We start from the raw sequence: 51,482 nt of genomic DNA, 5'->3' as shown, positions 1-51,482 counted from the left end.
TGCTGGAGAAGGTGGAGAATCTCCAGATCCCAACACGGAGTCTTTCTGCATGGAGTCTGAATGTTCTCTCTGAGCATGAGTGGGTTCTCTCCGGGTACTCCAGCTTCCTCCCACAGTCCAAAAACATGACTGTTTGTGGATAGACCCATGGTGGACCCGCCTCCCTGTCCAGGATAGACCCATGGTGGACCCGCCTCCCTGTCCAGGGTGGACCCGCCTCCCTGTCCAGGATAGACCCATGGTGGACCCGCCTCTCTGTCCAGGATAGACCCAGGGTGGACCTGTCTCTCTGTCCAGGGTGGACCCCGCCTCTCTGTCCAGGATGGACCCCTCCTCTCTGTCCAGGGTGGACCCCTCCTCTCTGTCCAGGGTGGACCCCTCCTCTCTGTCCAGGATGGACCCCTCCTCTCTGTCCAGGGTGGACCCCTCCTCTCTGTCCAGGGTGGACCCCTCCTCTCTGTCCAGGGTGGACCCCGCCTCTCTGTCCAGGATGGACCCCTCCTCTCTGTCCAGGGTGGACCCTCCTCTCTGTCCAGGATGGACCCCTCCTCTCTGTCCAGGATGGACCCCTCCTCTCTGTCCAGGATGGACCCCTCCTCTCTGTCCAGGATGGACCCCTCCTCTCTGTCCAGGATTGACCCCGTCTCTCTGTCCAGGATGGACCCCTCCTCTCTGTCCAGGATGGACCCCTCCTCTCTGTCCAGGATTGACCCCGCCTCTCTGTCCAGGATGGACCCCGCCTCTCTGTCCAGGGTGGACCCCGCCTCTCTGTCCAGGATGGACCCCTCCTCTCTGTCCAGGGTGGACCCCTCCTCTCTGTCCAGGGTGGACCCCTCCTCTCTGTCCAGGATGGACCCCTCCTCTCTGTCCAGGGTGGACCCCTCCTCTCTGTCCAGGGTGGACCCCTCCTCTCTGTCCAGGGTGGACCCCGCCTCTCTGTCCAGGATGGACCCCTCCTCTCTGTCCAGGGTGGACCCTCCTCTCTGTCCAGGATGGACCCCTCCTCTCTGTCCAGGATGGACCCCTCCTCTCTGTCCAGGATGGACCCCTCCTCTCTGTCCAGGATGGACCCCTCCTCTCTGTCCAGGATTGACCCCGTCTCTCTGTCCAGGATGGACCCCTCCTCTCTGTCCAGGATGGACCCCTCCTCTCTGTCCAGGATTGACCCCGCCTCTCTGTCCAGGATGGACCCCGCCTCTCTGTCCAGGATGGACCCCGTCTCTCTGTCCAGGATGGACCCCTCCTCTCTGTCCAGGGTGGACCCTCCTCTCTGTCCAGGGTGGACCCCTCCTCTCTGTCCAGGGTGGACCCAGCCTCTCTGTCCAGGATGGACCTCGCCTCTCTGTCCAGGATGGACCCCTCCTCTCTGTCCAGGGTGGACCCCTCCTCTCTGTCCAGGGTGGACCCCTCCTCTCTGTCCAGGGTGGACCCCGCCTCTCTGTCCAGGATGGACCCCTCCTCTCTGTCCAGGGTGGACCCCGCCTCTCTGTCCAGGATGGACCCCTCCTCTCTGTCCAGGATGGACCCCTCCTCTCTGTCCAGGGTGGACCCCTCCTCTCTGTCCAGGGTGGACCCCGCCTCTCTGTCCAGGATGGACCCCTCCTCTCTGTCCAGGGTGGACCCCTCCTCTCTGTCCAGGGTGGACCCCTCCTCTCTGTCCAGGGTGGACCCCGCCTCTCTGTCCAGGATGGACCCCTCCTCTCTGTCCAGGGTGGACCCCTCCTCTCTGTCCAGGGTGGACCCCTCCTCTCTGTCCAGGGTGGACCCCGCCTCTCTGTCCAGGGTGGACCCCGCCTCTCTGTCCAGGATGGACCCCTCCTCTCTGTCCAGGATGGACCCCTCCTCTCTGTCCAGGGTGGACCCCTCCTCTCTGTCCAGGGTGGACCCCGCCTCTCTGTCCAGGATGGACCCCTCCTCTCTGTCCAGGGTGGACCCCTCCTCTCTGTCCAGGATTGACCCCGCCTCTCTGTCCAGGATGGACCCCTCCTCTCTGTCCAGGATTGACCCCGCCTCTCTGTCCAGGATGGACCCCTCCTCTCTGTCCAGGATTGACCCCGTCTCTCTGTCCAGGATTGACCCCGCCTCTCTGTCCAGGTTGGACCCCGTCTCTCTGTCCAGGATGGACCCCGCCTCTCTGTCCAGGATGGACCCCTCCTCTCTGTCCAGGATTGACCCCGTCTCTCTGTCCAGGATTGACCCCGCCTCTCTGTCCAGGATTGACCCCGCCTCTCTGTCCAGGTTGGACCCCGTCTCTCTGTCCAGGATGGACCCCGCCTCTCTGTCCAGGATGGACCCCGCCTCTCTGTCCAGGATGGACCCCTCCTCTCTGTCCAGGGTGGACCCCTCCTGTCTGTCCAGAATGGACCCTGTCTCTCACCTGTAGACAGACACCAGCCCCCCCCCACCACCCCAGCAGGGATCAGGCGTGAGGGAAAATGGATGTTTGCTCATATTGCTGTCTGTGGTTTAGCCACTGACTGACACACCTGATATTTCTGACTGTGGGACATTAAAGGGCGTCTCTATTGATCCAATCAGTGGGAAACCAAAGATTGTTTTCTATATAGTTTTACTATTTGTCTAAATGCTCCATCTTGTTTTAATTGTATCTCATAAAGGGATCAGTCAGCTGGTCCCAGTTAAACTGGGAGTTTGTTTCCCAGCAGAGTTTCAGCTAATAACATTTTTTTATTTCAGAGTGATGTTTGAACATTTCATGCTGCTTAATGCAGGGAAAACATCTGAGGGAGGCGTAGATTTCTCTGGTCGCCCCAGTAAATCTAAAATGGCTTAGTTACGGCTGACTTGCTCTTTTGAAATGAAACCTGAAGGAGTCTTTGTGGAATTTATCAAAGCCCCTCAGTCCAACCTCACTCCTCCCAAAAGATGGCTCCTGCCTCCTTTATAAAAACTCTACAACCTGTAAATATGTTTCAGCTGCTAGGATGAGAAATATTCACCAGGTTACTTTAACCCATGGTGCCAAAACTTCAGTGTATCTTTAATAAAAGAACAAAAAAAAGACCTTAAAATAAATAACTTTCAGCGGCTGCTAAAAACTAACAGGACTTTAATGCACCACGACACAACTCAGCTTCAGTTTTAATTTACTACCAATAGAGGGAGCCACTAGCTGCAGGAAACAACTCCAGCAGCAACAGCATCAACATCCAGACAGAAATATTGTAGATGTCACAGCAGGGATTAGTCAGGAGGAGCTGCAGATGTGTGCGGCTCAGGTGGGAGAGATTGGTAGCCATGGACATCATAAACCTAACATTTCTGCCATAAAACAGCAGACAAGAAAAGAACAGAAGGGTTTACTAGGCAGAGTGGATGGAGGTAAAGGCCGGAGAATCCTGAAGGAATAAAAATCAGAGGTAGATGTTGAAGTTTAAACCTCCCTGAACATTTGCTCTCACATATAAAGCCTTAAAAAGCTCCATCTGATATCAGTGATCTGATTGTTCCTCAGGTTATCCTGATCTATCTCTATAGTTCTGCTGCTATAGGCTTAGACTGTTGGAGGACATAGGGACCCCTTTTTCATCATTCTGCTTCATTCTATCTCTATTCTCCCACTCTGCAGAATCTGTTAGTTCAATCTCTAACGTTCTGCTCTCTCTGCTTTTTCTCATAGTAGCTTCATCTGGTCTGTTCCTGTTTGGCTGTGACTCCATCCTGGAGAGAAATATCAGCTGTGCTGCTGCCATCAACACCTTTGTTTCTAGATGTTGGAGCTTGGCCTGTTTTCCAGTGTAGTCCTGTTTCTCTGACTGTGACTAACTGGATGTGCTCTCTTCATCCTCTGACATGGGAGCTGGCTCGGAGCTCGTCTGCCTGGCTGTGTGTTTCCTGGACGGGGCCGCCTGTGGAGCTGGTTGACAGTTGCCTTTTGTATCTATGCTTCTTTTTCTATGTCTGCTTCTGTCTCCTTGAACCCCAGTCGGCCTCAGCAGATGGCCGCTCACACTGAGCCTGGTTCTGCTGGAGGTTTCTTCCTGTTCAAAGGGAGTTTTTCCTCTCCACTGTCGCTACAAGCATGCTTAGTGTGAGGGATTGCTGAAGAGTCAATGAGTCACTCTCTGTCTGTCTGTCTGTCTGTCTGTCTGTCCTGCATCATCTTATCTGTTTATCAATTGATCTAAATGACTGTGGAATGTGGTTCCTGAGGTCTGCCTGCCACACATCAAACCCAGAGTAAGAAGACTCTCCGAGACGAGTCACAGCATGAGTCAACCCCCCCCCCACATTCAGCTGGTGTCTCACACTTGATGTGAATGTAAATGAACCAAAGAGCCACCTCAGATCAGGCAGCAGAGCAGAGAGGCAGAAGATACCAGCCTGCAGGGTTCTAGCGAGTAGATGGACCCGGCTGCTGGAACATCTCCTGTCCTCCATGTCCTCCATGCTTTCCACGCTCTGTGCTGGGGGGTGGGGGGGTGGTCTCATTAGTCCTAGAGCTCCAACCCAGGATTAATGTCACAGCAGTTTTCCTTCATGTGTTCTGGGGCCACTGTGTGTCTGTGTGTGTGTGTGTGTGTGTGTGTGTGTGTGTGTGTGTGTGTGTGTGGGGGGGTCCAATTTAAACCTTTTCTCATTTGTCCACATGTCCATGAAAACTTTATAACTTTGATGGAGATTAAACCTGATATTCAGCTGTGGACTTTAGAACTTGTGTTAAAATATATTTTATATTTAATAAACTAGATTAACTGTTCTTCTTTCCTTCTTCTGTTTCTGATCTTTTATCCTGACCCCACCCCCCGCGCTAAGGGTTTTTTCCAGGTGTTGCAGGAAGCCCCGCCCCCCTCCAGCAGGGGGAGGGGTCCTCAGCCAGTCAGAGGCTCCTGCAGTCCCACAGAGCAGCGGGACCTGAACTGGAAGGAAGGAATCTGCTCCCAGTTTCTATCGGTTCAGACCAGTTAGAGCTGCAGAAAGGTTCTCCTCTCCTCTAACTGGGAATTCTGGGCAGGATGTCGGACCTTCCAGTCAATGACCACCTCGCAGGAATCTTATCTGATTTTGAAGGTATGTGAGCAAAACTCCTTTACTGGAACTAAAACCAGCAGACTGGGAACCAGTTTGTCTAACTGGGATCTCTGGGATGATCAGGCACATTAAAATCCAGTAATTATTAATGAATTAAGATGATTGGGAGTTTAAAGAAGTTAAACTGAATGCTGCTGCAGTAGAGTAATGGGGGGTATGGGGGGCCTGGGCCCCAGGCTGTTTCCTGCTGTTTGTTTCTGACCCGCTTCAGAGGAAAACACTGGATCCATTTACAGCCTGATGGTTCCTGGAGGAACCAACTGATCCAAACTGGTTCAAACTGGTTCAGCTTTCAGCCACTGGGGGCGCTAGACCCCCATAGGCCTCTGGCAGCAGCCTCCCTCAGCGCTCTGGTTCTGACCCCAGGGCCCCTTTCCAACCTCAGCAACCAGAACCAGAACCGCTCCGAGCCAGCAGGTGGCGATAACGTTCCTGCAGCCATCTGGGTTTGACCTTCAGAAGCCCCTAAAAACAACCTTGTTACAGAGTTCCTGTGATTTAGTTCCACATGATGATGATGGTGATGATGGTGGTGATGATGATGATGACGATGATGATGATGATGATGACGATGATGATGATGATGATGATGGTGATGATGATGATGGTGATGATGATGATGGTGATGATGATGATGGTGATGATGGTGGTGATGATGATGATGACGATGATGATGATGATGATGACGATGATGATGATGATGATGGTGATGATGATGATGGTGATGATGATGATGGTGATGATGATGATGGTGATGATGATGATGGTGGTGATGATGATGATGACGATGATGATGATGATGATGACGATGATGATGATGGTGATGATGATGATGGTGATGATGGTGATAGTGGTGATGATGATGATGATGATGATGGTGATGATGATGATGGTGACGATGATGATGATGATGATGATGATGATGGAGATGATGAAGCTTTCATAGTCCGGTCTATGTGCTAGCTCAGTGTTTACCTGCGTTGTGATGATGGTGATGATGACGATGATGATGATGGTGATGATGATGGTGATGGTGATGATGATTGAACATCATGGGATCAGACAGAACCTCTGGCTCAGTCTTTACGACCTGAGGTTGCAAGTTCAATTCAATTTCAATTCAGTTTATTTATATAGCGCCAAATTCACAACACATGTCATCTCAAGGCACTTTCCAGTTCAACCAGATCATACAGTGAAATTGATACAACGTTTTCTATCTAAGGAAAACCAGTTGATTGCATCGACTCATTGACTCAAGTTGAAAACCAGGCAGGCAGGTTTAGCAGGGCAGAGCAGTGGATGTTCCAGTCTGCATGTTCTCCTTGTGCATCCGTGGCTCCTCTCCTGGTACTCCTGTGTGCTGTGGTGGATTGGTGACCCGTCCAGGGTGGAGCTTGCCTTTTGCCCATAGACGGTTGGAGGCAGCAGCCTGATGGAGAAGCAGTGGAAGATGGGTGGATGATTCTTTCCTCCAGGTGCTCCTGCTTCCTTCCACAGTCCTAAAACATGATTGATAGGTTAATGGGTCTCCCTGAAGTACCCCGAGGTATCAGTCTGTCTGCAGGACTGTGTGTGGGACTGGGACAGTGTCCAAGGTGGACTCGTCCTCCCGTCTAGTCACGGCCTGCAGAGGATCCAAGGCTGGATGTTAAACATCATCGTCTGATCTTCTGATCATCAGTCTGGTCTTCGTTCAACACTCAGCTCCTCGGTTTGTGGGGTACAGTGAAAACATCTTGTTGTTGAACCGTCTTCCTGGTGTGAAGATGAAACCACGCCTGCCAGCATTCAGAGAAATAAACCCGCCCTGGAGGCATTCTGCCTCAACATGGCAGCAGACTGAATCCAGGAGAAATCACAGACCATCTACTTCAGAAGAAACCTGGAAAAGTCTGGAAAATCAGACTAGGTTTCAGCAACAATGATGTTAAAGAAGCTTCATTTAGGAAACACACCTGCAGCCTCCAAACACTCGCTCTTAGACTGACTCCAGTAAGCTAATGCTAGCTGCTAGTAGCTGATGGAGACTGAGACTGAACCTTGATGCAGATAAGAAGCCAACTAGCCTGGAAATGGCTGCTGCAGCTGCTGCATGATCAGATGGTCTGTTTCACTGTTCGCTTTGAGCCGGATCCATCTCTTCCATCCAGGAAACGTTTTCAATCCAAAATGTCAGAAATAGCGTTTAGTTCCAGGTTTTATCCAGCAGCCCAACAAAGCCTGGTTTTAGTTTAGAAAACATGCAGATAGAAACGGATGAACGGGTCCCCCCCTTTGGAATGGGGGTCGTTTGGCTTCTTTGTTAGCCTGCAATGCCCCATACCTGTCTATGTCTCTGAAAGGTGTAGATGTAGAGCAGAGTCTTGTCCAGAGGAGGGCGCTCTTCTGTGTTGAGCCATGCGTCTGCAACACATTGCAGGCCAAAGGGGGGGACCCGTTCATCCGTTTCTATTTGCATGTTTTCTAAACTTAAACCAGGCTTTGTTGGGCTGCTGGATAAAACCTGGAACTAAACGCTATTTCTGACATTTTGAACTGAAAATCTTCCTGGATGGAAGAGAAACGTCTTCAAACTTGGAAGTGTAACGTCTGCAGAAAAAACAATCACCTCCTTTTTCTGATGGTTTTCTGTTTATTTAATACCATTAATGCGTAGAGAAAACAGTTGTTAAAGTTCTGCCATTACTTGTCTTTGCTGATGGCTGGCGATGAGATAAAGGCAGGATGGTGTGTTGCTCCGCCAGCAGCAGGGCGAAGCAGCAGCTGCCTTTAGGTGGGGTGTTAACAGGGATTAAGTGCTCTGACTGTCATGTGATGGAGTGCTCACATCTCTGGATGGATTTGTGCTGGCAGCGCTGTTGAAGAGCATGCTTCCTCTTGCCTCTGCCTCTCTTCCATCACCTTTGAAATGTTCTCCACCATCCATCAAACGTTTAAGCTGCTGTCAGCGTTATTAAAAAGTGTCACCAGCCTTGTTGAAAGGTACAGATCAGTTCTGAGCGGCTAAATAACAGCCCAACCTTAATAAAGTATTCAATTATTATTAAGAGGCAGCAGGAAAACAGCAGACAACCAGAGCGGCACAGTTTAGGAACATTTCTGTTTTATTTCTGCTGTTGCACTGGAGCAGGAGTGACGCCTCCTACTTTAGCTGTGATCCTATCTACATGCTTCCTCCATGTTATTTCTCATCTATAATAACACCTTAGAGTTCTAATTCATCTACTTGATTAATTAAAACATCATTTCATCCTCAATGTTGGATTTTCACAGATGGAACAGTTGGAACCCAGCTGCACCAGGCTGCTCCTTTCTGTAATATTTAATACCAGCAGGTTTAGTTTGATCTATTGGGTCACAGGTTGTAATCTTCCTTTATTTGCCCTCCTAAGTTCATCCACACTAAATACAGATTGATACAAAGATCTGCATACATCATCATTTCTGCAGTATTTAGCATTATTGGCAAATCATTAATAATGCTGTATAGAAGGGGACCGAGACAACTTCCCTGAGGGACTCCACATGTTGCATATCTGGCATGGAAATAATGCTCACTAAAAAAAACACCATTTCTGATCTATTAGTCAGAAAATGTTTAAACCGAGAAACAGCAAAAGGTTCATTTTAAAATGTTAGTTTTTTCAGTAATAAACTATGATGATATTAAATAGAACCGAATAGTGTAGCATAATTTCTGGCTCCTAGGTGGAGCCTGGTGGTCGGTGGCTGTAGGTGGAGCCTGGTGGTTGGTGGCTGTAGGTGGAGCCTGGTGGTCGGTGGCTGTAGGTGGAGCGCGGTGGTCGGTGGCTGTAGGTGGAGCCTGGTGGTCGGTGGCTGTAGGTGGAGCCTGGTGGTCGGTGGCTGTAGGTGGAGCCTGGTGGTTGGTGGTAGTAGGTGGAGCCTGGTGGTCGGTGGCTGTAGGTGGAGCCTGGTGGTTGGTGGCTGTAGGTGGAGCCTGGTGGTCGGTGGCTGTAGGTGGAGCGCGGTGGTCGGTGGCTGTAGGTGGAGCCTGGTGGTCGGTGGCTGTAGGTGGAGCCTGGTGGTCGGTGGCTGTAGGTGGAGCCTGGTGGTTGGTGGCTGTAGGTGGAGCGCGGTGGTCGGTGGCTGTAGGTGGAGCCTGGTGGTCGGTGGCTGTAGGTGGAGCGCGGTGGTCGGTGGCTGTAGGTGGAGCCTGGTGCTCGGTGGCTGTAGGTGGAGCCTGGTGGTTGGTGGCTGTAGGTGGAGCGCGGTGGTCGGTGGCTGTAGGTGGAGCCTGGTGGTCGGTGGCTGTAGGTGGAGCCTGGTGGTTGGTGGCTGTAGGTAGAGCCTGGTGGTTGGTGGCTGTAGGTAGAGCCTGGTGGTCGGTGGTAGTAGGTGGAGCCTGGTGGTCGGTGGCTGTAGGTGGAGCGCTGGTGGTTGGTGGCTGTAGGTGGAGCCTGGTGGTCGGTGGCTGTAGGTGGAGCGCGGTGGTCGGTGGCTGTAGGTGGAGCCTGGTGGTCGGTGGCTGTAGGTGGAGCGCGGTGGTCGGTGGCTGTAGGTGGAGCCTGGTGCTCGGTGGCTGTAGGTGGAGCCTGGTGGTTGGTGGCTGTAGGTGGAGCGCGGTGGTCGGTGGCTGTAGGTGGAGCCTGGTGGTCGGTGGCTGTAGGTGGAGCGCGGTGGTCGGTGGCTGTAGGTGGAGCCCGGTGGTCGATGGCTGTAGGTGGAGCCCGATGGTCGGTGGCTGTAGGTGGAGCCCGATGGTCGGTGGCTGTAGGTGGAGCCTGGTGGTCGGTGGCTGTAGGTGGAGCGCGGTGGTAGTAGGTGGAGCCTGGTGGTCGGTGGCTGTAGGTGGAGCCTGGTGGTCGGTGGCTGTAGGTGGAGCCCGGTGGTCGGTGGCTGTAGGTGGAGCGCGGTGGTTGGTGGCTGTAGGTGGAGCCTGGTGGTCGGTGGCTGTAGGTGGAGCCTGGTGGTTGGTGGCTGTAGGTGGAGCCTGGTGGTCGGTGGCTGTAGGTGGAGCCTGGTGGTCGGTGGCTGTAGGTGGAGCGCGGTGGTCGGTGGTAGTAGGTGGAGCCTGGTGGTCGGTGGCTGTAGGTGGAGCCTGGTGGTCGGTGGCTGTAGGTGGAGCCCGGTGGTCGGTGGCTGTAGGTGGAGCGCGGTGGTTGGTGGCTGTAGGTGGAGCCTGGTGGTCGGTGGCTGTAGGTGGAGCCTGGTGGTTGGTGGCTGTAGGTGGAGCGCGGTGGTCGGTGGTAGTAGGTGGAGCCTGGTGGTCGGTGGCTGTAGGTGGAGCGCGTTGGTCGGTGGTAGTAGGTGGAGCCTGGTGGTCGGTGGCTGTAGGTGGAGCGCGGTGGTCGGTGGTAGTAGGTGGAGCCTGGTGGTTGGTGGCTGTAGGTGGAGCCTGGTGGTCGGTGGTAGTAGGTGGAGCCTGGTGGTCGGTGGCTGTAGGTGGAGCGCGGTGGTCGGTGGTAGTAGGTGGAGCCTGGTGGTTGGTGGCTGTAGGTGGAGCCTGGTGGTCGGTGGCAGTAGGTGGAGCCTGGTGGTCGGTGGCTGTAGGTGGAGCGCGGTGGTCGGTGGTAGTAGGTGGAGCCTGGTGGTCGGTGGCTGTAGGTGGAGCGCGGTGGTCGGTGGTAGTAGGTGGAGCCTGGTGGTTGGTGGCTGTAGGTAGAGCCTGGTGGTCGGTGGTAGTAGGTGGAGCCTGGTGGTCGGTGGCTGTAGGTGGACCGCGGTGGTCGGTGGTAGTAGGTGGAGCCTGGTGGTCGGTGGCTGTAGGTGGAGCGCGGTGGTCGGTGGTAGTAGGTGGAGCCTGGTGGTTGGTGGCTGTAGGTGGAGCCTGGTGGTCGGTGGTAGTAGGTGGAGCCTGGTGGTCGGTGGCTGTAGGTGGAGCCTGGTGGTCGGTGGTAGTAGGTGGAGCCTGGTGGTCGGTGGCTGTAGGTGGAGCACGGTGGTCGGTGGTAGTAGGTGGAGCCTGGTGGTCGGTGGCTGTAGGTGGAGCGCGGTGGTCGGTGGTAGTAGGTGGAGCCTGGTGGTTGGTGGCTGTAGGTGGAGCCTGGTGGTCGGTGGCTGTAGGTGGAGCCTGGTGGTCGGTGGTAGTAGGTGGAGCCTGGTGGTCGGTGGCTGTAGGTGGAGCGCGGTGGTCGGTGGTAGTAGGTGGAGCCTGGTGGTTGGTGGCTGTAGGTGGAGCCTGGTGGTCGGTGGCTGTAGGTGGAGCCTGGTGGTCGGTGGCTGTAGGTGGAGCCTGGTGGTCGGTGGCTGTAGGTGGAGCCTGGTGGTCGGTGGCTGTAGGTGGAGCCTGGTGGTCGGTGGCTGTAGGTGGAGCGCGGTGGTCGGTGGTAGTAGGTGGAGCCTGGTGGTCGGTGGCTGTAGGTGGAGCGCGGTGGTCGGTGGTAGTAGGTGGAGCCTGGTGGTTGGTGGTAGTAGGTGGAGCCTGGTGGTTGGTGGCTGTAGGTGGAGCCTGGTGGTCGGTGGCTGTAGGTGGAGCCTGGTGGTCGGTGGCTGTAGGTGGAGCCTGGTGGTTGGTGGCTGTAGGTGGAGCCTGGTGGTCGGTGGTAGTAGGTGGAGCCTGGTGGTTGGTGGCTGTAGGTGGAGCCTGGTGGTCGGTGGCTGTAGGTGGAGCCTGGTGGTCGGTGGTAGTAGGTGGAGCCTGGTGGTCGGTGGCTGTAGGTGGAGCGCGGTGGTCGGTGGTAGTAGGTTGAGCCTGGTGGTTGGTGGCTGTAGGTGGAGCCTGGTGGTCGGTGGCTGTAGGTGGAGCCTGGTGGTCGGTGGCTGTAGGTGGAGCCTGGTGGTCGGTGGCTGTAGGTGGAGCCTGGTGGTTGGTGGCTGTAGGTGGAGCCTGGTGGTCGGTGGTAGTAGGTGGAGCCTGGTGGTTGGTGGCTGTAGGTGGAGCCTGGTGGTCGGTGGCTGTAGGTGGAGCCTGGTGGTCGGTGGTAGTAGGTGGAGCCTGGTGGTCGGTGGCTGTAGGTGGAGCGCGGTGGTCGGTGGCTGTAGGTGGAGCCTGGTGGTCGGTGGCTGTAGGTGGAGCCTGGTGGTCGGTGGCTGTAGGTGGAGCGCGGTGGTCGGTGGTAGTAGGTGGAGCCTGGTGGTCGGTGGTAGTAGGTGGAGCCTGGTGGTCGGTGGTAGTAGGTGGAGCCTGGTGGTCGGTGGCTGTAGGTGGAGCGCGGTGGTCGGTTGTAGTAGGTGGAGCCTGGTGGTTGGTGGTAGTAGGTGGAGCCTGGTGGTTGGTGGCTGTAGGTGGAGCCTGGTGGTCGGTGGCTGTAGGTGGAGCCTGGTGGTCGGTGGCAGTAGGTGGAGCCTGGTGGTCGGTGGCTGTAGGTGGAGCCTGGTGGTCGGTGGCTGTAGGTGGAGCCTGGTGGTTGGTGGCTGTAGGTGGAGCCTGGTGGTTGGTGGCTGTAGGTGGAGCCTGGTGGTCGGTGGCTGTAGGTGGAGCGCGGTGGTCGGTGGCTGTAGGTGGAGCCTGGTGGTCGGTGGCTGTAGGTGGAGCGCGGTGGTCGGTGGCTGTAGGTGGAGCCTGGTGGTCGGTGGCTGTAGGTGGAGCCTGGTGGTCGGTGGCTGTAGGTGGAGCCCGGTGGTCGGTGGCTGTAGGTGGAGCGCGGTGGTTGGTGGCTGTAGGTGGAGCCTGGTGGTCGGTGGCTGTAGGTGGAGCCTGGTGGTTGGTGGCTGTAGGTGGAGCCTGGTGGTCGGTGGCTGTAGGTGGAGCGCGGTGGTCGGTGGTAGTAGGTGGAGCCTGGTGGTCGGTGGCTGTAGGTGGAGCCTGGTGGTCGGTGGCTGTAGGTGGAGCCCGGTGGTCGGTGGCTGTAGGTGGAGCGCGGTGGTCGGTGGCTGTAGGTGGAGCGCGGTGGTTGGTGGCTGTAGGTGGAGCCTGGTGGTCGGTGGCTGTAGGTGGAGCCTGGTGGTTGGTGGCTGTAGGTGGAGCGCGGTGGTCGGTGGTAGTAGGTGGAGCCTGGTGGTCGGTGGCTGTAGGTGGAGCGCGGTGGTCGGTGGTAGTAGGTGGAGCCTGGTGGTCGGTGGCTGTAGGTGGAGCGCGGTGGTCGGTGGTAGTAGGTGGAGCCTGGTGGTCGGTGGCTGTAGGTGGAGCGCGGTGGTCGGTGGTAGTAGGTGGAGCCTGGTGGTTGGTGGCTGTAGGTGGAGCCTGGTGGTCGGTGGTAGTAGGTGGAGCCTGGTGGTCGGTGGCTGTAGGTGGAGCGCGGTGGTCGGTGGTAGTAGGTGGAGCCTGGTGGTTGGTGGCTGTAGGTGGAGCCTGGTGGTCGGTGGCTGTAGGTGGAGCCTGGTGGTCGGTGGCAGTAGGTGGAGCCTGGTGGTCGGTGGCTGTAGGTGGAGCGCGGTGGTCGGTGGTAGTAGGTGGAGCCTGGTGGTCGGTGGCTGTAGGTGGAGCGCGGTGGTCGGTGGTAGTAGGTGGAGCCTGGTGGTTGGTGGCTGTAGGTGGAGCCTGGTGGTCGGTGGTAGTAGGTGGAGCCTGGTGGTCGGTGGCTGTAGGTGGAGCGCGGTGGTCGGTGGTAGTAGGTGGAGCCTGGTGGTTGGTGGCTGTAGGTGGAGCCTGGTGGTCGGTGGTAGTAGGTGGAGCCTGGTGGTCGGTGGCTGTAGGTGGAGCGCGGTGGTCGGTGGTAGTAGGTGGAGCGCGGTGGTCGGTGGTAGTAGGTGGAGCCTGGTGGTTGGTGGCTGTAGGTGGAGCCTGGTGGTCGGTGGCTGTAGGTGGAGCCTGGTGGTCGGTGGTAGTAGGTGGAGCCTGGTGGTCGGTGGCTGTAGGTGGAGCGCGGTGGTCGGTGGTAGTAGGTGGAGCCTGGTGGTCGGTGGCTGTAGGTGGAGCGCGGTGGTCGGTGGTAGTAGGTGGAGCCTGGTGGTTGGTGGCTGTAGGTGGAGCCTGGTGGTCGGTGGCTGTAGGTGGAGCCTGGTGGTCGGTGGTAGTAGGTGGAGCCTGGTGGTCGGTGGCTGTAGGTGGAGCGCGGTGGTCGGTGGTAGTAGGTGGAGCCTGGTGGTTGGTGGCTGTAGGTGGAGCCTGGTGGTCGGTGGCTGTAGGTGGAGCCTGGTGGTCGGTGGCTGTAGGTGGAGCCTGGTGGTCGGTGGCTGTAGGTGGAGCCTGGTGGTCGGTGGCTGTAGGTGGAGCGCGGTGGTCGGTGGTAGTAGGTGGAGCCTGGTGGTCGGTGACTGTAGGTGGAGCGCGGTGGTCGGTGGTAGTAGGTGGAGCCTGGTGGTTGGTGGTAGTAGGTGGAGCCTGGTGGTCGGTGGCTGTAGGTGGAGCCTGGTGGTCGGTGGCTGTAGGTGGAGCCTGGTGGTCGGTGGCTGTAGGTGGAGCCTGGTGGTTGGTGGCTGTAGGTGGAGCCCGGTGGTCGGTGGCTGTAGGTGGAGCCTGGTGGTTGGTGGCTGTAGGTGGAGCCTGGTGGTCGGTGGCTGTAGGTGGAGCCTGGTGGTCGGTGGTAGTAGGTGGAGCCTGGTGGTCGGTGGCTGTAGGTGGAGCGCGGTGGTCGGTGGTAGTAGGTTGAGCCTGGTGGTTGGTGGCTGTAGGTGGAGCCTGGTGGTCGGTGGCTGTAGGTGGAGCCTGGTGGTCGGTGGCTGTAGGTGGAGCCTGGTGGTCGGTGGCTGTAGGTGGAGCCTGGTGGTTGGTGGCTGTAGGTGGAGCCTGGTGGTCGGTGGTAGTAGGTGGAGCCTGGTGGTTGGTGGCTGTAGGTGGAGCCTGGTGGTCGGTGGCTGTAGGTGGAGCCTGGTGGTCGGTGGTAGTAGGTGGAGCCTGGTGGTCGGTGGCTGTAGGTGGAGCGCGGTGGTCGGTGGCTGTAGGTGGAGCCTGGTGGTCGGTGGCTGTAGGTGGAGCCTGGTGGTCGGTGGCTGTAGGTGGAGCCTGGTGGTCGGTGGCTGTAGGTGGAGCGCGGTGGTCGGTGGTAGTAGGTGGAGCCTGGTGGTCGGTGGTAGTAGGTGGAGCCTGGTGGTCGGTGGTAGTAGGTGGAGCCTGGTGGTCGGTGGCTGTAGGTGGAGCGCGGTGGTCGGTTGTAGTAGGTGGAGCCTGGTGGTTGGTGGTAGTAGGTGGAGCCTGGTGGTTGGTGGCTGTAGGTGGAGCCTGGTGGTCGGTGGCTGTAGGTGGAGCCTGGTGGTCGGTGGCAGTAGGTGGAGCCTGGTGGTCGGTGGCTGTAGGTGGAGCCTGGTGGTCGGTGGCTGTAGGTGGAGCCTGGTGGTTGGTGGCTGTAGGTGGAGCCTGGTGGTTGGTGGCTGTAGGTGGAGCCTGGTGGTCGGTGGCTGTAGGTGGAGCCCGGTGGCTGTAGGTGGAGCCTGGGCCCAATGATAGATGACAGACGCGGTAAAGCTCTGGAAGGGACAGAAACACCTGGGATATTTCTATTCTACTCTATTCTAATTCTATTCTATTTCAATTCGATTTGGTGAACTGTAAAGTGCCTTGATAAACTGAATTAAAAATTGAATTCCATTCCATGCTATGCTGCTCTACTCTACTCTACTCTACTCTACTTCCATTCCATGCTATGATAGGCTGCTCTACTCTACTCTACTCTACTCTACTCTACTCTACTCTACTCTACACTACTCTACTCTACTCTACTCTACTCTACACTACTCTACTCTACTCTACTCTAATTCCATTCCATATCATGCTGTTCTTTTCTTTTTTACTGTCAGTATGTTTCCACCCTGAACTGCTAAAACCTTCTGATGTTCTTCTTATTAAGTGAAAATGTATTTTGTTGGTCCCTCCCCCACTTGTTGCTAATTAGAGCTGAAGGATTTTTGCCATAAAATTGCGAGGTTTTTGTTGTTGTTTTTCTTTTCAACCAATATTGCTGTCAGGATTCAGAACGTTGGACCCAGAATTCAGGCAGACAGACTGAAATGATTTGAAGTCCGCGGGTCAGCAGCTAGAACTACATGGCCAGAATCTCTGTAGAGGGAAAAACTCCACTTGGTGACCATGAAACTCTGATGGAGGACGATAACGAGCGTCTGAGTCACTAACCTGGTTTAAAGATTATTCCGAGCCCAGAGGAAGGAGTGGAATCCAGCCAAAACCGGTATTGATGAGGAAGCAGGAGTCCAGGCCGGAGGATCAGAAACCTGAAGACGCACCGCAGGGAAATCCAAGCTGGGGTCGGGAGACAGATCCATGGTTTATAGCAGGCAGAATCCAGAAAGAGTCCAGAGAAAGGTCTGGCAAACAGCTCAGAACTGGGGCAGGCTTAGAGGTCCAAAGGCAGAAACTAGTCAGGATCAGGTTAGGGTCAAACAAACTGGGTACGCTAGAGACCTACGAATAATCTGGCTCTGATGGCTGGGATCAAACCGTTTAAATCCGCGGTTCTCAAAGTGTGTGGCGCGACCCACTGGTGGGGAATTGAGACGTGACAGGTGGGGCGCGCCAATGATTGACGATTCGTCGGCATATTATTTGTAACGGAATAAACTTTCGCGCCCCAGTGTTGCCAACTCAGCGACTTTGTCGCTATATTTCAGACCCCTCCAGCGACTCTTTTTCAAAAAAGCGACTAGCGACAAATCTAGCGACTTTTGGAGACTCTTACGTGAAAGCACGTATCGTTCCTTTTCTTGTCCTCCAGCGGCAGCTGCTGCCGTGGGGCGCCTCCTCCCTCCCAACCCCGTTCTCCCCCGCTATCTCAGGAGTCCCTCTCAGCGCTGCAGTCAGAGACACAGCATGTTTACCCTCAGCGTCCAGACTGCAAATGAAGCGCACATGCGCCGGGATTGACGGCGCAGGTTGATCATAAATAACTGAATTTGAAATATTTTATCTTAAATGAATAACGGCGTTTGATTCACACAGCCACATGTTCATGTTTCTGGTTTGGAGTGGAGAGGGAGTATCCACTCATCGGGCAGAGAGCTGTGTGCATTCTTCTTCCCTTTGCCACATCATATCTCTGTGAGATGTATGGAAGTAAATACACTATATTGCCAAAAGTATTTGCTCACCTGCCTTGACTCACATATGAGCTTAAGTGACATCCCGTTCCTAATCCATAGGGTTCAATATGACGTCGGTCCACCCTTTGCAGCTAGAACAGCTTCAACTCTTCTGGGAAGGCTGTCCACAAGGTTTAGGAGTGTGTTTATGGGAATTTTTGACCATTCTTCCAGAAGCGCATTTGTGAGGTCGCACACTGATGTTGGACGAGAAGGCCTGGCTCTCAGTCTCCGCTCTAATTCATCCCAAAGGTGTTCTATCGGGTTGAGGTCAGGACTCTGTGCAGGCCAGTCAAGTTCATCCACACCAGACTCTGTCATCCATGTCTTTATGGACCTTGCTTTGTGCACTGGTGCACAGTCATGTTGGAAGAGGAAGGGGCCAGCTCCAAACTGTTCCCACAAAGTTGGGAGCATGGAATTGTCCAAAATGTCTTGGTATGCTGAAGCATTCAGAGTTCCTTTCACTGGAACTAAGGGGCCAAGCCCAGCTCCTGAAAAACAACCCCACACCATAATCCCCCCTCCACCAAACTTTACACTTGGCACAATGCAGTCAGACAAGTACCGTTCTCCTGGCAACCGCCAAACCCAGACCCGTCCATCAGATTGCCAGATGGAGAAGCGCGATTCGTCACTCCAGAGAACGCGTCTCCACTGCTCTAGAGTCCAGTGGCGGCGTGCTTTACACCACCGCATCCGACGCTTTGCATTGCACTTGGTGATGTATGGCTTGGATGCAGCTGCTCGACCAAGGAAACCCATTCCATGAAGCTCTCTGCGCACTGTTCTTGAGCTAATCTGAAGGCCACATGAAGTTTGGAGGTCTGTAGTGATTGACTCTGCAGAAAGTTGGCGACCTCTTCGCACTATGCGCGTCAGCATCCGCTGACCCCGCTCCGTCAGTTTACGTGGCCTACCACTTCGTGGCTGAGTTGCTGTCGTTCCCAAACACTTCCATTTTCTTATAATACAGCTGACAGTTGACTGTGGAATATTTAGGAGCGAGGAAATTTCACGACTGGATTTGTTGCACAGGTGGCATCCTATCACAGTTCCACGCTGGAATTCACTGAGCTCCTGAGAGCGACCCATTCTTTCACAAATGTTTGTAAAAACAGTCTGCATACCTAGGTGCTTGAATTTATACACCTGTGGCCATGGAAGTGATTGGAACACCTGATTCCAATAATTTGGATGGGTGAGCAAATACTTTTGGCAATATAGTGTATGTGCCATCAGAATTTGAATAAAAAATACCTCTGAAATTTGAATGTTGTATATTAGTGCTTACTTTTTCAGTATTAAAATAAATTTAGAATATATTTTTAACCTAAAAAAAATTCAATGTCATTATTTGTACATTAAAAAAAAATTCAGTGTAATTTTTTTTACATGGTTGCAATTTTCAGTTATTAAAAAAATTCACATTCCTATTTCAAAGTGATAAAATTTTCAATATACATATTTTTCACAGTTTAAATTTTCAGTGTTAAAAAATTCAACTTTTCAAAATTCAAATGCAATATTTTCGTTGTTCTCCATTTCAACTTGCTCAAATTCACTGTCTCAAATTCAGCGTCTAAAAATTCGCTGTAAAAATGGCCAAGGTTACTTCAGGTCACAGACATTAGCAATGGATGTCCGATTCCAACATCCACCTAATCACGTGACACAACCGTCATATTGAAGAAGTACCAGTATCACCCAGGCTGGTGACCATGGAGGCGAACTCAAACCCAGCGGTGAGTTTAATGCTTTCATATTTCTGTAGTATATTTTATTTTGCGCATGAAGTTTGATACATTATCTTAAAGCCTGATTTAAAACACTGGTTTGGGCCGTTGTTAATCTTACACCGTGTAGTGCCGGCATATTACTTCTCGCTACCTCCGAGGACCCCCCCCCACCCAATTTCCCCCGTTTTATTTCAAAAAGAAATACCACTTGCGCCAAGTCTAGAATCTTTAAAGAGAACTGATGGGTGGTGACTTTCTGGGTTGTTTGTATGTTGTCTTAGGTGAGACAGACAGGCAGTCGATGCCTACTGTGCTCTTCTCCCATTAAAATTGTAGAAACTATATCAAGCACAAATAAATCTACAATTTGGTAGGTAACTGGTATTTTGAATGATGTTGTAATGACAATAAATGTCTTAATTAATTCATAAATGAAGTCACCTAACAATACAGTAGCTGATCAGAGTGGAGCCGGAACTGTTCACAGCCCCTCTTTGAAGCACACAAGGCAGCCATATTAGCTTACTACATTAGCGGTAGCATCTCCTGAAAAATTATGACTTTACTAAGACTGCCTGGAAAGGTGGTATTTCTTTTTGAAATAAAGCGGGGGAAATTGGGGGGGTGGGGGGGAGGTGATGCTCGGAGGTAGCGAGAAGTAATATGCCGGCACTACACGGTGTAAGATTAACAACGGCCCAAACCAGTGTTTTAAATCAGGCTTTAAGATAATGTATCAAACTTCATGCGCAAAATAAAATATACTACAGAAATATGAAAGCATTAAACTCACCGCTGGGTTTGAGTTCGCCTCCATGGTCGCCAGCCTGGGTGATACTGGTACTTCTTCAATATGACGGTTGTGTCACGTGATTAGGTGGATGTTGGAATCGGACATCCATTGCTAATGTCTGTGACCTGAAGTAACCTTGGCCATTTTTACAGCGAATTTTTAGACGCTGAATTTGAGACAGTGAATTTGAGCAAGTTGAAATGGAGGACAACGAAAATATTGCATTTGAATTTTGAAAAGTTGAATTTTTTATATGCTGAATTTTTTAACACAGAAAATTTAAACTGTGAAAAATATGTATATTGAAAATTTTATCACTTTGAAATAGGAATGTGAATTTTTTTAATAACTGAAAATTGCAACCGTGTAAAAAAAAATACACTGAACTTTTTTTTTAATGTACAAATAATGACATTGAATTTTTTTTAGGTTAAAAATATATTCTGAATTTATTTTAATACTGAAAAAGTAAGCACTAATATACAATATTCAAATTTCAGAGGTATTTTTTATTTAAATTTTGATGGCACATATTTACTTCCATAGAGATGGGCTTTTCAGCTGCTGCTTCACTGAAAACAAAGCATGACTTGAGAGTGGCAGTATCAAGCCTGCAACACCGTTTTGAGAAACTGTGCAATGCAAAACAGGCTCATTGCAGCCACTAATGCAGGGATAAATAGACCTGTCTTGCCAGATGGATTTCACTTCTTTTCTTTTATTAACAGATTGCAAAGTGGCACTTTAATTTTTTCTATCTTTGAGCTTGATACAAATTTTGACACAGCTGCATTTTTATTTTCTTTATTTTTTAGCTTGCTGTTATTTGATGTAGATAGTTTGTATTTAGATACTACTTGTTACTTCAATAAAATTGGAACATTTTAAGATTGTTTCATATTTCATTAGCATTGTGTTGGGGCGATGGGGACAGGCGGGGCTTGAAAATTCCCCCTTGTCCAAAGTGGGGAATGACAGAAAAGGTTTGAGAACCACTGGTTTAAATAGAAGCTGGAACAGGTGGATCAGATGAAAACTGGACGGAGCTAGGCAGGTGGAAGGAATGAATCAGTAATCCGTCATCAGTGCCAAGATCGTGACAATTACGACCTTATTGCGATTTTTCCTTTGCACTAAAGCACGCACACGCTTCACTCCAGGACCTTTAAAGCATCTTTTTTCAAAGTCTATAGTTGCAGGACTTTACTTTGGGTAAAATGTTCTTCTACTATCATGGATCTGTGCGCTCGCTGCTTCCTGTGGTGCTGCCACCTAAAGGGCTGGAGGGAAATTTAACTGACTGAAGGTTTCCTGCTTCTAGAAATATTTCAGTAGATTTAGAGTGAAGCATGATTCTCTGTGAGCAGGACGGCCTGAGGTCACTGATCCGAGAAAGAAACATGTTTTAACAGGAAGTGAGTTTCTATGGGGGGGGGGGTTGTTGTTCACCCCCACTCCTGTTTCCTGATCCGCCTTCATGCGGGGGGGCCGCTCCTCATTAATGAAACCCGCTGTTTCTCTGTCAGGGCTTACAGCTGTGGGCGGAGCCTCAGGAGGAGACCGGTGGGGGGGGCGTTCTGAGGTCCAGGAGGGACCCTGTAGAGATCAGAGGGTCCCAGGACTCTGTGACCCAGTGACCCCCCCATCACCACCCAAACACACACGGTTGTTTTTCCACTTGATGGATGGAATTCTATCAATGACAGATCTACGCCTTCTGGCATTCCAGCTGCAGCAAAGTGCTGGGAAATAGCTGGAACCGTGTCCTCCATGTCTCCCATGTCCCTTACCTCCTCCATGTCCCTTACCTCCTACATGTCCCCCATGTCCTCCATGTCCCTTACCTCTTCCATGTCCTCAATGTCCTTCATGTCCCTTACCTCCTCCATGTCCCCCATGTCCTCCGGGTCCCTCATGTCCTGCATGTCCTTCATGTCTTTCGTGTCCTCTATTTACTCCCATCTCTTTAGTGTCCCTCATGTCCTCCATGTTTGCTTCTCTATTCCGCGTGTTCACTCTTTAAAGTCATTGATTCATCCTCTAGTCAGAATTTAACTCCGGTTAATTTGGAGCTGGATAACCTGCCAGAATGTCCGTCCATCCGTCCATCTGTCTGTCTGTCTACAGGAAAAGATATAGCATGAACAGAGGAAGGATTCATTTAGATTTGCTGATGATGCGGATCAGGTGTGAGTTTTAGTTTTAGCTTAAAATGTGGCAGATTGTTCTTCTTGGACGCGGTCGGCTCTCTGAGTGCTTTTCTGGTTGAATAATAGTTTTTACTGGAACAACAAGCTTTAAAAAGTCTTTTTAACATAATAACCCTATGTCTAATACTCAAGTTGAGGGGGGAGGGGGGGATACCCTTTCTTAAATGCCCCCCCCCCCCCCACCTCCCCCCACCCCCCTTCCATCCCCTCCAGCAGAACCAGGCTCAGTGTGAGCGGCCATCTGCTGAGGCCCACTGGGGTTCAAGGAGACAGAAGCAGACATAGAAAAAGAAGCATAGATACAAAAGGCAACTGTCAACCAGCTCCACAGGCGGCCCCGTCCAGGAAACACACAGCCAGGCAGACGAGCTCCGAGCCAGCTCCCATGTCAGAGGATGAAGAGAGCACATCCAGTTAGTCACAGTCAGAGAAACAGGACTACACTGGAAAACAGGCCAAGCTCCAACATCTAGAAACAAAGGTGTTGATGGCAGCAGCACAGCTGATATTTCTCTCCAGGATGGAGTCACAGCCAAACAGGAACAGACCAGATGAAGCTACTATGAGAAAAAGCAGAGAGAGCAGAACGTTAGAGATTGAACTAACAGATTCTGCAGAGTGGGAGAATAGAGATAGAATGAAGCAGAATGATGAAAAAGGGGTCCCTATGTCCTCCAGCAGTCTAAGCCTATAGCAGCAGAACTATAGAGATAGCTCAGGATAACCTGAGCCACTCTAACTAGAAGCTTTATCAAAAAGGAAAGTTTTAAGCCTAGCCTTAAAAGTAGACAGGGTGTCTGCCTCACGGACTAAAACTGGTAGTTGGTTCCACAGGAGAGGAGCCTGAGAACTAAAAGATCTGCCTCCCATTCTACTTTTAGAAATTCTAGGAACCACTAGTAAACCTGCAGATTGAGAGCGAAGTGCTCTGTTAGGAACATCAGGAACAATCAGATCTCTGATATAAGATGGAGCTTGGCCATTTAAGGCTTTATATGTGCGGACAATGAGGAACATTAGACCGTATGAAGGCCAGGAGGCAGAACCTGGGTCTGTTTCAGCGTTTTAGGCTCCCTCAGCGATTCAGAATGGGTCTCAGTCTGGATCCAGGATCTGGTTCTGGTTCCTGGATCGGTTCCATAAAGCTGTCTTCTCCATCTTATGGCCGCTCTTATTGCTTCTGGAAAAGCCCAGACTGCTTCAGGGCTCCTCCCCCCCAGGCAGTGAACAGCCAGAAGGTGACGTTCTTTACGACAGAACTGGTTTTATTCTAGTTTGAGGAAATCTTGTTCAGAGTCCTCCTGAGGGAAGCCATAAAAGACATGGCCGTCCTACCTGACTTCAGGCCTGCATATCCAGGATGATCCCCTCAACCTTAACAACGATCTGACCACACTGGTAACGTTTATGTTGTTCTTCAGCTTCGGGTTCCCGGCAGCAGAAGAAGCTGCCTGATCGTGGCTGATCTCCAGAGGAAGCTCTTGCTTTGTCTACATGCTGGTAAACAGCAGGTTGGAAAGCTTCTAGTTGATGGAATCTAGGACTTGGTTGAAGGTCTCCTTGGTTCTGGTCTCAGTCCTTTATTTCCTAATGCTGGTTTGAAGCCTGATCCAGAGAGACCTTCACTGCGTCTCAGACAGAACAATTTCAAAGCAGTTCCAGTAAAAGATTTACTGCCCGACTGTAGAAACACCTTCAAGTTTCAGTTCAGGTCCTTAGAAAGAAAACGGTGGCTTAGATCTGCTGTCTGCTTTAGAGGACCTCCATGTTGGCCTGTGGATGTTTTCACTCTCACTGACATGTCGAGACGAACCAGATGACAGAAAGGAACATCTTTGCATCCAAGATAAAACATTGATGCGGTTTAGTTCTGGTTCTGGGTTTAGTTCTGTTTAAAGTCTTGTGGTTCTAATTGATATAGATCTGTTGGAATAAAGGAGTCCAGACTCCTCTCCTTCAGCCCCCCTCTGGACAGATTGGACCTCTGGTCCTCCAGGTGTTAACCAGTTCACTGGGCAGGAGGAGCAGAGGATATTGCTTCATTAGATGAAGCAACTTCTCTCAACACAGGCAGGTCTAACTGGGAGCGAACTCCAGAGACCCGCCCATCTGGTCCTGAGATATGACACCAAACACAGATGGATGCCATCAGCGGACTGAAACCTTCTGCATCCTAAAGGGAACAAATCTGGTGCACATCTATCTGTCACTGGGCGTGGAGGCGGAGCTTCTAGACCCGGCACCGCCGGTCATGAAACATGCAGAGACTCAGTGGAAGTAATGAGCTGTGTCAGCAGACGCTGTGGGTCTCCAGACTGATCCTGGATGGAATCAGGAAGGTTTGCATGTAGCCGCGAGCCTCCATCACGCAGACGCCTTAGGGTCGTCCATCAGTGGACCCAAAACCACGGTAACACTTTGGCCCACCTGAAACAGACCGCCCTACATGAAAGGCCCCATAGAGGCAGCCAGGTGGTTTCTCTCACAGCTAGTTTACACCAGGATGAAGACTCTGACCCACCGGCGCTTTCAGACAATCCTCCACTCTGGTTCCCTCTGTTTGTCTTGAGGGTGTTAAAGAGTCCAGCCCGTCTCCCTTAGAGGCGTCATTGTTCATGTGTTGGTTAATATTGATGCTTTGCAGCAGGAACATTGTGGGTTCAGCAGAAGATCAACCGTTTTCTCTTTCCCCGTAGCAATAAAACCCCAAATGCCTGAAGTCTGTGATGAAGGTGGATAAAATGATCTGGTTCTGGCTGTTACCCAGCAGAGCGACGCTGGAGCTCCTCCAGCTAGCAGACGTCTGGCAGAAGGGGGGGGGGAGTTCTGTTGTTAGTCCATCCTTCCTAAAGTATCAACATTTATAAAATACTCCAATTAAAATGCCTGATTTTCCTCAACCAATAAAAAAAGGCTTGTTTGTGATGAAACACCTCATTAATAAACCTGACAGATTTAATGACAGACATATTTAATTCCAAACATTATTACCTGGAGCCTCTGGGCTGCTGTAAATCCAGCATGATGACCTTTCAGCTCATAATATCCTGCAGAAGGTGCAATCAGGCCGGAAGGACTTTACGCTAGCATTAGTTAGCATTAGCATCACACACGTTATCAGGCTTATATCCAAGTCATTAAAATACACACATTTGAAAACTGGTTGTTAGTCGTTTCTTTAGTAAATTAGGGAAAATTAAAATTTTTGCACAATAATGTTTATAAACATGGTGAGATGTTGGACTTGTAAACAAATATTAAAAAGATGGGGTTGGGGGTTTTTAAGCTACCTGAGGACCATTTGACTGATGGGTCCCTTTGGGTGGTGTGGAGGATGGGGTTTGGTGGGAATGGATGGTTTGGGGGGGTTTGGTTGGTTGGTGGGGGGGATGGGATTTGGGTGGTTTTGGGGGGGGGTGGATGGTGGTTATGGTGGGGGTGGTTATGGTTGGAATTGGGGGGGAGGGGGGTTTTATGATTTGATGATGGTTGAGGTGGAGGGTGGGGGATGGTGGTGGGTGGATGTGGAGGATTGGAGGAGTGAGGAGTGGAGGTGATGGGATTGTTGGTTTGGATTGGTTGAAAGGGGTTTTTAGGGGGATGGATTGAGATGGGGGAGGAGATGGGTGAGGGTTGGATGGATGATGGTGGATGGGGTGGATGGATGTGGTGGGTGGAGGGTGGTGGGGATGGAAGGGATGGATGTTGGATGGGGATGGTTATTGAGGGGTGGATGATGGTGGATGTTTATGGGAGTGGAGGATGGGGTGGGATGGATGATGGATGGTTGGAGGGGTGAGTGATGGAGGTGGATGGAGGATGGATGTAGGGTGGGATGGGTGTGGTGAGGTGGTGGAATGGTGGGTGATGGTGGTGGAGGAGGTGGAAAGGTGGGGTTGGGAAAAAGGATTAGAGGAGTTGTGGGATGGTTGGATGTGGGTGGATGGTTTAGATGGGGTTTGGGGTTTGATTGGTTTTGGGGAGGATGGGATGTGTGGATGTGGTGTGATTTGGATTGGTGATTGATGGATGATTGGGGGATATGTGGTTGAATGGGGTTTTTGGGTGGATGGGGAGTGGATTATGGATGATGGATGTTTGGGGGGTTGGAAAGGTGGGAGGGTATTTTTTTTTTGGTATGATTATTAAATTTAAATTATGGATATTTATTAGTAATTTATGATTATTTTTAAAATTTAAAGAGTTATTGATTTTTATTGATTAAAATTTTTTATGGATTAAAATGAAAATTTTATTTTTTTTTTGATTTTTGAATGATGTATATTTAAAATGTTTTATGATAATATAAAGAATTATATTGTATTTTGGGGGAAATTATTAGTTTATGATTTTTTAAAAATTATTTTAAAGATGTATTAATTTATAGTTATATTCTTATTTTAGAGGATTAAAATATTTTATTAAATATTTTTATTGGTTGGGTTTTATTATGGTTTGGGTTAAGGTTTATTGTTTTATGGGGAAAATTTTTATTATTTTATGATTTTATTATGGGTTTTTTATTAAAATTTTTTTAAATGATTTTTAAATATTATTTTAAAAATTTTTTTTTTATTTTTTAATTAAATTTTTATTATTATGGGTATTATTATATTATTATTTTTTATGATTTAGGTTTAAATTATTAATATTTAAATTTAAAATTTTTAATAAAAATTTTTTTATAAAGGGTTTTTTTGATTTTATTTTTAAATTATATTATTATTTAGAGTTTGGAATTTAATTGGATATTTATATATATATTGGAATTTTTTTTTGGAAACCCCATTTATTGACAATTTGTGGAAAGCATTATATTAATATGCATATTCCCTCCATTTAAAAATATTGATATTTATTTGATAGAAATTATTATTTTTATTTAAATTTTTTTTATATTTGATTTAATTATTAAAATTAATTCTTGATTATTATTATTTATTCCATTTAAATTATTCCCTTTTTATATGATTATTATTAATTATTTATATGGAAAATTTAAAAATTATGAATTATAAGGGTTGTATTCATTAATGATTAAAATTTTATTTATTATTATTAAATTATATGATTTAAAATATAATATTATTTTAAATTTTTAATTATTAAAATGGAATAATAGATTTGGGGTATTAATTATATTATCCCAAAGATTATTATTATAGGGGTTAGATATGTAATTAAAAGATTATTTTTTTAATATGAAGGGTTTTAAAATTATTCATTATTTATTCAGAATTATAAATATTAATAATATATTTAATTCAATCATTCTAATAATTTCATCGTGATTATTATCTTATTTAAAAAAATAAAATTTAAAAAATTTTTTATTCTTTTTTATAATTAAATTATGAAAAATTTTTTAAGGTAGGGGATTTCAAAATTTATTAATTTCATGATTTATTGATTTTAATATTATATGAAAAATTATTGAATTTTTGTTATTAGGGTTCATATTCATTATATTGATATTAAAATTTTTAAATCATGCATTGGATTTGATTATTGGATTTATCATTAATATTATATATTATTAAAAATGCATCATTTATTATTTTTCATTTCATATTATTTTTTTTTTCATTATCATCATTGTTCATCATCAATTCTTATATTATTATTAAATTTATGTCATTATTCATCACATCGTAATTTTATATGATTTATAATTAAAAGGGATATTATTCATTTATTTAATTTTTAATCCATTAATATATTACATTATCATTAATTATTTCCTCATTTCCCCATCTATTCAATTTTCATCTCATTCCTTAAAATCCTCCCCCCATTTGAATTAAAGCATTCTTAAGTTATTAAGAATTTTTAATTTCTTATTAATCCATGTACATTCAAACAGTTTTAAACCCCCCCAGGGATCCAACCAGGGAAAAATTGGAAAATTTTTAAACTGAAATCCTGTAACGGAATTAACCATCCAAATTCCCTTTCCCCATTCCCCGATCGTGGAACCCCCTTTTTTTAACCGAAAAATTGGTTTTCATTTTATATTTGACTTTAGATCCATAAAATTGGCTATTTTTCTTTTAATTCTAACGGATAAACTCCTTTGGGGAAATCCTTCTCCCCGGTAATTCTGCGTCATTTTGATTTCTTTCTTTAAATTTTTAAAGATTCAAAGGGGGCCCCATTTTTGTGGGGGAAGAGCAAAAATGCCCTGCAAACCTTGGGGCGAATTTTTCCGCCATACGCTCTCACAGGGCCCCCCAAAGGTTGTTAAAAAAGGAAAGCCCTTACTCCATTGAAATTGAACCGGGCCAGCACCCCAATAAATAAAAAAGGGGAACTTGGGGTTTAAAACCCCGGGGCGCGGGCAGGAACCCCTTTAAACCGCATTTGGGAAATTTCCCAATTGGAGGTCGCAACCGAACCAGGAACCTGCCAAAGGGGGGCCGGGGTGGATTACCCCCAGACCCTTTTTTGCCTGGCTTCAGAAAACCGCCAAACCCCAGGGGTTTTATTAGCCGCGTCTCTTGAAACTCTTAACCCCAAAAATAAGGGCCCAAAACCCCTTTTTAGATTTTTTCCCTAAATTTTTTAAAAAATTTTCCCAAAAAAAACCCCCCAAAACCCCGGGTTTAAAAAAACCCCCCAAGGTAAAAGGGGGGAATTTTTTCCCTTTTAAAAAAAGGGGGGGGCCCGGATCAATTCCTTCATATCTTTGAATCCTCACCCCTTTGATTAACCAGAAAATCTGCTTCAGTTCAGTTCCTTGATATTTGACTTTGACTAGACCGTCCCAGAATAAAGATTGTTCTGTTTCTTTAAATCTTTATATTATTATTATTATTAACGGGGTCAATAAATAGCCCTGGCTGCCTGGTGGTGGAGCAGATCATCCTGCTGCCTGCTCCAAGTTACTGGCTGGTGCTGATCTTTGCAGGTCAGCCTCCTTCATCACGCTTTGCTCAGAGATCAGCCATGAGGGGCCGCTCAGCTGTTTCTATGTGAGGAGAAGAAGAAGAACCAGAGAAAAGTGCACCAGCAGAACATGAACATTTAGCTGCGAAGCCACAGTGATGCGAACAGAACCGAGATAGAAGTGAGAGAAGTGAAAGCTTTCCCTTAACGTCCACTGACCTGCTGGAGGACGCTGGGCCCAGCAGCTCTGCTCAGCATTAACTGAAAGATGGAATCACAGTAGGAGGTTTTTGCACCGGGGCCGCGCTCGCAGGCAGTGGAACCCAGCTTAAATGAGCCGCATTGTTGGGTAATTATTTCTCTAGTTGGAAATGGTGCCAGCAATTACCTGATACCAGGACTCTTCAGCCTCTGCAGGGAGGGCAGGTCTGTGCTTGTAGTCTCACGCAGACCTCCTCAGACTGCCTGGAGCCTTCAGAAGCCGGGGGCCAATAGCTGCTCAGCTTGGTGTGTGATTTAAGGCTCAGCTGCTTTTCTCTTAGCATATCTCTTTAAACTACCACATAAACTAAGAGCCCCAAAACTTTCCCAGTTTGTAGAGAAAACAGCCTCCCTGCTCAGGCTGAAACATGCATTTTATTATCCTGCTTATGGCTGAAAAGGAGGCCTGATGATGAGCCCTGAGGAGCGCCGCTGGGATCTGATGGACGGACAGGGAGCTCCATGTAGTTAACAGTGGGTTCATGCTTAACTACCTTTTCTAGAAGGATGAGGAGCTGAAAATTAAAGCTAAAAAAGCTCAAATCAATAGAAACCATTCTAAGAGGTTTGCCTGTTGGACTCTACAGCTGTTTGAAAAGCAGTATAGCATCAGCTGTAATGCCAACACTATTGATCCAGATGTGGCTCCACATCTGCTGGCAGCTCCCTTAGTCAGAGGTGAGAGCTTTAAAGGGGTGATAGAATGATTCTATAGGGTGTCTGGTCCTTCAGGTCTCTAATAGGGTGATAGAATGATTCTATAGGGTACCTGGTCCTTCAGGTCTCTAATAGGGTGATAGAATGATTCTATAGGGTATCTGGTCCTTCAGGTCTCTAATAGGGTGATAGAATGATTCTATAGGGTATCTGGTCCTTCAGGTCTCTAATAGGGTGATAGAATGATTCTATAGGGTATCTGGTCCTTCAGGTCTCTAATAGGGTGATAGAATGATTCTATAGGGTGTCTGGTCCTTCAGGTCTCTAATAGGGTGATAGAATGATTCTATAGGGTACCTGGTCCTTCAGGTCTCTAATAGGGTGATAGAATGATTCTATAGGGTATCTGGTCCTTCAGGTCTCTAATAGGGTGATAGAATGATTCTATAGGGTACCTGGTCCTTCAGGTCTCTAATAGGGTGATAGAATGATTCTATAGGGTATCTGGTCCTTCAGGTCTCTAATAGGGTGATAGAATGATTCTATAGGGTGTCTGGTCCTTCAGGTCTCTAATAGGGTGATAGAATGATTCTATAGGGTATCTGGTCCTTCAGGTCTCTAATAGGGTGATAGAATGATTCTATAGGGTATCTGGTCCTTCAGGTCTCTAATAGGGTGATAGAATGATTCTATAGGGTATCTGGTCCTTCGGGTCTCTAATAGGGTGATAGAATGATTCTATTGGGTACCTGGTCCTTCAGGTCTCTAATAGGGTGATAGAATGATTCTATAGGGTATCTGGTCCTTCAGGTCTCTAATAGGGTGATAGAATGATTCTATAGGGTATCTGGTCCTTCAGGTGTCTAATAGGGTGATAGAATGATTCTATAGGGTATCTGGTCCTTCAGGTCTCTAATAGGGTGATAGAATGATTCTATAGGGTATCTGATCCTTCAGGTCTCTAATAGGGTGATAGAATGATTCTATAGGGTATCTGGTCCTTCAGGTCTCTAATAGGGTGATAGAATGATTCTATAGGGTATCTGGTCCTTCAGGTCTCTAATAGGGTGATAGAATGATTCTATAGGGTATCTGGTCCTTCGGGTCTCTAATAGGGTGATAGAATGATTCTATAGGGTATCTGGTCCTTCAGGTCTCTAATAGGGTGATAGAATGAATCTATAGGGTATCTGGTCCTTCAGGTCTCTAATAGGGTGATAGAATGATTCTATAGGGTATCTGGTCCTTCAGGTCTCTAATAGGGTGATAGAATGATTCTATAGGGTATCTGGTCCTTCAGGTCTCTAATAGGGTGATAGAATGATTCTATAGGGTATCTGGTCCTTCAGGTCTCTAATAGGGTGATAGAATGATTCTATAGGGTATCTGGTCCTTCAGGTCTCTAATAGGGTGATAGAATGATTCTATAGTGTATCTGGTCCTTCAGGTCTCTAATAGGGTGATAGAATGATTCTATAGGGTATCTGGTCCTTCAGGTCTCTAATAGGGCGATAGAATGATTCTATAGGGTATCTGGTCCTTCGGGTCTCTAATAGGGCGATAGAATGATTCTATAGGGTATCTGGTCCTTCAGGTCTCTAATAGGGTGATAGAATGATTCTATAGGGTATCTGGTCCTTCAGGTCTCTAATAGGGTGATAGAATGATTCTATAGGGTATCTGGTCCTTCAGGTCTCTAATAGGGTGATAGAATGATTCTATTGGGTATCTGGTCCTTCAGGTCTCTAATAGGGTGATAGAATGATTCTATAGGGTATCTGGTCCTTCGGGTCTCTAATAGGGTGATAGAATGATTCTATAGGGTATCTGATCCTTCAGGTCTCTAATAGGGTGATAGAATGATTCTATAGGGTATCTGGTCCTTCAGGTCTCTAATAGGGTGATAGAATGATTCTATAGTGTATCTGGTCCTTCAGGTCTCTAATAGGGTGATAGAATGATTATATAGGGTATCTGGTCCTTCAGGTCTCTAATAGGGTGATAGAATGATTCTATAGGGTATCTGGTCCTTCAGGTCTCTAATAGGGTGATAGAATGATTCTATAGGGTATCTGGTCCTTCAGGTCTCTAATAGGGTGATAGAATGATTCTATAGGGTATCTGGTCCTTCAGGTCTCTAATAGGGTGATAGAATGATTCTATAGTGTATCTGGTCCTTCAGGTCTCTAATAGGGTGATAGAATGATTCTATAGGGTATCTGGTCCTTCAGGTCTCTAATAGGGCGATAGAATGATTCTATAGGGTATCTGGTCCTTCAGGTCTCTAATAGGGTGATAGAATGATTCTATAGTGTATCTGGTCCTTCAGGTCTCTAATAGGGTGATAGAATGATTCTATGGGGTATCTGGTCCTTCAGGTCTCTAATAGGGCGATAGAATGATTCTATAGGGTATCTGGTCCTTTGGGTCTCTAATAGGGCGATAGAATGATTCTATAGGGTATCTGGTCCTTCAGGTCTCTAATAGGGTGATAGAATGATTCTATAGTGTATCTGGTCCTTCAGGTCTCTAATAGGGTGATAGAATGATTCTATAGGGTATCTGGTCCTTCAGGTCTCTAATAGGGCGATAGAATGATTCTATAGGGTATCTGGTCCTTCGGGTCTCTAATAGGGTGATAGAATGATTCTATAGGGTATCTATTAGCTGTTCTATGAGCCCTAATGCAGCCTGGTTAAAAGCCCTAGAATGAAACCACAGCTGTTTCTTCCTTTTATGGTTTGATCATGAATATTTAGATGAGCTGTGCTCTGATTGGTTGGTTTACAACGAGCCAAGCTGCTGAGCAAAGACTCATCATAGCAACAAGCACTCACTCACTGAAAGCAGCATACCCAGTCAGACCAGCATACCCACAATCAGACCAGCATACCCAGTCAGACCAGCATACCCAGTCAGACCAGCATACCCACAGTCAGACCAGCATACCCAGTCAGACCAGCATACCCACAATCAGACCAGCATACCCAGTCAGACCAGCATACCCAGTCAGACCAGCATACCCACAGTCAGACCAGCATACCCAGTCAGACCAGCATACCCAGTCAGACCAGTATACCCACAGTCAGACCAGCATACTCAGTCAGACCAGCATACCCAGTCAGACCAGCATACCCAGTCAGACCAGCATACCCACAGTCAGACCAGCATACCCAGTCAGACCAGCATACCCAGTCAGACCAGCATACCCACAATCAGACCAGCATACCCAGTCAGACCAGCACACCCAGTCAGATCAGCATACCCAGTCAGATCAGCATACCCAGTCAGACCAGCATACCCAGTCAGACCAGCATACCCAGTCAGACCAACATACCCACAGTCAGACCAGCATACCCAGTCAGACCAGTATACCCAGTCAGATCAGCATACCCAGTCAGACCAGCATACCCAGTCAGACCAGCATACCCACAATCAGACCAGCATACCCAGTCAGACCAGCACACCCAGTCAGATCAGCATACCCAGTCAGATCAGCATACCCAGTCAGACCAGCATACCCAGTCAGACCAGCATACCCAGTCAGACCAACATACCCACAGTCAGACCAGCATACCCAGTCAGACCAGCATACCCAGTCAGACCAGCATACCCAGTCAGACCAGTATACCCACAGTCAGACCAGCATACTCAGTCAGACCAGCATACCCAGTCAGACCAGCATACCCAGTCAGATCAGCATACCCAGTCAGACCAGCATACCCAGTCAGACCAGCATACCCAGTCAGACCAGTATACCCAGTCAGACCAGCACACCCAGTCAGACCAGCATACCCAGTCAGACCAGCATACCCAGTCAGACCAGCATACCCAGTCAGACCAGTATACCCACAGTCAGACCAGCATACTCAGTCAGACCAGCATACCCAGTCAGACCAGCATACCCAGTCAGACCAGCACACCCAGTCAGATCAGCATACCCAGTCAGATCAGCATACCCAGTCAGACCAGCATACCCAGTCAGACCAGCATACCCAGTCAGACCAACATACCCACAGTCAGACCAGCATACCCAGTCAGACCAGCATACCCAGTCAGACCAGCATACCCAGTCAGACCAGTATACCCACAGTCAGACCAGCATACTCAGTCAGACCAGCATACCCAGTCAGACCAGCATACCCAGTCAGACCAGTATACCCACAGTCAGACCAGCATACCCAGTCAGACCAGTATACCCAGTCAGACCAGCATACCCAGTCAGATCAGCATACCCAGTCAGACCAGTATACCCAGTCAGACCAGTATACCCAGTCAGACCAGCATACCCAGTCAGACCAGTATACCCAGTCAGACCAGCATACCCAGTCAGATCAGCATACCCAGTCAGACCAGTATACCAGTATACCCACAGTCAGACCAGCATACCCAGTCAGACCAGTATACCCACAGTCAGACCAGCATACCCAGTCAGACCAGTATACCCAGTCAGACCAGCATACCCAGTCAGACCAGCATACCCAGCATCAATACCCATTTATTCCTTTAGTTTTGTAAGAAAAATACATTTTAAACTACCTCGACAGGCATTTATCCCTTTAGTCATGGAAATAAAAACTATTTCATGACTTAATTTTTGGTGTTTTTAAAGCGTATGGCGATCTGACATCAAAGTCTATTTTTCCTACAAAACTAAAGGGATAAACGCAAATCTGACGTCTAGCTCCTGCGTATTGACTATGGGTATGCTGGTCTGACGGGACAGTGGGTCTGTCGCTGGCCGGGTGGTGGTCTGAGTCGGTGGTCTGCTGCTGCGTGGTGAGCATGACCGCAGGTTTATATCTGATATTCAGAGTGAGGGTCTCAGACCATGAGGTTGCCCAGTGAGGTGGAGAGAGGAGATGGAGAATAAAGGAGATTAGTTTCCTGGAGTTTCCATGAAGCATGCATCTTGTCAGTAACCATGGAAACTGCTAGTAAAAGTTGAGCTATAAACATAAGAGAAAAATAAGCATAATAAAGCCTCTTGCCAATTGAAAATATTGAGCTTTTGCATTTTTTTCAAACATGGTCGACCCGAAGTCATCATTTAGCTCCGTTCCCACTGGCTAATAAAGCTGGTCTAACCACTCGCTGGCGGCTGCGTGGCCCCTGACCCCCTGCGGCTGTGTTTCTGGTGACATCATCATCATGCTGCATTGGCGTTTATGATTTCATGAGTGTGGTAAATGGTAAATGGTAAATTTCCTGTACTTATATAGCGCCTTTATTCAAGTCAGGAGACTTGACCAAAGCGTTTTACTCTACATTCATTCACCCATTCACACTCACACACTGATGGTGGTGAGCTACATTGTAGCCACAGCTGCCCTGGGGCTCACTGACAGAAGCGGGGCTGCCGTACACTGGCGCCACCCTCTGACCACCATCAGTAGACAATGCAGGTGTAGTGTCTTGCCCAAGGACACAACGACACTGAAAGTCGGAGCCGGGGCTTGAACCGTCAATCCTTCGATTTCAGGGCAAACTCCTACATCTGACGCCACTGTCAGAAATCAGGAAAGTAAACAATGGAAGGAATCCTGGTCGTAGTCAATGTGCTTTATAGTTTCTGTCTATTATCTGACTGAATCCCTCTGACCAGAGCTGCTCCACGTTTATCGTGTTTCTGCTTGTAAGACCAATTCACATCACGTCATCTCAGGTCACTTTCCAGTTCACCAGATCATCCAGTCAGATTGATTCAAAGTTTTCTATCTAAGGAAAACCACCTGATTGCATCGACTCATTGACTCTTCAGCAATCCCTCACACTAAGCATGCTTGTAGCGACAGTGGAGAGGAAAAACTCCCTTTGAACAGGAAGAAACCTCCAGCAGAACCAGGCTCAGTGTGAGCGGCCATCTGCTGAGGCCCACTGGGGTTCAAGGAGACAGAAGCAGACATAGAAAAAGAAGCATAGATACAAAAGGCAACTGTCAACCAGCTCCACAGGCTTCATCCAGGTTTTTATGTCTTCAGACATGCCTGTAATCTAAGTAATGGGTTAGCTTCATCTGGATTATAGACAGATATAGCTGGGTATCATCAGCATAACAGTGGAAATTAATCCCATGCTGTCTAATAACTCTACCGATTGGAAGCATGTATAAAGTAAAGAGAATTGGTCCTAGCACTGATCCCTGTGGTACTCCACAGGTAACCTTTGAGCGTGTTGAAGATCTATCATTAACATGAACAAACTGAATTCGATCAGATAGATAAGATTTAAACCAGTCTAGAGCTGTTCCTTTAATTCCAACAGAATATTCAAGTCTTTCTAAAAGAATATTATGGTCAACTGTATCAAATGCAGCACTGAGATCCAACAGGACGAGCACAGATACAAGTCCATTATCTGAGGCCATGAGAATATCATTAGTGACTTTCACCAGAGCTGTTTCAGTGCTATGATGAGCTCTAAAGCCAGACTGAAACTCTTCAAAAAGTTCATTATGGTGGAAGTGATCGCACACTTGTTTGGCAACTACTTTCTCAAGAATTTTGGATAAGAAAGGAAGATTGGATATAGGTCTATAATTGACCAAGTCATCTGGGTCAAGAGACGGTTTCTTAAGCAGAGGTTTAATTCCAGCAACCTTAAAAGAAGTGACTGGCGCGGTGTGTTGATGTCCCTACGCTGCGTTCAATGGTATCATGTAATTTAGAGGGTCAAGCCGGCTCTGGTGTTCCCACAGCCGAGGAGATTTTAACGTGGGTTGTTGCCGAGTCGATTAGCCGCTTGTATCTGATGTGACCAAAGTGAGATGATGACCTGAATATTGCTTGTTTCCATCTGCAGCCCTGAAGAGGTCATTCGACGATGAAAATGCAGACGATCTGATGTCCATCACCTCAGCTTCCTCTGCCTCCACCCCCGTCTCTCCCTCCTCCTCCCATTTCATCCTTAACCACAATAAAGCCATTGTGGAGCAGCGAGGAGGTGGGCAGCCTGACTCCCTCAGATCTTTGAGTTTGGGTCCCAGCCCCCTGCTGAAGAGCCGTGCCGTAGGCAGCAGCTTGTCCTTCAACAGAGGAACCATGAACAGGCCGGTCGTCCCAAACAATAGCTCCTCTGTCACCAGAGCGGCTTCCTTCCAGAGCAGATTAAACCCCAACTTCTGCTCCACGTCGTCTGGACCCGGCAGTGACAACGACAGCCTTTACAGCTCTACCTCCAGCCTAGAGTACTCCAGCGGTGGCGGCTACACCCTCCCAGCCAACCGGCTGACATCGTACCACAGCCCTCCACCTCAGAGGGACTTCTATGGATCCAACTGGCCTCAGCAGCGTGGAGCGAACATGGAAAAGTTCTCCTCCCTGGGCGGTGTTTTTAAGCCTGAGGTAGACCAAGACAGCGAGCTGACGCTGCACGTCACAGAGCCGCATGTCTCCAACCGTGGCACCGTGTCCATTCTGGACTTCCAGCTCACAGAGGAGCTGACACTGGGAATGGCAAAGGACGGTGCAGAAGGCAGGATGTCTCCAGGAATGAAGTATGTTGATGCTAATGCTAACTGGAATGGTCGGCCAAGTGGGTATTCCTCTGAGGAAAGTGGGTCAAAGGAAGTTTACCAGCAGCGCCTGTGGGGCACCAAGAGTCCTCCGACCAAAGCCAAAGAAACTCGACGTCTCAACAAATTTCCCTTGGATCTGGACAGCTTGGTAAGCAGCATCTCACCAACCTCCCCCACGAAGCCGCAGGCGGGACTGATGAGCCCAAAGGCTTCAAACTGTTCCCAGCAGAGCAGCAGTGAGCTTCAGAACTACAACCTCAGCCCCCCATCTACAGCTACCAGCCCTTCAGCCTCCCTCCACAGCCTGGACAGTTCCTCTGAAACATCCGGTCGACTCTACAACCATCCACGCTCACCCATCTCTCCAAGCTCTCCCGTTCCTTCACACCATCCCATCACCGCTGCAGAGAGGAGCTGCTCTCCTGAGAGCCTCCATCAGATGGATCATTACTCAAAATCCCAGGTCGGTCACATGGTCCTTAATCTCCACTTGGGTTCTTCTAGCACCTCTGGATCCAGAGTGGTTGGACCGCTGGCAGATGGTGAATGTGACGGCAACGACAGTGTGGACCTGATCTTACAGAGGATTGCTTCCTTCTCTGTCCCTGGAACGACTGACATCAACACAGGACCTGCCGTCCAAACGCCAAAACCTTCTGCTAGGTCGTCATCCGAGTCGGACGGTCCGACTGAGACCAGAAGCACGACCAGAAGACTGGAGGGGACCAGGAAACACGGAGGTAAGACGGGAAATAAACTGCAAAGCCTTCACTTTGTTTTCAGCTGTTATCTCCTCATGAAGCCAGAGGTGGGAAATGGATGAATACAGGAATCAATCATCAACATTCTGCTCTGTTTTAGGCTCTTTATTTAAAAAAAGGTCGGGGTAAGGTCAAGGTTAGGCCAGACGCTAATATCCACCAACCTATAGCTTTATAAGCCCTGACAGTAACACTAACGAACCATTACTGCTGCATATCTACCCATAACCTGAACCTGATCTCAGATAATAACTGAGTCCTACATGAACTGCGAGGACTGGCAGGATGTCCTCGCTTTGGTCCAAATGGTCGTCAGTGAGGAGGTTGATAAGGAAAGCTCTGTTTCCACCTTGAAGCATTTTCTCTCTGGTTCTTTTCCTAAGCAGAGATATGCTGGTCTCAGAGCAAACTCTGTAAATAATACTTTGTTATGTTTATGTATTAATTAACCAGGAGACCCGACAACAGATTTGAATATTAATTATAATCTGACTCAGACCAGAGAAGTTGCTTAGAGTTACAGACGGCAGCGTGACCAACGGGCTCATTTCAGGTAGTAGTGGCCCCAATAAACAGTTACAGAAGCATTTTATACAACTCCAGTCTGCCACAACATCACATCATCACATCATCATTACCTCATCACATCATCACACCGTCACATCATCACATCATTACATCATCATTATCTCATCACATCATTACATGATCGCATCATTACATCATCATTACCTCATCACATCATCATTACCTCATCACATCATTACATCATCACACCGTCACATCATCACATCATTACATCATCATTATCTCATCACATCATTACATGATCGCATCATTACATCATCATTACCTCATCACATCATCATTACCTCATCACATCATTACATCATTACATCATCACATCATCACACGATCGCATCATTACATCATCATTATCTCATCACATCATTACATGATCGCATCATCACATCATCATTACCTCATCACATCATCACATCATCACACCGTCACATCATCACATCATTACATCATCATTATCTCATCACATCATTACATGATCGCATCATTACATCATCATTACCTCATCACATCATCATTACCTCATCACATCATTACATCATCACATCATCACACGATCGCATCATTACATCATCACATGATCGCATCATCACATCATCACATGATCGCATCATTACATCATCACATCATTACATCACACATGTTTGTGGATAACATCCATGTCTCCAGTCCTATTAAAGTATCACTCTTTGTTCTTGGATCGGGACGCCGCTCTCATTTCATTCCCAAATCGTTGCCACATACAGAATGAAGATGACTTTTTATCCTGACTGTCCCAGTTACATAAACTACTGGGAAAACATTCGTTCAGACACGCAACAGGCAGGTCTTATTAGGGTTTAACAGGCTGACATCATCAGTGAGACTGTTAGAGACTGTTGGCCTCATGGGTAGAGCAGTGAGCTGCGCTCTGAGGAGGTCGCTATTACCCGGATTGATCCCCACAGCGTGCAGTCTGGGTCCCTGAGCAAGACCCTAAACCCCACACTGCTCCCCGGGTGCCGCACAATGGCAGCCCACTGCTCCCCGAGGGGAGGGGTTAAATGCAGAGAGGGAATTTCTCCAGTGAGATCAATGAAGTTCAATTAGTAAGATAATATAATCCTATCATGGTGAAATAGGAGAAATGGTCGTTGCTCTGGTGCCAAAGCAGGAGCTTCCTGATGCTATCAAATGTTTCCAGCTAACCTGATAGCCAGGATGATTCACTGCTGAGGCTACGTTCACACAGCCTGCTCACTAAAGCTCCATGGTGGAAATGGTATGCTCATTCATTCTGCTAAATAAATGCAGCTGCCAGCAGATTATTGTGAACAGGACACCAAAGGGATGACATCACAGAGCAGCACACTGTTAACGGAGGGGATGGTGGTTTAAGCCTAAATAGAATACCAGCAGCGGGATTAATGAGCAGACATAAAAAGGTGGGGCGCCCTCTGCTGGCAGAACCACAGAACCAGCAGAAAGCCTGATGGTTGCCATAGCTACCTAATGGAGCCTGGCTGTGGAAAACGAAATCTTAGCATTGACCTATAATATTAATAAAATAAACATAATAATTCCCAGAAACCCGCATCAGAATATCAAGAAAATTAATGTTTCTATGAAACACAAACCAGTTTTGGGTCAAAACTTTTTTATTTTAATGAATAGAAATGAAATGGATCCAAAGGTTGTATTGTTGATGAGCCCTAAAGTGATCCAGCAGCCCGGCCCGTTTAATGGACCCTGCAGCTCGACTCCAGTCCAACCAACAATCAACTGTTTCATTTTTTGCATTTTTTAGATCTTTAACTTTGCTAATTAGCTCAGCCCCTTTATCTTTACCCATTGTGCACACTTACAGTATTGCATTGTTATTGTAAATAAACACAAACGGTTTTATTTACCAACAAATTGGGCAAAAACAATTTTAAAGAGAAAAATGACGGCAGCAGTAAGTTTTCATAAAAACTTTATATGCAATAAGAGAGCAGAGTCGTGTAACGTGGCTGTGCCCCAGGCAGCAGTGGCAAATAACAGCATCATGGTCACTTTCATAACAAACAATGAAGCTGAATTCGCGCTGCTAGTTGATGTTGTGCTGTAATGTTGTCTGTTAATTCAACAAAAGGTTTGTTTCTCCAAAGTCTCTTAAATGTTGATTTTAAAATAAAAACGTAGCATCGTTTCTCCCTTAATGTCAGCCTGTGAGCTCCTGTCTCCTAACGATGACATCAGCAGCCTTTAAAGTTGTGGAGCAGAATGCAGTTTGTTGTGCAGCTGGTTGGTGGCTGGTTTGAATCCCAGCTCAGTCATTGTGTCCATAAGCAAGGCATCTGATCTGCATGGGTGAAGTGTTGATGGTAGTTCTGGCAGCCTTGCTCCTGTCAGCGTGCCCCACAGCAGCATGGGATTCATTCCACCGCTATGCTGATGATACTCAGCTATATCTGGCTATAAATCCTTACATTAGGAGCTCTAGTTAGTTAAATTTTGACATTTTAGATAAATTTAAACCTGAATTTAAACTTTTAGGCAGTTTTGTTCCAACTCTTTCACAGTGAAAACTCTTTAACTCTTTCAGAAGTTTTCATTCCAGCTCCATCTAATATGGACCAATAGCAACACTGAAAGTTGAATTTATGTCCCTGAAGAAACAGAGTTTCTTTAGTAGGACGTCTGGAAGTGGATGAAATCAGATTTTTTCTGGTGGCTGAAATGATCTGAATTGGGTCTTTGCTGTGAAAAATGTGAGTAAGACAGGTTCAGGGGTGTGAATACTTTGTCAGCATGCGTTGATGGTTTCCTTTAGCTGGTAGTTTGTGTTGAAATGAAACCAATCCTGAAGGAGTCCTGATTACCAGGTTGTGAAACGGTACCTGCTCTTTTCTGCAGTGATTTGTTGTAATTATGAACATTTCATAGATCAATGTTTTTCATCCAAATAATCCGCGGAGGAAACGACCTCCTTCATGTCTCTGTTTGATCCGTTCTAACGAGACCTCAGGATGTTTGCTCAGGACTCTCATCAAGTCCTGATAGAAAACAAAGCAAACTGTGGGTTGGAAGACGCAGCGCTGCAGGGATTTCCAGATGAAAGAGGGATAAAGCAGTCATGTTTAAAGATGGCAGGAAGCAGGTAGATGCACTTTAAATCTAACGTCTCACAGATGATTGTGTCAGGCAGGAAATCCAGGAAAAGAAGCTAGATCCATAAATGAAGGCCTGGAGCCTGAGAACTTCTCCCAAAGCAAACTCAACCAGCCAGCACCCAACTCAACTTTATTTATAAAGACCTTTAGAACATCCCAGGAAACGACCTTCCTTCCCCAACTCTGGTATGGCTGTGATGTCACTGGGTCAGGAATCTAGTTAGGAGGAAGAAATTTAAACAATTAATAACCAGAGTATCAGTAGAACATCTTTCTTCTATGACAAAGAGACAGACAGACAGACACACACACACGCACACACACCCCGTTCCCACTACTACAGGCCCCCCCGCTCCTTACCGATGGCAGCATGTTGGCTCCTCGGATGTCGCTTGAGATTCGCAGTTTTCTTTCCTGCCATTTTAAAGCCGCAGACTCTTTGGTGGCGTCCGTCCTGCGGTGTTCTCCTTCGCGTTGTAACTGAAATGGCGCCATACATCCAGGCGTTGTTTAACAAATCGTACACCGGTATCTGCCATGACTGCGAAGTTGAGCTATGAGTATTAGCCCTCTGCTACTGACTGGGCGGCGCGAGGCGCTGTGGGACAAACAACGCAGAATCTTCTATGAAGTTTAAGAAACATATTATATTAACAATTATAAATTCATTATAAACAATTACATTACTTAATGTCCGTTCGTCCATGGATCGTAAATTTCGTCTGCTCTTACTCTCGTTGACGAAAATAATTTTTTATTTTCGTCATATTTTTATTTTTTGGAAACAATTTTTGTTCTTTATGGTTTCGTCATCGTCACGGGAAACAGAGGAGCTGACGAAATATTTTCATCATCGTCAGGGTTGATGAAATTAACACTGCTGTTAGCAAAGGATTGTGGGAAAGCATACAGCTCCTAATTCAGGACGTTCCTTTGGCAGAGGAGGCTTCCTGCTTCCTCTTCCTCACCGCAGGCTCTGATCATGGACCTGCTGTAGCTGCAGCCCTGACCCATGGACCAGAGTCCAACATTAGGTCCCTGTTTTCCAAGATGGAGACCCAGGCAGGACCGTCCCAGACCAGGCTGAAGGCTGAGTTCAGAGTTTTAGAGTTTTAAGGAGATCCTACATCAGAAAATGCTGCAATAAAGTAAAAAAAAAAGGGATTTATGAAGCAACTTCCTGATGTTAAAATAATAATGAACATAATGAACTAATACATAAATTATAAAAGATTCTTCGTCTAACAAAGTCAATTATAAGCATAGATATGATAAAATATTATCTTTTGAGAAGAAGTATTTCCATAAGCTCCAAAAAGTTCCTGACCTCATGTCACAAAATGGAATAATATACAAACCTAGAAACCTGAAACGATAAAAACCGAGAAGTTTCTCATTTAAAAATCAGAACCCGGGGTTCATGGAGCTTCTCCCAGATGCCTGTCAATAGGCCCCCCTCCCACTAGGAACCAGGAGGAACCATTCATCAGCGGGACGGACTTGCTTGATCAATCAAATCTCTCTCTGATAAACTCTTGTCGTCGGTTTTTTCTGTAACGTGGATGTTGTGTTGGTCGCTCATCCTTAAGGTCAAGAAAGTCTGTTGTTTAAGCACATTCCATGAATGACGGAAACAGGGAACCTCCTTTCTGCCTCTTTTTCAGGCCGCTGGTTTTTCCTTCCTTTTGCTCAGATTAGAAACCTGTTTCCTGTTCGCTTGCTTGGCTCAAGGTTTTTAAATGTGTTTCCTGCAGCAGATAAGATTAGCCCGCCCTCTACGCTCCCAGGATGGACAGTGATAGTAGGAGGCAGGAGGGGGAAATGATGACCCAGTTTAAACTGAAGAACATTCGGAGCAGATTTAGGCCAATAAATAAAACCTGCTTTAACATTAGCGGAGAAAAGGACTCTCACAAACTGTTTATAAAGAAGTTCTCCTGCTAAGATGTTTCAGTAATAATTAAGTGTTCACAGAGTCAACTAATCGCTGCTTCAGGTAAACCCTGAAACATAAAAACAGAGCTTCAGATGGAAAAACAAAAAACTGCTTTAATCATCTTTTAACTGTAAAATAAATCTTATTTCCATTTCTTACCTCTGCTGACATGTTCCAAATCTTTTACTCCTACAACTCAGTGCTGCAGCAGCAATTTTTAGCCCCTTCTAGCCAAGTTTGCCCCTTTAAGCCTGGTTTAGCCCCTTTTAGGCTTTTCTAGCCCCTTCTAGCAAAGTTTAGCCCCTTTAAGCCAAGTTTAGGTCCTTTTAGGCCCTTCTTGCCCCTTCTAGCAAAGTTTAGCCCCTTTAAGCCAAGTTTAGCCCCTTTTAGGTCCTTCTAGTCCCTTCTAGCCAAGTTTAGCGCCTTTAAGCCTGGTTTAGCCCCTTCTAGCCCCTTCTGGCTAGGTTTAGCTCCTTTTGGCCCCTTCTACCCAAGTTTAGCCCCTTTTAGCCCCTTCTAGCCAAGTTTAGCTCCTTTTAGCCAAGTTTAACCCCTTTAAGCCAAGTTTAGCTCCTTTTAGGCCCTTCTAGCCAAATGTAGCTCATTTTAGCCCCTTTTGGCCAAGTTTAGCTCCTTTTAGGCCCTTCTAGCCCCTTCTAGCCAAGTTTAGCCCCTTTTAGCCCATACTAGCCAAGTTTAGCTCCTTTTAGCCTATTCTAGCCAAGTTTAGCTCCTTTTAGCTGCGTTTAGCCCATTCTAGCCAAGTTTAGCCCCTTCTAGTCCCTTCTAGTCAAGTTTAACTCCTTTTAGCCCCTTCTAGCCAAGTTTAGCTCCTGATAGCCCCGTTTAGCCCCTTCTAGCCAAGTTTGCCCCTTTAAGCCTGGTTTAGCCCCTTTTAGGCTTTTCTAGCCCCTTCTAGCAAAGTTAAGCTATTTTTGGCCCCTTCTAGCCAAGTTTAGCCCCTTTAAGCCAAGTTTAGGTCCTTTTAGGCCCTTCTTGCCCCTTCTAGCAAAGTTTAGCCCCTTTAAGCCAAGTTTAGCCCCTTTTAGGCCCTTCTAGCCAAGTTTAGCGCCTTTAAGCCTGGTTTAGCCCCTTCTAGCCCCTTCTGGCTAGGTTTAGCTCCTTTTGGCCCCTTCTACCCAAGTTTAGCCCCTTTTAGCCCCTTCTAGCCAAGTTTAGGTCCTTTTAGCCAAGTTTAACCCCTTTAAGCCAAGTTTAGCTCCTTTTAGGCCCTTCTAGCCAAATGTAGCTCATTTTAGCCCCTTTTGGCCAAGTTTAGCTCCTTTAGGCCCTTCTAGCCCCTTCTAGCCAAGTTTAGCCCCTTTTAGCCCATTCTATCCAAGTTTAGCTCCTTTTAGGCCCTTCTAGCCAAATGTAGCTAATTTTAGCCCCTTTTGGCCAAGTTTAGCTCCTTTAGGCCCTTCTAGCCCCTTCTAGCCAAGTTTAGCCCCTTTTAGCCCATACTAGCCAAGTTTAGCCCCTTTTAGCCCATACTAGCCAAGTTTAGCTCCTTTTAGCCCATTCTAGCCAAGTTTAGCTCCTTTTAGCCGCGTTTAGCCCATTCTAGCCAAGTTTAGCCCCTTCTAGTCCCTTCTAGTCAAGTTTAACTCCTTTTAGCCCCTTCTAGCCAAGTTTAGCTCCTGATAGCCCCGTTTAGCCCATTATAGCTAAGTTTAGCCCCTTTTTAATTCAATTCAACTGGATTTGGCGCTATATAAATAAACTGAATTGAATTCAGTTGAATTCAATTCAGTTTATTTATATTGCGCCAAATTCACAACACATGTCATCTCAGGTCACTTTCCAGTTCACCAGATCATACAGTCAAATTGATACAAAGTTTTCTATCTAAGGAAAACCAGTTGATTGCATCGATTTATTGACTCAAATACAATCCCTCACACTAAGCATGCTTGTAGCGACAGTGGAGAGGAAAAACTCCCTTTGAACAGGAAGAAACCTCCAGGAAACACACAGCCAGGCAGACGAGCTCCGAGCCAGCTCCCATGTCAGAGGATGAAGAGAGCACATCCAGTTAGTCACAGTCAGAGAAACAGGACCACACTGGAAAACAGGCCAAGCTCCAGCATCTAGAAACAAAGGTGTTGATGGCAGCAGCACAGCTGATATTTCTCTCCAGGATGGAGTCACAGCCAAACAGGAACAGACCAGATGAAGCTACTATGAGGAAAAGCAGTCCCTTGTAGCTCCTTTTGGCACCACAGTGAAAATGAAACATTACCGTCCCCATTAGAGGTCACTTTACACCACAGGAAGCTGCAGCTGTCGCTCTAGAAATGATCATCGCCAGCGGCTGGCTCATCTTTAAATGGCTCCACTGTCTGAGAAAATGAGGGCTTGTTTGTGTGTTTATAGGGAGGATTACACTATGTTGTGAGGACCCTCTGCTCCCTGTGTGTTTTTAACTTATTAATGATAGTTTTTTATCTTAAAGGACAGCGAGTGGTGCTTTGCTCCCTTTCAGAGAAACATAAAGAAGGATAATAGATCAGTAACCTAGAAAGGTCACTGCTTAATGGAGAAAAAGGAAAATCAAAGCCCTGGTTGGAAAGACGGTGGAGACATTATGGGAGAAAGAATCACTGGTGGTGTGAGGAACAAGCCTGGAGCTCCTAGAAGCTCTCTGGTGGAGGAAGACCAGGTTATCCTCTCAGTGGAAAACGGATTGTAAATAATCTGCCTGGATGCAACAGCTGAGACGTGTTCCCCGCTGGTGGGGAGGAGACCCTCCATCTGACATCGTTTATTCAGCCAGAGCTTTTCAGGCCTTCAGCAGCTGTTCCACAAACATGGTGGTCTGTTTACAGATGTTTCTGATGAATGAGGCACATTGAATATAAACATGATTTCTTTTCCAGTTTATGTTCAACATGATAGTTTTTCTAACTTATATAACTCTATCCTGTTTGAAACCTTAATGTTTTCAACTTTTAACAGCTGATGTAAAAAAATAACATATGATTTTTTTTAAAGTTTTGAAATGATTTCATTGCAGTAATTTTAGATGTAAATTAAGCTAAATTCAGCCTCCTTCCCGCCCAGGGGACCTTCTCCCTCTGAACCGCCTTGAAACCCGGAATCTGTCCTGTCATGATGGCAGCACTGATGTCTGGTCTGATTACTCATTTCACAGCCATGCTTGGCTTCGCCCGCTTATCTGATCCACCTACATTAGCCTTTATTTAACCAGCCTTCAGACCAGCCATCAGGGCCAGATTATGAGACTTAATCTAGCATACTCTAGTATGTTCTTATTGCCTGATCCTGACCTGTTCTGCCTCTCGACCTCTGACCCTGCCTGTTCCTGTCTGATCTGTTTGCCTGATCTGTCTTCTGACTCCTGCCTGATCTCTGCCTGGTTGAGTACAGACCGGAACAGATACCTAACCCTAACCCTGACAACCCACCACGTCTCCAACATCGGCTTTGGCTTCACCCTCTGGATCGTCCTGCCTACATCTGTCTGCTCGGTTCTGATTTCCTCTCCTCTTACCTGCGGTACACCTGCATCTGGGACTCTGTGGGGAAACCTTCGCGTCACGTTGGCAGCCAGCCGGCAGGAACAATCCTCTGAACTCAGACTGAACTATAAGACCAAGTTAGCGACTCACTAGTTTGTGATTATCCACTTCAGGAAAGACGTGGTCACTAACCTGCTGTCTCCACCTGCAGAGGTTCCAGCCTTAGACGCCGACACTGTCTACCCGATTCTGTTATTAATAAAAGGTTCTGAGAAATCTGATGGTACTGCATCCTTCAGTTCTCAGCTTTGACCCTGAGAGTCTGCTCCCACCTACGTTGTTGATCGTCTCCCCCTAGTGGTCTGGAGAGCTGGAGATTAGACTTTAGCGGTTGAACTGGACCAGGTTTAGAGACTGGACCAGGTCTACAGAGGAACCCATAACACAGTCCAACACCTCTCTGGTCTCCTACATCTTCTACCCTCCCAGGAGTTAAAAAAACAGCAGTTATTTAATTTTTTAGGTGCTTCAAAATGTTTTTTGGTGATTTAAGTCTTAACCCTCACAGCAGGGGGCCCCGAATATTTCAGCCTGCAGACCCCAAAAAGATCAGTGATGCAGACTGAAAATGCCCATTCCTCATTCAGAGGTTTCAAACCCTTTATTATTATAATGTTTAATAATGAATATAATGATTCTAAATGTAATATCGATTACTGGGAGAGTTTGTGTCAGGTTTATGATTTAATGATGTGAATGATAGATTGATGGTAGATCTGTTTACGTTCTTTTTGGTCCCCCACATTCCCCAGGGATGTAAAAACCATCCCTGGGGGTCCTGGCCCCCATCTGGGAACCTTTGCCCTAACTATCCGTTTCCTGTGGTCTTTAGCTGAGATGTTCTTCTAACGGCATGAATGGCTGGTGTTTAGGGGCGGAGACGGCGCCCCCTCTGGTCGTAGAGGTGACGCTCGCTGCTGCATTCAGATAAACAGAAATAGAGCTTTTTTTTTCCAGGTTTTTCTATTTGTGTAAAATATAGAAATCGTCTTTATTTCTCTTCTCTGGCCTGCTTTGGTTTGAGACCTGGGTGTGTAACATCTTTGTGAACCTGAGCAGCGCTGAAACCTTAGATCCATGAAGGGAACACAGAGGCCTGTTTGTGGAGCTCAGGGTCACAGACCCCCTCTGTCCAATCACAGACCTCCTTTAGATGGCCCCCGTCTGGGTTTGGCTCTGATGGGACTCTGGACTGGACCGGTTCTCTCAGACCTTCTCAGTGTTGGTTGTAGCTAACGGATCGCTTTCTGTTCTGCGGGACGGAAAGCTCCTGATTCGGATGAGTTTATCCTTTGGGACATTTTCTCCAAGTCCAGAGCAAAACTCACCGGATCTTCGTTTGTTTCCACAGAGAGACAGAAGGTTCTTTAGAACCGGACCTGCTGCTCTCGTCTGGGATTAAAAAAAGAGACTTAATGAACAAAGGAGTGGTTGATAAAAAAAAAAAAAAACTTTTTTCACTGAAATTGAACGTTTTCAGTGAATAAACCTCTGGTTTATCTTTCAGGTCATTTCTTTATTCTTCTCTACCTTTGATTTTATTTCCTGTCTGCTTTCCGGGCCGAATAATTTCCTCAGCTGATCAAACAGCAGATCTATCAATGAATTTCTACCTAGAAACCAATAATAGAATGTATCAGAAACCTTAAGATCAGCCTGGAAGCCATTGATGAACAATATTGCCGTCCAAGTTAGAACAAGAAGCCAAACTTTTTATTCCTCCAGTAGAAATCCTGCTTTTGTAGAAGTTTGAGGATCAACTTCAGCTTTTTACTCCAGTAAAAGTGTAAAAGTATCATTTTTAAAACTACTTAAAGTCTAAAAGTAAAAGTAATGCAGGAAGAAATTTAAAAAAGGCCAGAAGCTTTTCTGCTCTATTCTATTAAAAAGGAACATGTTTCTACTATTTCTTAGTTTTATAACTAACAGCTTCACATTTAACTTTGCATCATCTGGAAAAATGTATTTAGTTATGTGGTGAGCCAACCCAGTCTCATGGGAAAACGTACCCCCACTACGTTGGTCCACACTGTAAAACGTAGTGGAGGTACATTAATGGCCTTTTTTTTGTGGTACTGTTACCTTTCTTGTAGTGGGGGTACATTTTCCCATGAGACTGGGTTGGGTGAGCAACAAGTTGGGGCAGCACCAAGTCCAACCACAAAGAAATGAATTGTCTGGATGAAACTAATTATTCTGTTAAACACCAACAGGCCTGAAAAAAATGAGCTTAAGAGAAACAAAACTAACGTGTCTATTTTTAAAATGTAAAGAAAAAAAATATTCCAGTAAAGTATAGATAGCAAACATTTTATAAGACCCGCCCTCTCCACAAAGAAAGAACAGCCCTGCCCCCCCTCCATAGAGGGAACACATATTAAATGTGTGAGAGCGTGCATGAGCCCATTCCTCCTGGTTCACGCTCAGTTTAAATGTTGCTGTTCTCATCCAAGCTCACTGACTCTGACCCTAAATCCCTCCATCACTATAGAGAGGGGACGATAGTGAACTTTATAGTGAACTCTGTTAACTGACCGTTCAGACAGACCATCACTGCTTTTTGTTCCGTTGGTCACCTAACTTTTTTTTGTGAGTTTTTATGGCACTAGTGACTCGTTTTTCTGACAGTAGGCTGGCAGGTGGGAGGGTGTGAGCGAGGAGGACAGACATGCAGGAAAGGACCACAGGCCACGTCCAGGACTCAGGCCTCCGTACACGAGTCGTGAGTTTATTAAACGTAAAGAAAATTGAGATGTGAGCATCAGGCTATGACCGGTCCAGGGCGGCCTTCTGTGGAAAAGTTTCCTACAAACAACCAGACTGTGTCCTGCTAGCAGCTCCTTAAAGGAATAGTACACCCAAAACATGATTAGCCTTCATTTTCTACTCACCCCCATGCTGAACAACACTCTGGAGTACTTTTTTGATATCTCAAATGCATCTGGAGATCTGGGAGGCTTCTTGCTGTCTGCTGACATTCAAATAATGGAGGTCTATGGCGCCCGAGGCAGAAAGGTCCATAAAAGTCCACAAAAACGTGTCATTATTCCTCCATACTGCTCGTCCAATGTATTCCAAGTGTCCTGAGTGGGTAGCGTCCATAATTTACTCGAAACGAAGTCATTTAGAATGTTTTTAGAGCATAAACAGTAGTGTATAGGATTTCCTGAAAGCGCGTTCACGAGTCTACGGAAACCGCGGCAGACCAAACCAGATGAAAGTGCGCATTCAGCGTCTGCTCTGCCGATAATGCAAGCGTAGAAGAAGAAATGTGCCGTTTACCTGTGCAAAGAAAGAAACAACGAAAGAAAAATGTCTGAGGACTTCAGTGTTGAGGAAGAGCATGAGTTCTTTGCCGAGCTGAATGCGCACTTTCATCTGGTTTGGTCTGCCGCGGTTTCCGTAGACTCGTGAACGCGCTTTCAGGAAATCCTATACACTACTGTTTATGCTCTAAAAACATTCTAAATGACTTCGTTTCGAGTAAATTATGGACGCTACCCACTCAGGACACTTGGAATACATTGGACGAGCAGTATGGAGGAATAATGACACGTTTTTTGTGGACTTTTATGGATCTTTCTGCCTCGGGCGCCATAGACCTCCATTATTTGAATGTCAGCAGACAGCAAGAAGCCTCCCGGGTCTCCAGATGCATTTGAGATATCAAAAAAGTACTCCAGAGTGTTGTTCAGCATGGGGGTGAGTAGAAAATGAAGGCTAATCATGTTTTGGGTGTACTATTCCTTTAAGGCTCAGCCCAATTTAATCTGACTTTATAAGAGTTAAATCATTATTAGGAGAATAAAATGAAGCTTCTGGGAGTGAGAAGTTGTCAGGCAGCCATTCAAACATGGAGCAGCTTTGAAAGCGGTTGTGTTCTGAGATTTAATGGGCAGTTATGGGTTATGTGCAAAGATTGATCAGTCGGTCTCTGTCCCTCATGTGACTAGAAAAAAACTCTACCTGTCCTATAAAACACTGTTGTGTTTTAATAACGAGATATATTTTTCTTTCACCTGATTTATAAACCCTCTATGTTTTATTTAAAAAATTCATCTCATTCTTTCACTGTTTATTATTTTAGGATATCAAATCAGATGTTAAGATGATCCGTGGCACATAGATCCGCTCCTCAGGACTTCAGCAGCCTCTTAACTGAATCCGTTTTTACTGGAGTCGTTTCCTGGATGGAGACTCTTCACCTTTACTTGACAGGTGCTGCTACGCTAACGAGTTTAGTTTCTGGTTCTGTGTCCCGCTCTGGGATCACAGGGTTCAGTTTGGTTTAGTTTATTCACAACAAACTAACGTTTTTAGTTTGCAGTTTAAACCAACATGTTGGTTCAATGGATTCAGGCTCCAACCAAAGGACAGCTTCCTGTCTGCTAAGGTGGTGTTGTTCTGCCAGCAGGGGGAGCTCTCTGAGGTCTGATCCCAACACCTGCAGCTCCAGCCTGGATCTACTGAGGACTATCAGAAGGTTCCTCTGACATTCTGAGGCTGCAGGGTGGAGGCTGCAGGGTGGAGGCTGCAGTGT

At 47.3% G+C, this 51,482-nt stretch overlaps 1 protein-coding gene and 1 long non-coding RNA gene across 2 annotated transcripts; one reads left to right on the top strand and one right to left on the bottom strand.

Annotated features, from left to right (window-relative positions):
• Positions 1–4,841: 4,841 nt before the first annotated feature.
• LOC119797244 (flocculation protein FLO11-like) lies at positions 4,842–37,825 on the top strand. Its single transcript, XM_038306238.1, has 2 exons — positions 4,842–5,031; positions 36,273–37,825. The coding sequence occupies exons 1-2, from the start codon at positions 4,977–4,979 to the stop codon at positions 37,808–37,810; spliced, it is 1,593 nt and encodes a 530-aa protein (XP_038162166.1). The 5' UTR covers positions 4,842–4,976; the 3' UTR covers positions 37,811–37,825.
• Positions 37,826–39,954: 2,129 nt separating this feature from the next.
• On the bottom strand, positions 39,955–42,186 carry LOC119797232. Its single transcript, XR_005282562.1, has 2 exons — positions 41,825–42,186; positions 39,955–41,680 (listed from the first exon to the last, which is right to left on the bottom strand). It is a non-coding gene; the product is annotated as an uncharacterized LOC119797232 (long non-coding RNA).
• Between the last annotated feature and the right edge of the window lie 9,296 nt (positions 42,187–51,482).

The sequence above is a fragment of the Cyprinodon tularosa genome, unplaced genomic scaffold, assembly GCF_016077235.1.
Source record: "Cyprinodon tularosa strain WSP-4 unplaced genomic scaffold, ASM1607723v1 ctg1151, whole genome shotgun sequence".
NCBI classification, from domain to species: domain Eukaryota; kingdom Metazoa; phylum Chordata; class Actinopteri; order Cyprinodontiformes; family Cyprinodontidae; genus Cyprinodon; species Cyprinodon tularosa.
This window is presented reverse-complemented; position numbering and strand designations above follow the sequence as displayed.

Coding starts and splice junctions, on each gene's coding strand:
- LOC119797244 (XM_038306238.1), top strand. CDS start 4,977: ATGTCGGACCTTCCAGTCAATGACCACCTCGCAGGAATCTTATCTGAT. Junction 5,032..36,272: donor AATCTTATCTGATTTTGAAG/GTATGTGAGCAA, acceptor TTCCATCTGCAG/CCCTGAAGAGGTCATTCGAC.